The 67291-nt window shown below is 50.9% G+C and overlaps 2 protein-coding genes across 2 annotated transcripts in view; one reads left to right on the top strand and one right to left on the bottom strand.

The window, feature by feature from the left end:
• HEPACAM2 (HEPACAM family member 2) overlaps positions 1–22012 on the top strand; it is a 27827-nt gene extending 5815 nt beyond the window's left edge. The window contains exons 2-9 of the mRNA XM_027835910.1: positions 1161–1517; positions 2170–2454; positions 9502–9795; positions 16784–16903; positions 17036–17060; positions 17157–17194; positions 20082–20155; positions 20567–22012. Of these exons, the coding sequence (XP_027691711.1) occupies positions 1161–1517; positions 2170–2454; positions 9502–9795; positions 16784–16903; positions 17036–17060; positions 17157–17194; positions 20082–20155; positions 20567–20695 (1322 nt within the window). The 3' untranslated portion in view covers positions 20696–22012. The remainder of the gene's footprint in view (positions 1–1160; positions 1518–2169; positions 2455–9501; positions 9796–16783; positions 16904–17035; positions 17061–17156; positions 17195–20081; positions 20156–20566) is intronic.
• Positions 22013–34136: 12124 nt separating this feature from the next.
• On the bottom strand, positions 34137–62536 carry UBP1 (upstream binding protein 1). Its single transcript, XM_027835922.1, has 17 exons — positions 62491–62536; positions 61944–62019; positions 61637–61788; positions 56813–56889; positions 55085–55190; positions 54639–54745; positions 53587–53739; positions 52934–53044; positions 52525–52632; positions 47431–47534; positions 45501–45555; positions 45243–45336; positions 44105–44195; positions 43332–43444; positions 37808–37950; positions 37203–37254; positions 34137–36610 (listed from the first exon to the last, which is right to left on the bottom strand). Exons 1-17 carry the CDS (start codon positions 62534–62536, stop codon positions 36573–36575), a joined length of 1626 nt encoding a protein of 541 aa, XP_027691723.1. The 3' UTR covers positions 34137–36572.
• Between the last annotated feature and the right edge of the window lie 4755 nt (positions 62537–67291).

Genomic DNA, 67291 nt, shown 5'->3' with positions numbered 1-67291 from the left:
CCATGGATGGAGTGTTTGGGGAGGACCAGCCCCTCTGGTGTGAGGGCGGTTGAACCCTTCAGGACTGCTCTGTAGCTCCAAGAAGCTGGCCCACACCAGCCACCACACCATGTCTCTATGCATGGGAGTGAGGGTTCCAGCCCAGCTGCCTCCAGGGCTGGGGTTCTTTCCGCCCTCCCAAGCTGCTTCTCAGAGGCACTTTGTCCAGAAAGTAGAGCGGGTAAGGAGGAGGTAAGAGAAATGACAGAAAGCATTTAGGCAGGACCAGATGGTAACCCTCAGGGTCTCCCTATTGTCTTTAGGATAAAATGCAGTTTCCTCTGCCGTCCCCCAGACCCTTTGCCATCTGCTTCCTGCCAGGGTGTCTTGCGGGCAGGCTCTCAGTCAGTCTATGAGCATTTATTAAGTGCTTACTGTGTGCTATGCGCTGGAGACATCAAGAAAGGTGAATACGTCCCTGCTCTCAAGGGGAGGGAGGGCATCGCGCTGCTTACACATAAATGATGTCATTCTTAAAATGCGTATTTTTGCATCCTCCACTCTAACATTTGTTCCTTTTCCTTTGATGGGAAGTCCCCAGACTTCCAAGAGATTGGTGCCTGGCTTGGGGGAGGGGAGGAGCTTTCCTTGGGCACTGACTTAAGACCACTTCAAATGAAAATGCCGTTAAAGAAAAAAAAAAAGGAAATGGATGGAGTTGGGCCATGGTAGAAGAGCCAGGAGGGAGGGCTGATCCCAGAGTCCAGGAAAGGAGGAAGGCGTCAGAAGACAGCCTCAGAGCTGGGAAAAGGCCAGTCTAATGCGGGTAATGGTGACTGCTAAGAACCCCATTGATTTTACCCCATGAACAAGCAGATGGACCTTTTAGAGGCGGGCTCCAGGATTCTGCAGCCTGATGCAATGCCGTGATTCCCGGTCTGTTCGGTTCTAGTCAGTCCACCCACTGTAATCTGGCAGGTCTCACTAATGTTCCTGCATTTTTAGAAGGTTGGCGCTGGGCATTGCAATGAACCAGTCTTCCCAAGGGTCCCAGCCTGGAGTGGGGCCAAGGCCAGGAGTGCCTGGTTTAAAGAAGAACCAGGCATATCTGCCATGGCCCGCTGCCGTGGCTTAGACGCTGCTTCTGACAGTGGCCTCCTCTGTCTTTCTTTCCTTCCCAGGCACCTGTTCGGGGCTGACAGTGACCGTGCCCTCGGCCACAGTCCACGGCGTCCGGGGTCAAGCGCTCTACCTTCCAGTGACCTACAGCTTCCAGACCCCAGCCTCAGACGTCCAGATCATATGGCTGTTCCAGAGGCCTCAGACCACTCCCAAATACCTGCTAGGCTCAGTGAACAGGTCCGTAGTCCCCGATCTGGAGTACCGGCACAAGTTCGCCATGGTGCCACCCAACGCATCCCTGCGCATCCAGCCACTCCATTTCAGCGATGAGGGCACTTACATTGTCAAGGTCAATGTGAACATGCAAGGAAACGGGACTGTGTCTGCTCATCAGAAGATTCTCGTCACTGTGGATGGTGAGCACCTTCCCATGGGCAATGTGGCTTAGCTAGTCACGCTGACCCCTCCTCTGACACCTCAAATCCCAGACTAGTGACTCAGCTTGAGCACCTGGCCCGCCTGTGGCTCAAAAGCCATCCCCCTGGCCACTGAGCACGCAAGAGGCCTTCCCTCATCCAGGGCCCTCCCGCTTCCTGGTTCTTGAGGGGCAGGCAACATAAAGAAAAATAATAATAATAACAGCTAACATTTATAAAGCCCCTACTATGTGCCAGGCACTATGCTGAACACTTTACAATTACTATCTCATTTGATCCTGGTAGGTAGGTACTATCCTCATTTTACAGGTGAGGAAACTGAGGCAGGGATGGGAAGTGATTTGCACAGGGTCACGCTGCTAGCATGCATCTGAGGCCACATTTGGGCAGCTGTCAGAGGCTGGGATTGTGGGGGATTGGCCAGGGCGACTGAGCCAGTCAGAAATCCTGAGTGGACACCTGGTCTGGCCACAGCTGTCCAAAAGTCAATACCCCAAATGAAAGTGTCCAAGCAAAGGCGATCTCACCAGAGGAGCGCTGCAAACCCTCGCCTCTTAGGGACCTGTGGAGTGACGGGTTAGGAAGCAGTGACAGATTCAGGGAGAACTCACGCACTCTCGTGGCCTTGCAGATCCCGTGACAAAACCCATCGTGCACACTCACCCTTCCTCCGGGGCCGTGGAGAACGTGGGCAATTTGACGCTGACGTGCGCTGTGGCCGCGGGCACGCGAGTCACATACCAGTGGCTGAAAGACGAGAAGCCAGTGCAGGCCAGCACGACCCACAGCTTCTCTCTCGACCACGGCACCCTTCACATCGCCCCTGTGACAAAGGCCGACATTGGGGAATTCCGCTGCCTGGCAAGGAACTCCATTGGCGAGAGGCGAAGCGAGGCCCTGGCGCCTGTCATCTACTGTAAGTGTTCCGCTCCTCAGAAGGAGGGCGCACAAAGAAGGCCGGGCCTGGGCTTCCTTCGGGCCCCTGCCCGCCTATGGGCCCCTCTAGTTTCCTCTTCAGTAAAATGACTAAGTTGGAATGGTAGCCTCTGGGCTTCCTTCCACCTCTAGAATTAGGGTCCCAGGATTCTCTGAGCAGGGTGGTCCAGCTCCTGGCAGAATGGGCCTGGAAGGTCCTCCCTCCGCTCCATCCGTTGGCTTCCTGCTCAGCCATTCAGACTGCACACCAAGGCTCTCTCCTCCAGGAAGCCGGCCTCGATGCCTCAAGTTAGGAGCCCAGGTTAGGTGCCTTCGGACCTCCCTCCCCCACCCCCAGGACTCCCCCAGCGGGTTGGTCTGCATCTTCAGCTTCTCACAGCACTGTGCTCTGGACCCAGTGCAAGGAGAGGGTGTTCCCGGGACCAAGGTACCAAGTCAGGAACTGAGGAAGTGGGGATGGGATGCTCCGTTCAGGGAACGAGACAGACCCGTTTGGCTGGGAAAATGGGAATGGCAGAATGGGCCAGACCGCAGAGGTCTTTAGGGATCAAACAGAGGTTTTATATTTGACTCTGGAGGCCCCAGGGAGCCACAGCAGTTCATACTGAGTGAGAGAGGGACTCTGAATGGAGGATGGATGGAGTGGGGAAAGCCTGGAGGCAGGCAGACCCAACCCCCCAGCAGCTGTGGCAGTTGCCCATGTGTGAGGTGGTGAGGGCCTGCACTAGGGTGGGGGCAGGGTCAGAGGACAAAAGGGGCCTACAGCCAAGAGTAGTGTTAAGGGAATGGTGAGAGAGGGCAGTGTTGAGGCCCTGGCAACGTCCTGAGCCTTCCGTCTGGCCTGGCACCAGAGACCACCAAGTCTCTGTTTGCATGGATTCCACAGCAGGGGAGGTGCCATGAGCTCTTGGACGGGGGCGCAGAGGGAGCGGGATGCCCCTGGACTGGGATGCTCAGGATTGAGCAGAGGGGGCAGCAGAATCTCAGGGCCCAGGGCCTGCCCAGATGTCCAGAGGCCTGGTCTGGCTGCCTCAGCAGTGCCCTTCAGAATCAGCAGCTACACTGGGGCCTTCCCTCTTGGCCCCCCCCATGTCACCAGAGGTCAACCTTGGGCTCAGGCCAGCTGGGGGAAAGCTGGTCTGACTTCTAGATGGACCTCCTTGTCATGAAACTAATAATTGATGGTAACGGCGGTGAGGGTGATGAAGGTGATGACAATGATAATGGTGGTGGTGATGATGGGAGTGCAAGAATTCCTATCCTCACCGTGCTCCCTGGAAGGCTGAGCCTGTTTCATACACAGAGAAGTCAAGGTGCAGAGAAAGGAAGTAGGTCAGCCAGGAAGCTGGTCAGGGTCTCGGGTGGGATTCACACCCCCTAAATGGTCAGTGGTCCATACGCCTTCATCATCCTCATGGATGTTCCCTAGGAAGCAGCCCCGAGCCCCCTGGAGGGATACCTGGCTGGGGTGGTGCAGCCAGGAGGGCATGGGCCTCCCTGGGACTGGCTCTCTAGGGTGGCCAGGGAGCTGACTCTCCTATTGGCTGTGCTTCCTCAGGCCTTCTCCTGTACCTTGCATCCATCTTCTGAGAGAACACTGGGATTCCCAGCAAGGTTGCTAGGCTGGCCCAGGAGGACCTGGGTAGCTCACTGGGCAGCGCTGGTGTGAGACCAGCACTGGGGAAGGATCCCCCGATTGGGGGCTGACCGCCCTCAGCCCCAGGCCTCCCCCAGCTCCCTCCGTGAGGTCCGAAAGCTAAAGCGTGTCTCCATCTGTGCTGACTGTCGTTGTCATTATTAGGCCTGTTAGCGTCTTCACTGTGGTTCCATGTGCCCTCCCTCTGCTCCCAGAGGTGGTTCCTTAGAATTGTAAAAGTGCCCAACAGGGAAAGGCCAGCCCCTCTGGGGACCGTGGGCCTGCTGGGAAGGGCTCACACTGGAACCAGTCCTTTGTCCAGGGAGAAGTGCTTGCTTCCTCAAGGACTGCCCGCTGATGAATCACCTGTTCCCATTAACCACCAGTGACTGTGTGGGCACGGCCACCACCACCCTGCTGGGAGCATATGGCAGGCGTGGGGCGTCTTAATCACCCTGCACTAGGGAGTGGCATCTGCACTATGGAGGCCCTGCAGCCTGCGGGCAGGGATCCTGGGAGGCCCCAACCCATGTCCGGGACAGGGGCTGGCATTTAGCCAGGGCCCCTGGCTGTCACTGCCTCCCACAGATGGAAACCCGAGGCCTCCAGGAAGGGGGATATGGGGATCAACACAGAGTGGGGGTGGAGGGGAACTGGGATTCCCAAAGATCCCATTCCAGGCGGGCACAGCCGGGAAGGATCAGAAGGCCCTCAGGATGAGCCATGCAAATGGCCCCTTTGACAGAAGCGTTCCAAGCTTTTCTGGAAGGTGGAGGTCATGGAGCAAGCATCTATTTGACCCAAGCTCCATTGGTGGAAATCAGCTGCCCTAGCTCCGAGCCTGAGAGCTGGGAGTCCGTCTGCCCCTTGGACAGCAAATGCTTGCCAAACCACCGCATGGGGAGATGTGGCAAACACGGGCACCCCCAGGGCACAGGAGACGGAGTCTCTAGAAATCCTCTGACAGAAGATTTGGGGTTGGGCAACTGTGGGCACAGTGCCTCATCAAGCAGTAAGAAGGCATGGAGGGAAGCAAATTCAAGGCAGCTGGGCAGGAGACTCTCTGAGGCCCAGGGCTTGTTGACTTGAGAGGAAGAAGAAAGGATCTGTCTTTTTTTTTTATCCCCAGGACAAATGCTGCGACTCTGACATCACAGGGTCAGACATGCTTCCAGGAGCAGAAGGATTAATGCAGAAGATGATGAATATGGGAAAATCCCCTGACCAAATGGACTAGGGAAGCTCTGTCCGGGTGGGGGGGTGGCAACATGATGCTGTGGATAGTGGGGGTCAGAGGAAGATGGACACCAATGCAGGGGAAGAGAAACCTCTGGCTTTTACCATATAAATATATAAATGTTTAATTTTTATTAGTAGTGCTATTAATATTTAAATCTATTACTCCAAGGCACTGCACTGACTCACCTGGACAGGTTTCCTCCTGAGGGTCAGAGCTAAGAGGGCTCATTTTTTTCTTTGACTCTCTGCCCTGATCCTGGAATGTTATTCCAGGAAAGTCTCCAAAACAAAGCTTAGGTCAAGCTAATATCTAGGGCCTCCCAAATGTGGGAAGCAGGGTCCCCTGTTCCTGCCTGGGCACTTGATATGAGTAGTGGTATGCAATGGCCTCCGTTTCACCCTGAAGAAAGTGCATGGGATGCTAGGCACTCAGCCAATGCTCACAAACAAATATGGAAGCATAAAGTACTCAAACAGTCCATCACCTTCCCCCCCAAAAGGTATATGTCCTTGAGCTGCTGAATAAGGCCTCCCCTTCAAACCAGATTGCCAGTGTCCCAGCAGTACATGGTTCATTTGCCACAGAGCTCTTCTCTGGTGACACATCTCTCCTTCCTAACAAGCACACTGTTGAGGAATCTTGGTCCTCCCAAAGGCCAGGGCCCAAATGCTTGGACTCAAAAATTTTTTTTTAATTTTCACTGACCTCTTTGGTTTTTATATCACTTCATTTCCCTTCCTCCACCCCAAGAGCCATTCTTTCCAACAAATGATAAAAGAGGACAAAATGTCAGTTGTGCAGAGCTAGCCAACCCGTCGGTCAAACTCAGGAACTCCTGAACTTGGTGGTCACCCATGAAGCAGCTCTCAGAACTGGTGCTTCCTTGGTGACCTCCCTTCTCGGGCCAGAAGGTGAGATCCCAAAAGAACCCTGCCTGGAAAATTAAAGATCCTCAATGTCCCCTTCTCTACGCAGGAAGTGGGATTCAGGAAGTATTCTTAAGTATCCCCCCACCACCTCCACCGAGGCACACAAGCACACACTGTCATGTGCTTCTGCTGAAGGTTGGCAGAGACAGGGACAGAAAGTTGCTCTCTCCACCCACCTCCCACCCCAGAACAGCTCTGCTGTCGCACTCGGTTCTGGAAGTCCAATGGGGGAAAGCGAGAGAGAAGCACAATCTTTTCACTCTTACAGACCACAGGGAGGGAGTCAGTCCTTGGAAGCCAGAGGAGTCCTTCCCCACATCCCCTCATGAGGTGGCAAAGCCCACGCCAGCCTTCCTGGGAGGTGCCCTCCCACACCCTGCTCTCGCATCAAGGGGAATAGAGAACTCACCATATTGACTGAGGCCTCCCCAATCTCTCTTAATATCACATCGACAGCAAATGACTCAGAGCATTAAGCAAGACTCCTGACCAGATGGGCCCGCTTTCCCACCTTTATCATTCCTCAGAGAATCCTCTAATCCAGCATCAAGGGCCCCTCCGGGAAGAGTCAGGAGGAAACTGGATGGCTCCTCTCATCGCTCTCATCCAGGAGGACATGGGGGTCCCACTCAGACCCACATAAACAAGCTCCTCCCACAAACCAACTCCCAAGCTGCCAGCAAATGTGCAATATTTCCTGGAAAAAAACCCAACAGAGACACCCTTGTTCAATGTAACTTTGGTCATGGTTCTCAGATGGGGGGCAGAAGGTGCTCACTAAAGGCATGAAGGGGGTCCAGCACCGAGTCTTGGTGGAAAATGCTATAGTAATGAGCCATTAAAGGAGACTGCGAAGAAGCAGCCAAGCAGGGAGGGGGGAAGGAGAGAGGAGAGACAGAGGAACAAGAGGGAGGGAGGGAGAGGGAGAGAGACAGAGACAGAGACAGAGAGAGAGAGAGAGAGAGAGAGAAGGGAGGAGGCATCATGGAAGGACAGTGTCCATGAGCAGAAGGTGATGAACACCATCACACGCCGATGAGTCCTCTCTCTTCTCTCTCCTCCCTCTGTCTCTCACTGTGACAGTGTGTGTCTGTGTGTGTGTGTGTCTCTCTCTCTCTCTTCTCCTCTCCTCTTCTCTCTCTCTTTTCTCCTCTCCTCTTCTCTCCTCTTCTCTCTCTCTCTCCCTCCCTCTCTCTCTCTCTCTTCTTCTCTCCTCTTCTTCTCTCCTCTTCTCTCTCTTCTCTCTCTCTCTTTCTCTCTCTCTTCTCCTCTCTCTCTCTTCTCCTCTCCTCTCCTCTCCTCTTCTCTCTCTCTCTCTTCTCCTCTCCTCTCCTCTTCTCTCTCTCTCTGTCTCTCTCCCTCCCTCTCTCTCTTTCTTCTCTCTCTCTCTGTCTCTCTCTCTTTCTCTCTCTCTCTGTCTCTCTCTGTCTCTCTCTCTCTCCCTCCCTCTCTCTCTTCTCCTCTCTTTTCTCTCTCTCTTTTCTCTCTCTCTCTCCCTCCCCTCTCTCTCTCTGTCTCTTCTCCCTCTCTCCCTCTCTCTTTCTCTCTCTCTCTGTCTCTCTCTCTGTCTCTCTCTCTGTCTCTCTCTCTCTCTCTCTCTCTCTCTCTCTCTCTCTTCCTCTCCTCTCCTCTTCTGTCTCTCTGTCTCTCTGTCACTCTCTCTCTCCTCCTGAAATCCCAGCTCCAAGCATCACTGTCTCAGTGGACACTCTGGAGACATTCTAGGGATGGACAAGAGGTGAGGCCTCCTCCTCATCTTCCTCTCCTTCTTGGGGTGAGCAGCTTAGCTCTGTTTGCCTTTGCCAGTCCTGAGCCTTTTGACTCTGTCGGCCCACAGGCAGGTAGCGCAGCCCCTCGGGAGGGCTGAAGGCATTGGCTAACACTGGGATCTGGGAAGATCTCATTTCTCTGCATGTGGCAGTATAGATGCTGACAAGGGCCTGGCCTTGATCTTGGAAAGGGAGCTTGGTTTTGTTCTCTGAACACATTCAGGAGATAAGAGGTCAGACAGTGGTGGGTCCAAGGAGGGCGACAGCCTCCCTCTGCTCTGCTCCCTCTCTCCTAGGCCACCAGCAACTTTCAGCCAATAGTGACAATGGGTCAATCTGAGGGATGGGGGCAGGGGCGCTGCCTGGGACACGTTCAGGGGGGGCCTGAGCATTTCTGTCACCTTCACCGTCCTTTATCCAGCAACCTTCCCTTTCTTCTTGTAATTCCCTCTAGTGGCTCTAATTCCCACACCCCGGACGGCTTCTCCACCCACCAAAGTCTCCCATCCCACAACCCTGAGTCAGGGGTTATGACCCCAAGAGAACCTGCCTGTGGTCTGCAATTAAGACAGTGTAAAGGAGAGACCCTTGCTAGGTCTACAGCACGGATTTGGTATAAAGGTCCTGTGAGATGTGCCTTCCTGTGATTCTTTTACAAACCGCCCTGGTACAGGGAGGATGGGCAGCCAGTATGCCCAGAGCCAGAGCATGTCAGAGGGGTCACCCAGCCTGGCTCCTCACTTTACCAGTGAGGAAACTGAAGTATAGGAGGAGAGGGGACTTTCCCAAAGTCATACAGCTAAGTAGTAGCAGTGACCAGGACCTCGGTGTCCTACAGGCTCACCTTAGGGAGCATGGGGGCCTCGGATGCTTACTAGCTGTGTGACCTTGGATAAGTCCTTAACCTGTTTGCCTCAGTTTCTACAACTGTAAAATGGAGACAGTACTAGCACCCCCCCCACCCCCCGGAGTTTTCAGGAGGATCTAATGAGATAAAATCTGAAAAATGCCTAGCATAGTGCCTGGTCCATAGTAGGTGCTCCACCGACTCCAGCTCTTAGCAGCTTTCTTCACAAAGGCGCTAATAATGACCAATCACGGGCACATTTGTTCCAAGATGAGCTTCTTTCTGGGCACATAGCTCGGCAAGGATGGTTCTCCCCGTCCCCCAGCTGCAATTCTGGGTGCCAGCTCTGAGGGGGCACTGGCACGACAGCCTGAATTTCAAGCCTGTCTGACCTGTTTCTTCAGCTCCATGAGCGGAGGCTGAGCTCACAGGACCCACACTGGCTGTTCTAGGGGACGGGCGTGAAGGGGAACTACTGGCCGACGTGGTCTGGTGGGCGCCTCAGCCCCTGTCCTACCGCCTCCCTCCCCCAAACGCTGCTGCCCAGCAGCCCCCAGTCTCAACGAGCTGACACTCCTCCTCTCCTCTGTTCTCCCTCTAATGCAGATGGACCTTACGGACTCACAGTCAATTCTGACCGAGGCCTGAGAGTGGGAGAGGTGTTCACTGTTGACCTTGGGGAGGCCGTACGGTTTGACTGCTCTGCAGACTCCAACCCCCCCAACATTTACTTGTGGATTCAGCGGGACGACAATTCCACCCAGGTGATCGAGCACGGGCCGCATCTGGAGGTTGCTTCGGAGCACTTGGGCCGCAGCACCGATTACACGTGCTGTGCCTATAACAACGTGACAGGGCGACGAGGAGAGGCACGCTTCACGGTGATCATCACGTCTCTAGGTAAGGGCCCTTGGCCCAGGGAAGGTGCAGACGTGTCTGGACGGGGGGGGGGGGAGTCGCATGCGTGGGCGCCACTCTGACCTCACGCTCTCCATCCCGAGGGTTGTAGGAAGTGCAGGAGCAGGGATCTGAACCCCGATCTTCTTGCTTCTGATACACCACATGCGTGGAAGCTCACATCCTTTCTCTTGGCTCCGGACAGCTTGCTCTCGCAGCCCATTTCCAGCGTTCTTATCATATGTCTGTGCTAGAAAGTGATGGTCCAGGCTTGAAGCCAGGGAGACCCGAGCTCAGATCCCAGCGTAGGTATCTGATACCGAATAGCAGTGGAAGCCCAGGCAAGTTACTGAGCACTGGACAACCTCCCCCGACTTGCATATTCACTCAGATGGGCTGCAGTCGGCCTGAGGGCGGCAGTTCCCACACGGGGCGCTCCTCATAATCATGTGCAGGTGGGTTCCCAGGAGTGCTGTGGAGGAGCGACATTGACGCAATTGCTTCTCTTTGGATCGGCCATTCAGCAAGTCTCTCTGCTTGTGCTATCTTCCCATTCACATCTCTCCATCTCCCCAGGAATAGCAGGAGAAAACCAAAGGCTTGGCTGAAATCTAGGGCTGCTGTAGGTCTATCACGCCTTGCCCTGCAGACTGGCTTGGTAACCTATTGCTGAACATCTCTTCCTCATGTCAAGAAAGGCAACCCGAGAGATTCAGGCATTTCCTTGATCCCTCAGGCAGGTGACCCTTTCCATAAAAGGAGACGAGGCCAGGGTGGCCTGACCATCCCTTCAGAAGCACATTCTCAGGGTTTGCTGATGATTGGAGCTAACTTCGTGGACTGTGGTTGGAAGATTATACTCTTTTCTTTAAGAGACATTTTCCCTTATCAAGTTCTAGTTGCCTCTTCAACCTTCCATGAATTTCCAAATGGTCTTTCTGCATCTCGGAGGTAAGAGGGGAGCTCAGAGGCCAACTGGTCCACCCTGCGCCTGAGCCATCATATATCCTCAAAGTGGTGCTTGGAGACCTCCAGGAAGGGTGGCATCCCCTACCTCCAGGGATAGCCACCCCTCCCCCTTCAGAGCACATTACTTAGCAGGAAGTTCATCTTGATATCAAACCCAAACCTGCCTCTCCACGATCTCCCCCATTGCTCGTGGACCAAACAGACCATTTCAGTATTGGAGAGCTTGTAACTGTTAGGAAGGGCAGCTAGGGGATGCCATGGTGCACAGAGCACTGGGCCTGGAATAAAGAAGACTCATCTTCCTGAGTTTAACTCTGGCCTCAGACACTTCCTAGCTGTGTGACCCTGGGCAAGTCACTTCACCCTGTTCACCTCAGTTTCCTCACCTGACAGATGAGCAAGGAAAAGGAAATGGCAAACCTCTCTATTATCTTTGCCAAGAAAACCCTAGATAGGGTCACAAAGAGTGGGACGTGACTGGTTGTTTTTTTTTTTTTTTTTTTAACTATTGGGAGATGTTTTCCTTCTGCCATACCTAAATTTGTATCTTTAAAGCTTCTCCCCATTGCTCCTGGTTCTGTTCTTTGGGGCCAAACAGGACAGGTTTAATCAGCTCTCTAGGTAACAGCTTTGCACAGTAATCATGGGATCCCTAAGGCTTCTCTTCTCCAGGACCAGCCCTCAGGGTTCTGAGGGCTTTTCACCTCTCTTGCTGCTCTCCTTCCAGATTCTCCAGCTTATCAAAGAAATCCTTCCTAAAACGGACAGGACACTCCATCCAGAGAGAGAGAGGGGCTGCAGGGTGGGAGCAAGGCGGGAGGGAAGGGGAGGGGTTTCTAATGTGTGAAGAAATCCAGGGCTGGAGAGAATTCCGAGCATTGCAGAGGGGCCAGGAGGACAGTCAGGAATGCAGCCTAAAGAGGAAGAGGGAGTATTGTGCTGTCACTTTCTGCCTCTCCCAAAATGGGTCCTGCAGCCTCTACTCTGTAAGTTTCAGTGGCCCAGGTAGGAAGAGGTTTAGCATTAGGACAGAAAGATACCACAAGGACCCTCCAAAGTCTGAGGTTCTCTTTGTGCTTCCCAACTGTTTCCATACCTTGTTTTCTGTGTTTAATGAATTTAGGGGATTTTTCATCAATAGTAGTAAAATAACCCAAATGTAAATTCTAGCCTGGTTTTATTTTCTTTGAATGAAAAATGACCAGAATCTACAGGTTGAGCCTTGTTTCCCTTGCCTGCTGCCTTCCATTAATGTTTAGCCAAAGTATTTTCCTGATGCTACAGGCTCCTAATATTTGATTAAGGTCCGATTACCAGGGACCCCAGATGACTACAGCCTTCACGTCAGACAGTTGCCTTTTTGAGAAATCCAACAAACCTGTTTGACTTGTGCCTAGATCAGCCATCTGTGATGATGGTAAACAAGGACAGCAGGTGGGTGTGAGGGGAGGGACCGGGAGCAGAGGCTCTGAGGCTCCTGGAGCCAGAACAGACCATCAGCAGGGCCCTTCCTGGAAAAGCGCTGCATTATTCAAGAGCCAGTTGTGGAGGCAGGGAAGGGAATGAGCATTTACAGAGCACCTACTATGTGCCAAGCACCAGACAGAGCACTTTACAAATGTTATTTGATTCTTATGGCAATCCTGGGAGGTAGATGCTGTTGTTTCCACTTTACAGATGAGGGAACTGAGGCAGATAGAGGTGAAGGGACTTGCCTGGGGTCACCCAGCTTCTCAGTGTCTGAGGACAGGTTTGCCAGGTCTTCTCAACTCCTGGGCCGGCACTTTGTGCATTGTGGAACCCCCTAGCTGCCTCTCATTAATGAATTAATTTAGGTTATTCTAACCTAAGCATCCTGCTTAGAGAGAGAGGACAGAGAAAGATGCATTGCATAGATAGACAGTGCCAACCCAGGGCTCTGAAAATTGCCATCCATATGCCCAGGCAGTAAACAAAACTCGACTGATCGATGAGATTCTAGGCCTCAGGGCCAAGTTCAGTGACCCGAGTAAGAAGGATGCACACGCCCTTGGAGAATAAGGGTCCTGAAGCTACTCCTCCTGTCCAGTTGGTGACCTCGAGAGAGACTTCCAGTAACCAAAGTAACCAGAGACACTTCTCCCTTCTGATCGTCACCCTAGTCACGCCCCAGTGATTTTGGAGAGGAATCTTGCACTGGAATTGATAGGGAGAGAGAGAGACTCCTCTTTCAGGTGAGTCCAGAGGCTTCGATGAGGGTCACTGTGAATTGCTGCCTTAGTATTTCTGAGCATCTCCAAAGGGCAGGTATGCCTTAGGATGGCCTTCCCCATGGGCTCCTTTCATGGGATGCTACGTGTACCATGGGATGTCCACGGGCCTGTGACCTCCTCAGCAAGGGCCACCCCCCGTGCACCACTCCTCCTCTTCCTTCTGTGTGCAGGAGGCCTCCCTTAAGACTGCTGGGGTCTCACTGAAAGAGGCTGCCCCTCCCTGCTCTGGGCAAGCTGCCCAGAGTTGTTCTAGCCTCTTTCCCATCGGAATTTCCCACCACTCAAATTCCTCAGAGGTCTTGGTATTCCGCGTTCTGCAGCCACCCAGCCCCATGAAGGGTTTGTTCGTGTGAAGGAGCTGAGAGCGCTTCCCAAGCACCCACTCTGGATGGTGCCCTTGACTATCCACTTGTAGGCCTAGCTTTCTGCCCCCACGGTATCTGTCCCCAACCCATGGACCACTGCGGCGACATCATGCGCTGGCGGCAAACAGCCGTTTGCAGTCGGGACAACAAGTGTTCTTCATCCATTTGGTTTGTCCCACATGGATGATCGGGGTGTTGGCCTCACTCAGAAAGCTCCTCTATGTCCCTGTGCTCGGGCCGTGAGCAGCCGGGAGCGTCCAGACGACCTGGCTCATGCCCCCCTCCCCCCCAGGGAAGCCCTCCTCTATTTGGACTCTTCTGTAGGCAGCCTCCGCCATGATGGGATCAAACTCTTTTGTTGAGCGGAAGACTCCAAGTTTGATTTCCCTGCTGAAGATGACTGAAGAGTTGTCTGCACTGCTACACAGCATCTTGTATGACTTTAATGTGTTGAGTCATTTCCATTAATTTACGAATTGTTCTGCCTTGTTATGCCCCTTTCTGGTGGAAGCTTTTGAAATATTCATCTGTTCCTGCTTTGGATTCGTCTGCCATTCTCAAATCTCCACCAAGTGATTTGAGTACTTCTGAATCTGTGCTGACCCTGGATGGGGGTCTCCTCCCTTTTCAGAGGGTCTTCTCCAACCAGGTTGTTTGAGAAAAGCTGCTGTGTGTCATCCTCTGGTCCTCATTGCGTGGTCAGCTGTGTCCTGCAGCCTTGGGCACTGCTGCCTTCTGCTGGAGTTCACACAGACTGGGCTGGGGGTACTAAATGCTTGTTGACTGACTGTCTGACCGACAAGAGGGTGAAGCAGCTCCCCGTGACCTGGGAACACCAGCCGCACCATACGGCTGCGTTGCCCGGGCTCTTCCTGTCTGTGTTTGCATAGGCGGTTTAATTTTGTCTGTTTAACTAAGGTCAGGCACAGAGGGTTTGCACTGGGGACTTTGGGAAATGGCCCAGTCACTGATGAGTGAGGAGGACAGCCCCCTGGGGAGCTGGTAAATAGACCACCAGGCCTGGGCACTCAGGGGTGACGATAACCCCAAGAGCAACACGGCCCGGCCCACGACACGAGGCTGGGAAAGGAGCAGACGCTCAGCGAGCAGGCAAGAGAAGCCAAAGAAGGGAGCCCAGAGCGCAACATGCGCCCCCAGGACAGGCCTTCCTCAATGGACAGAAGACTCCTGTCCAGCACAGGCCCGTCCACCTTCCAGCAGATCTGCGCAGGCTTCTGCCAACGAGGCTGCTCTGGACAGCTGGGGCTGTCCCCGGAGGCTTTGGCAGCAAGAGGACGGAGTCCACTCAAAGTCTCTGCTCTGACCTGGGTGCCTCGGACCCTGGGGCCACAGAGGACCTGGGGAGAGCTGGGTGACCTTGGACAACTCCCAGGCCCTCTGAGCCTCAACTTCCTCCTCTGTAAAACGAGCTGATTAGATTTGACAACCTCTGAGGTCCCTTCCAGTCAGGGTCTGTGGAGAGAAGAAGAGAGAGAGAGGGAGAGAGAAAGGGAGAGGGAGAGAGAAATGGAGAGAGAGAGAGACAGAGACAGAGAGAGAGGAAAGAGAGAGAGGGTGGAGGTGGGGGGGGAGAGAGACACAGAGAGAGAGAGAAAGAGACAGAGAGAAACAGAGAGAGGGAGACAGAGACAGAGAGAGAGGAGAGAGAGAGGAGAGGGAGAGAGTGCACTTGGTCCTTGCCCTGGTGAGAGGGCTGCCCCTCCACCACTGCAAAGGGCTCCTTTCAACCCCAGCAAATATAGGCCAGTGACATGTATAGAATCTCCAAAGGAAAATCTCTGCAAATCCTCCGGGGGCTTAGCTGTGAGGCTGTGGAGGGTTCTAGGTGAGGAGGTCAGCTGATCCTCACAACAACCCTGAGAGATTTTACAAATGAGGCAGACAGGGGAGTGACTTGCCCAAGGTCACACAGCTAGTAAGTCTCTGAGGCCAGATCTGAACTCCAGTCTCCCTAACTCCAGGCCTGGTGCTCCATCCACTGGGCCACCTGGAGAAGGCAACATTATTTTGAAGGTATTGAGAAATCCATTCTCAATTTATCTAAAAGAGGGAAGGATACCAAAAGTTTGAAAGCAATCTCAGACCTTATTGTTACCAAAAATCAGGCCCTGCCTCCCTAACCACAGACCTACCGTCCCCTCCTCTATAAAATTTCTGTGAGGGTCATCAGCGCCCATCCTGAGGGCAGCCCTGACACCTGCGTAGCTTAAAGGAGGTGGGAGAAGGAGGCAGGCAGGCTTTTGTCAGTGTGATTCTATGGCAGTGATACAAGGGGGTGGAACGTGTGGAGGAGAAAGAGCTCGCCGTTTGGTGACTTTCAGAAAGTGTTTGACTCAGTGGAGGAAATGCTGCCCTGAAGATTCCTTGCCCACACAGTTTCCCCTGTGCGTATGTCAGAAATTACACAGAGGGCCCTGAAGGAGCACAGACGGGGTCCAGCTTGCCGGCCCTCTGTGGGATCCCCAGGGGTGTTGGCCGCTGACACAGAGAACGTCCCTGAGGAATCCACAGGGAAGAGGGAGTCCCGAGAGGTCCGGGATCCTTCACCTGGGCTCCATGGAGACAATTCAGGAGGTCTGTGAACCTGGATGGGAAAACAATTGCATCCTTATTTTCATTAACCTCTAGCTGCAATTTAGTGCTCCACTCAGTTACTTAAAAATATGACTCTGAGAAGGGGTCCACAGGCTATACCAGACTGACTGCTGAAGGTCTCTAGGACACAAAAAAAGGGTGGAGCACTCTGCTACAGATGGCCAGGGCCTCTAGATGCTTCAGTTTGCTGATTACATTTTTTTTAAAGGCAATTGGGGTCAAGTGACTTGCCCAGGGTCACACAGCTAGTACGTGTCAAGTATTTGGTCTAAGGACGGATTTGAACTCAGGTCTCACTGACTTCAGGGCATGTGCTCGATCCACTGTGCCACCTAGCTGCCCCTTGCTGGTTGCATTTTCCTGGTTGTATTAAGTCCTGCAACATTGCAGAGGCTCCAAAGGAGTTGTCCCCATCATTCAAAGGAGGTTGGCCTAACCACGCACTTGAGAAAAACCAAGCGGATGAAGACGGCCCATTGTCGCTCCAATGAGAGCTAGAGGAGACGGCATAGCTCAAGTCTGTGTGTATTTATCTCTCGGACAGGCACTGCCGGCCAAGAAATTGGCCCAGACCTGAAAAGCAGGTAAGTGGGGCCAAAGCACCTTGAAACGTGGGCCCGCAGTTTAGCACCAACGTTCTCTTGGCGGTGTGTTGGGTAGAGCGCATCCCCTTCCTCCATCCCAAGTCCTCCTCAGCGAGAACGCCTCGTCACACCTCGGCGTTGTTGCACCGGGGCAGGGCTTGGTGGCAGAAGCGCTCAGGGTCCCTGGGTGTCCATTCTTCCCCAGGACTAGAGAAGGTCACCAGCAAAGGGAAGTCGTCCCTGGCCATCATCACAGGCATCTCTGTGTTCCTGATCGTGGCCATGAGTGGCCTCTTCTTGTGGAGCAAGTGCCGACCTCACAAAAGTAGGTGCGAGTTTGTTTTGAAGAATTTCCTGGCTTCATCCTCGCAGCAAATGTGACTCATTATGCGCTCTCTCTCTCTCTCTCTCTCTCTCTCTCTCTCTCTCTCTCTCTCTCTCCCTCTCCCGGCTGCAGCCATCTGCCAGAAGCACACACGCAGGTAAGGACTCTGTCACGGCTGCCTTGGTCCCGAAGCAGGCGTCGAGGGTATTTCCCATTACACGAAATCACGCACGTGTCTGTTTCTTTTCTTTAGGCCAGAATCCGAATACGGGAAAGCACAAACGTTTTCAGGTGACGAGCTGCATGAGCCGCTCCAGATGGTTGGGGTTGCTCCAGGTCCCAGGGGCAGCCTCCCTTGTGCCCCAGCAAATGTCCCGGCTTCAGACGAGAGGGCGAAGGGGGCTGCTGGCAGCTCCCTTCTCTTGTCAGCCATCGAGAAGGCTCCACCATTCCCTGGCACTGTCTCTGTAGGTGACTGGGGGCCTCGGGAAGGGACGGAGGCTCCCTGAGTCTGCTAGAAGGGTCAAGCTGAAGGCTGTTGGCCATCTCTACTTGGAACGAGGAGCCCTTTGTGGAGGTTACAGAGGAGGAGCAGAGGGAGGTGGGAGGTCTCGGGCCGTGCAGCTTGGGACCTAGGTGCCCCCCCCACAACACACACACACACACACACACACACACACACACACACACATCTCTGAGGGGGATTCCCAGCTCTGAGGGCTTTTTGTATCTGAGTCCCACCTATGTGCAGGCCAGAGGACATTCACGAAGGGACAGCATCAGATCTCCTAAGATTTCTCGTCCAGCGGCACAGTAGTGATGTGGGGGCATTTTCAGATTCAGTTCAATCCAATTAGACCGATATTTATTAAGTGCCTACTGTGTACAAGGCATACAGAGGCAAAAATTAAGTAGCCCCTCCCTTCAGGAAGCTCACAGCCTACTGGGGTGAGTCAGCCTGCATGTATAGAGAGGATCCAGGAGGAGAGCCCTGGGCCCCTCTCTCCTGCTGCCTCCATCTGCATCGTCTGTCCCAGAGGCTCTGCTGGGGTGCTCTCCCTACCTCCAAGTCCTTATCCCTCTTTTCTCCAGGGGATCAGTCCCTGCTTGGGTCCTCCCTCCCCTCAACCTCTGCCTTCATACAAATAGAGCCTCATCAAGGGTTGACATCAGTGGGAACATGGCTCTGTAGTTCATCAGTGTCCCAAGACTTGTCTCCTCTCCACCCCAGGCACCCACAGGGATGGTCAGACCTTCAGTGCCACTCTCATGGCCATGGTCATGCCTGCAAAGGGCTTTGAACCTCCCGTCTCCTTTCCCTCTGCCTCAAGGCTTCTCACCTTAATCCTGGTGCTCTGCTCCAGCCCACCCCACCCCCCAGACAGGACCCTTGTCTTGCCAAACACCAAGCCCGAGTTCTTCCCACCGTCTTCTTCCTTCATCCCTAGGCTCCCAGATCACTACAAATGCGTCTTGCTTCATCTCGTGGGCAAACAACCCTTCCTCTTCCGCCCGGCCAAGGACTCACTGCTGCTGTGGCCTTGGCTCATCCTGCCCTTCCCTCCCTAATCCCCCACGTGGCCCTTCCTCTTCCTTTCAGGAGGTTCCTTCACCTCCCCTCACCTGCCCAGGCCTCGGCCTGCCTGACGTAACCCCTGACACCCTCATGAGCTCTTGTCCTTGCTGCCTCGATCTCTCACTGCCTCCCAAAGGCCCTGGCCTCCTCTTTGGCCTCCACCTCTGGACTCTGTTAAATGTAGAATCCCATGGCCTGCATTCCATTTGTGGCGTCTGACCCACTTCTGACCCCCACTCTGTCCTGGTTCTCCTCTTACTTGTCTGACCATGCTTTTTGGTCTCTATCACAGAGTCATACTCATCTCCCCAGCGATCTGCCCTGGGAGACTCTTAGTGACCTCATCAGCTATCACCGCTACATAAACAAGTCCCAAGTAATGTGAATATCCAGCCCTTACCTCGCTCCAGCTCCATGAACACCTGCCTTCTGGATAATTCCTAAGAATCTCATTTGCATCTCAGGCCTGCTGCCCTTTCTCCACAGTTCCAACTCATTCTTTCAGATCCTTTCCCCACTCTTCCCTCCATCCACGGCCAAACTCATCCACTGCAACGTGACCACCATCTCCTCTCCCCTGGACACACGGCCTCCTGACTGGCCTCCCTGCCTCCAGCCTCCCCTCTCTTCTTAGTTCTGGCTATTGCACCCCTGCCCAAAAAGCTTCAGTGGCTCCCGTACCCTTTAGGATAAAACACAAACGCCTTCGTCTGCTTTTTGAAGTTCTCCACTCCCTACCTCCAAGCTATTTTTCCAGATTTTCCCATGATTTTCTTTCAGTCGCTCGAGATCCCAGCCAAAATGTCCTGTTCCCTGAACTCCCACTTCCATGCCTTTGCACACGCAGTGCACCAGCTGTGGAATGCGTGCCCTCCTCACCTCTGCCTCGTGGAGTCCTTATTTTCTGTCAAAGCCGTAGATGCCACTGGCTGCTTAAAGTCTTTTCAGCCTCCGTGAGGCTGCCATCACCCATCCACGGGCCCCAATTTGCCCTTTCAGTCTTATTCCTCATCACTCTTCTCTCCATGTGACTTGCTTGCCCTCACCTACCGGGTGCCATCTCCCACCGCCGCGTCTTTGCACTGGCATCCACCACCCCTTGAATGCTCATGCTCCTCCCTCACCCTCTTGCGCCGCTGATACCTCCCCAACCCCCTTTGCCTTGCATTCATGTGTATTCCCTGATGCATAGGCAGCATCCCAGTAAGGGAGATAAGAGCGCCCATTTCTGCAGCCTATCCTCACCATGAGCCTCCTGGGTCGTTATTAGCTCCATTTTGTAGATAAAAAGATTACCAGTGGTCACACAGTTGGTCAGTGTCAGGGGTAGGATTTGAACCCAGGTCCTGATTCTAAGGCCAGTATTGACCACTGCTCCACTTGCCTGCTATCAAAAGGCAGGGACTGCACCAGGTACACAGGAGGCCTTTAATAATTGATTGAATCCCTGATCTTCCATAGTGAGTGCTCTCATCCTCACCCTTCCCCCTAATCATTTCCCTCTGTCCATAGTGTTTCCCCATAGAATAGAAGCTCCTTAAGGGCAGGGGCACTTAATCAGTGCTTGATGGATTGTCTTGGAAACTCTGACCTCTCTTTCAGGCCACGAAGATGCCCTGACTGACTTTGGGATCTATGAATTTGTTGCCTTTCCGGAGCCTTCCACCGCTCCCAGGGTGAGTGAGTGTGGGCGTGGCATGGCGGGGCGGGGGAAGGGGGGAGAGAGGTCAGACCTCCTTTACTCCTCCCTGACAATGAGTAGAGACTTGGAACTGGGCTCAAGCACAGGAGTCTGACACTTCTGAGGACATCCTGGAGACAGAGCCTCCAGCTGGTGGCAGGGCTCCCCGAGTCTGGGGCAGGCCAGGTCTGACCTCCCCAGACCCCAGAAGGCTCCCAGGTGCCACAGCCACCAGCACAGGAGCCAGCCCAGCCCAGCCCAGCACGAGGCCCCGAGCAGCGTCTGGCACGATTAGACTTTTGGCCTGGTCACGGCCTGCTGGGCTCCGCCTGCATGATGACGCCTGTGCCTGGCCCATCGTGATCGATTACTAAATTCAGGAATGCTCTATTGATCTATCTTCTAGACACCCAGCAGGCCCATTTGTGGCTCTGAGTGGGGCCCCAGGCAGGAGGTCTACGGCACAATATATGAAGTTATCCAGCACGTCCCTGGGCGGCAGCAGCAAGGCCATTCGGAGAAACTGGGAACCTAGGAGCCACGGTCAGGTCAAAAAAAGCGGCCACAGCCCACAGCCATCGCCTGCCCCAGAAACCCATTTCTAGTCAGGGGCATGTCCTAGCCGTGGCATTAGGTGGAGACCCAGGGAGAACAGCTGTGGTGCATTCAGGGCCTCAATTCTGGAGGCCATATACCCCACCCCAGACTTCAACACCCTGTCTCCATCCTCCTGAACAGACCAGACTCATCCCTCCCCCCAGACGGTCGTCTGTGTTGGGTGGAGACACAGCCACCACGCCTGACACTCTCCTAGCTTTGATGTTCAGTTGTGCCGAGTAATCCACGCCTGAAAATGCCAGGGGAGTGGGCTGCAGTTTTAGCATGGTGGGTGGGGACCCATCGCTGTAGGTGGGAAGGAGAAACTCCTTCATTGTCCCAAGGTCACAGATACCGTCCTGTATAAAAGCTTTAACCTGAGCCCATTCTAGGGGGGGGATTCTGAGGTAGATGGACGATACCACCTGGACCAGTTCCTGGACCCCGACCCCTAACCCAAGGCGGACGACAGCCTGCTCCTTCCGTGTCTAACGTCAAGGCTGCCTCATTCCCCAAAGTCCATCTCACCTACTCTTCTCTCTTCTTTTCTTTCTCTTCCCACCCCCAAGAAGCTGTTCCTGTTGCCTGAGAGAATACTGGAGTGACAACTCTGTGCCACTCCACTCATTACTTCGGGTGATTCACATGGAGAACCAGGGAAACATAGCCAGCAATTGTTAAGTCTTGTGCAAAAAACCAAGACTGACGTCTCAGGGCACAGCTGATGTTTTCATCACCCTGGCCAATTAAAAGTCATGGTTTCCAAAGAGAAAGTCAAGAAGGTTTCTAATACTGCGATTTGCATTTGTGACCCTCAATTTAAAACTTAGAAATGATAGCTCTGGCCAGGAATAGGAAATGCCTAAAAAGGGCTGGTATAAATAGATTTACCTAGAGTCTTGCACATCTGATCTGGCTTCAGGGCTTTGCAATGAAGACTGAAGGAATTATGCTTGTCCGCACACACACACCAAAGGAAACCTGTTTCTCCTTGCTTCCTTTGAATTCCTTCATGGGAGCCTGAAGCCTTTCCCTCTGGGCACAAGGAAATTCTGTTTACCTTTTCTGTTGTGTTGTTTTAAATGTTTGATTTGTCTTGATTGACACCACACCAATTGTGTCTTTATTGGGAATACCGTAAGAAGGAGGCAACCGAAGGGGAAACATCCCCAGAGAAGAGATCAAGACAGATTTAAAAGTGATTTTCTTTTTTTTTTGTCAAAAGCTCTGTCTCTGGCTGGGGGCTTGGAGCTAAGAAAAGAAAAAGAAAAAAGAAAATGATCTATCTTTGATACCTCTTCCCAGAGTGGAGAAAGAAAATTTTTTACTGGGAAATCCCTCTGGAAAATTAATCAGGAGAAGGGTAAGGGGGCAAATAGGAGTTCCTGGACAGCTGTGATCACCACATCATCTCTTTTATACTGCTTCCTACTCATGAGAAGAAATCTAGGAATCTGAGGAGAGCTTTGTTAAGGAAGATTAATGAAGGGAGAAGCAAAATAACATTTTCATGGCAGTAGACTGCAGACCACACAGGCAGAAAGAGGAAATAGATGAGGAGAGAAAACATCACAAATGCAGTGTGGAGTGATTGTGGTGACAAGATGCATCTATTACCCAGGCCTAGTGTCAGAGATCGACCGTCTCCTTTTGTAGATGAGGAAGCAGAAGCCGTAGCAGGCATAGCCAGGATTTGAAGCAAGGCGCTTTCATTCTCAGGACTTATGAGTGTGCAGAGCTTCTCTCTGCCAAAAGCACGATGGCCAGAACATCCATGATTTACCCTATTGGAAAGGTCACCCTTTCAGAAGACAGACGATAGATAGGCCGATGGACCAGGTACCGAGCATTTCCTATATGCCAAGCGCTCAGGATGCACATACAAGCGAGACGGTTTCTGTCCTGTAGGCCAGTGGTGACAAACTCCAAGCCAAATAATTCTATAGGCCACTATAGAACTGACTTAGAAAACCACCAATTAACATGATCTCTGTTGAATTGTATTTTTCTTTATTCTGTTAGACATTTTCCCTCGACATTTTAATCTGGAGTTTGAGGGGCCTGTGAGCTATGGGTTTGACATGAGCTGACATCTCTGCACGGGAGAAGCCGCATGACGGAAGCCAGGAAGGGGAAGGAGGGTGTGAGACCGTGCACACAGCCCCTCGGTTTGGACCCGGTGGCTGGGAAGCAGAGGATGTAAAGAAACCTCGGCTATCACGTTCCCAGGGTGGAGTCCGAGTTTCTTGCATGGAAGAGATGGGGATGCAGGCTGGAGTGGAAGCTGAGGAAAAAAACAGGGGGTTGTCTCTGCCAAGGCGCTGGAATGGAAAAGATGGGACCCTTGGCAAGAAGTGACCAGTCCATCTTAGAATTAATGGTGGAGAAAAGGAAAGCTGGGCACAGTGGGACATAACCCTGGCTATTGGGAGAGATGTGTTCAAAGTTGACTCTTCTAGATAGAAAGGAAATATAGGGTGCCAAGGCTTAAGATTTCACAAGAGAAGTGGTCATATATGGGATAGACAGCTTTCAAGAATACATTCTTTTGGGGCAGCTGGGTGGTGCAGTAGATAGAGCACCGTCCCTGAAGTCAAGAAGACCTGAGTTCAAATCCAGCCTCAGACCAAACACTTGACACTTACTAGCTGGGTGACCTTGGGCAAGTCACTTAACCCCAACTGCTTTTAAAAAACAAACAAACAAGACTACATTTTTTTTTTTTTTGGCTAGGCAATAGGGTTAAGTGAGTTGCCCAGGGTCACACAGCTAGTAAGTGTCAAGTGCTTGAGGCCAGATTTGAACTCAGGTCCTCCTGACTCCAGGGCCGGTGCTCTATCCACTGTGCCACCTAGCTGCCCCAAGAATCCCTTCTAAAGATACACAGACATAATTCTAATGAGGAAGAAAAGAGTCACTCTCAAAAGAGATTGATGTGGCTGCACAGAGAGCTCACCAAACGACTTAGAGAAGGTGGAAGGGAGGTCAGGTCACTGAGGATGAATGCCCAAGGGCCATGGACAAACTCACTGACGCATGCTGAGATGACCAGGGCGGCTTTCTGACTCATGGGGGATGCTCAGCTGGAAGCTCAGGGGATGGAGAGAAGGCGGAATAACACAGCACTCTGCTCCTGCTTCCTCTTCTAAGGAGGTGACCATGATTCTAAGGGTAGACCAGCAATGGCCCACATGGCCCTGAGAGCAGAGATCAATGTGGAAAAAGTGGCCGTATTCAGCTGAACTACCTCATCAGGTGCTCCACACACTGGCAGAGAGATGCTGTCCCATAACAATCTGTGATGGATGTGACTGCAGGGCCAAGTAAACAGGAACCTTTAACAACTGTGGAAAACTGGAGGGATCCCTCAGGAGCCAGCCCTGAGAGGAAGGCTCAAACCTTCTTTCCAGTTTCCGTAGTAGACTCACATGATCACAGGGAATTTGACTCCTGTCAAATTCTAGAATTAATTGTTAAAGGAATGGTTTGGAAACATTTAGAAAGCCAGTGATTGCTAAGAAGAAGTTATGCTGGACAGACCTCATTTCTCATCTTTTTTTTTTTTTTTTGCTTTTTGGTGAGGCAGTCAGGGTTAAGTGACTTGCCCAGGTTCACACAGCTAGTAAGTGTCAAGTGTCTGCAGCCAGATTTGAACTCAGGTCCTCCTGATTCCAAGGCCAGAGCTCTAACTACTGTGCCACCTAGCTGCCCCATTTCTTCTTTTGACATATTACCAAGACTTGAAGATCATGGAAATGCTGTGTAACACCTGTCTCACAAAGCCCAACAGAGGCTAGAGTTACTGGTACAGTAGCTTTAAGAACCAGATGGAATGTTGAGGGTTTAGCAATTAGAGCTTAGTAGTTTTTGAGAAAACTGGGGAGAAAGAGTTAGGGAGATGTTTTCAATAAAGTAATCCACCAAGAAAGCTAGACCTTGTCCTCAAAGAGCTTACAATCTAACGGGGGAAGACAATGCATAAAAAGAAAAATGAAAAGGGAGAGGGGGAGGAGGTACCTGGTGTGGGGCGTGAAAGAGAAATCCAAAGGAGGCAGTGGGAAATGAAGAGAGGGCTGGCCTGGGCCCCCTCCATAAACGGACATTTGGGAGTTCATGGCTCCGCTCTCCAGATCAGAGGGGCAGAAGGTAGTGATGAGGTGAAGGGACCAAAGATAAGGGGATCTTGCAGGATGATGAGATTTCCCAATGAAGGAGAAGTCCGAAAGTGTGTAGAGTGTTGGTTGTGGTCCTTTGTGCTTGAAGAAGACCAAAATGACATCACTAAATCGGGGTCAGGGTCCAGTGTGCCCGACTGTGGCTGATCAGTCCAATAGGAGCTCAGAAGGCTCTACCACAGGTCGGGCACAAATGGTCCACGTGAACATTTGGAATGGAGATGGCTCTAAATGGGCTTTTCTCACATTTGTTTTGAGCTATTGCAATTCTGCCTCGCTCACAGAGCACAGCACCTTCTCTGATGAGGACACGCCATGCCGAGAGGTCCTGTGTCAGTGTCTCCCAATCGATTCCAAAGTTCTTCAGAAAGACCTTGAGAGTGTCCTTGTATTGCGTCTTCTGACCCCCATGTGAACACTTGCCTTCTGTGAGCTCTCCATAAAATAGTCTTTTAGGCAAGGGTACATTTTACATTCAAACAATGTGGCCCGCCCATCACAGTGGGGCTCTCTGCAGTAGAGTTTGAATGCCTGGAAGTTTAGCTCCAGAAAGGGCCTCAGAGTCTGGCACCTTCTCCTGCCAGGTGATCTTCAGAGCCTTCCTAAGACAATTCAGATGGAAGCGATGCCGTTTCCTGGCATGGCGCTGCTAGACTGCCCAGGGTTTCACAGGCATTCAACAAGGAGGTCAGCACATGGCTCTGTAGACCTCCGGTTGAGTAGGCATCTTGTTACCACTTCTCTCTCACACTTTCCTTTGGAGCCTCCCAAACACTGAGCCAGCTCTGGCAATGCGTGGGTCAATTTCATTATCAGTGTGGACATCCCTGAAAAACATATTGCCAAGGTAAGGGGACTTATCTACAACATTTAAAACATCTCCATTTGTTATAGAGTGTAGCCAGGTAGGAAATGAGGAGGTGAGGGGTTAGATGGTTTAAGAGATGTCAAGAAGACAGAGAGAAAAAGGATGAGGAGATCAGATGTGACTCCAGTCCCAGTACTCAGTTCGTTACAGTGAGGACTCTGGCTATGATCCTTCCAACAACCAGAAATCTTGTAGATAACTATTTGTGTCCATTATTATTGGCAGTTTTGTTGATAAATTGCATAGCTGGTAACCTTAATATTGATTTAATCCTAGGCAATCAGTAGTTTGGAGAATTATAAAGATATGAAACAGGTTTTAATAGGGTTGGGGCTCTGAGCTTAATTGATTAATCAATGAGGGAGATGCTGCAATTTAGCAATTAATGAGGAAATATCCAATCATACCTCTGTATGAGTTTCTATGAACTCGGGATGTTGAGAATGAATATGGTAATAAGTCGAATCAAAAGCAAATTCAGTTGGGAGGACCCACAAAAACTTGATAGAGGTACGTGAGTAGATGTCACCAAGGGATCATCTCTCACCCTGTTCTTGTGGACACAGAGAGACATGAGGTACTCCAGGTAAGGAGCCTCCTCTCCCCCAAATCTAATCTCATCGCGTTTGTCCCTGCAGCATCTCCCACCTCCTTCCTCTTCTCTCGGCTCCCCTAAACTGTGACAAGCTCTAATCCTCGCTCACCTGGATGACGGCTGTAGCTTGCTAGCTTGTCTTCCTGCCTCCAGCCTTCCTCCTCTCTACTCTATCCTCTGTACAGCAGCCAAACTGATATTGCTAAAGCAGATGTCTGACCCTATCATTCCCTTCCGTGGCTCCCTGCTGAACCGAGGATCCAATACCCTTTCCAACCTTATTTTACAGGACTCCCTTCATAAACTGGTCTGCTCAAAGTCTGAGCCCTAAGAATCACCACAAATGCGTTGCTATCTGCCTGGAAGGAAGTTTCTCCTGGGATTTCCCAGTGATTTGTGTGGACCTTGCATAAAGAAGCCCTTAACCTGGAGGTGAAGCAGGAACTGCTGTAAGCCTCAGGTGGGGTGACACAAAGCTACAAGCACACCATGAGAGTTTTTGTATGCTTCATTTAAAATTTTGTTTCCAAGTAGCAAAAATCTATTTTTATCTCCATACCCTTCCCCCAAATAAGAAAAGTCAAGAATATGATTTCCACATTGACCATGTGTCTCACTGTTTGCCGTTCTCTCATAAATAAGGCCAGCTGACTGAGCTGACTGAGCAGGAGTTAACTGAGGCAGGATCTGACTCAGCGGGGGACCAGACCTGGACAAGACCCTGTGTCCTGCCCTTGGTGTGACCATGGGCTTTGTGGCAGCCACTCAAAGTGGCCAGGGATCCCCGTGGGCAAAGGGGCCCATGTTCCCTCAGGAGTGATATGCCTCACTATATCGTCTCCTCAGTAATTATCTCTTTGTAAAAAAGGGGATGGATAATGACTGCCAATACATGAACATACCAGAATGGGGGCTCCAGCCAACTGTATCAGGACACCCCTAGAACCAGGGGAAATGCAGCCATCTCCCAGGGAGGCACCCAACCTGGTGGTGGAAGTGGGAGTTGGGAAAAGGACCCCAGAGGCCAGAAGGCAACATCCACAAAGGGGAAGGGGCTGCACGAGCAGACAAAGCCACCCAGGGGTAGCTGGAAATCAAAGCTAGCTTCTCCTACTTTCTAGCTGAGGGAACACCTCACCTCCTTTGTGATGCAGCCAGCAGGATCCCAGGGAGGGCTTATCGTTGCTTTTACCAATGGGGCTTTTATCCTTCAGTGGGGTGTCCCGGGTGTTGGTGTTGCTTTCAAGTCCTTTCTCTGGGATATACTGGATATACAGCTTCAATGTACATTTCTCTATTAGTGGCTTTGAGCCTCTTTTTCCATATGGCTATTGATAGCTTAGATTTCTTCCTTTAAACACTTTCTGCCCATGTCCTCTGACCACTTATCCCCTGGTCTTGGGGTGTAGGGTGGGTTCAAGGAAGATGAACACTTCTGGTGTGAGGGCTGCTGAGCTCTTTTCAGGGTTGCTTTCCACGTTTGGTGTTCATCTGATCCACCCAACTCTCATCTGTGGCTCCAAGAAGCTGGAGTATTAGAGGTGGCCACACCCCAGTAAACTCCTTCGGCAGACGGGCTGAACCACGTTGAGGGTAACCGAGTGGTCTCAGACCCTTTCGTGAGTTGGGGGGTGTCTACACCAAGCACGTGAAGACTTCTCCTGGCAGACTGGGCGGATGAGAATGGTTGGTTCCATCGGCCATGAAGGCGTCTGAAGCAGGAGCTGTGGGGCGCTTAGAGCTTGGTCAGACAAGAAGATGCCAAGGTCATCCACTGCATCCCGGGCCATCCCCAGTCATCTTGGCTCCATCCTGCCATGGGATCTGATGATTCCGGAGGATCTGATGATTCTGGAGGAAAAAGTGAGTCCGACGACTTTGGGCAACTCTGCCTCACTTAAATCCAGTTTACACATGAATCACAAGACGTCACCCATACCATTTCAGCATATGTACCTATCTCAGAGTCCTGTGGTGACAGACGAGTGATGAAGCAGCAGATGCGGACACAGTGGGAGCTGTAGTCACAACCCTGCACACAGGTGGCCCAGGCCCAGGGTCATCTCCTCATTGGAAGCAGCAGTGGGATTCTGCAGCCCCCGGGTGTCTGAGCAGCCTTTTAAGGACCACACTGTTCACCTCCTGGTGTGAGGAAGGGGCTAGAAAAGGTAACCTAAAAATTGTCTGCTTACTTAACCCTGGCCTGTTTACCATGGCAGGCGGGGATCGCACCCTGTGGTTGAAACAAAAAAAAAATGTAGGAAAACTTCCACAAAGATGATTCCACTTACCATCGGTGCACAGAATGTGGGCACACTTACAGACAACACAAAACCGATAGGCCTGGGAGATAAACAGCTCTTGTTGTGAGAGAACTCGGCATCCCTGAGTGAAACAAGGCCGGCCAATAAGGCCAGCTCACTGAAGTTGGGGATGGATCCACGCCTTTCTGGAGTGGCCACAGTGAAGGGGAGCGCAGGGAAGCTGGTGTAGGTTTTGCAATCGAAACTAATCTAGTCAACAAGCTCGTATGCCTACCAAGAGGAGTGAATGACAGGCTCATGACAACGTGATTGCCACTTGCAGGAAAACGTCATGCCACCATCATCAGTGTCTATGCTCCTACCATGACGAACCCTGATGAGGTCAAAGAAAAATTTTATGAAGACCTGGAGACCCTTATCATCCATGCACCAAAAGAGATGAAGCTTACAATTCTGGGTGACTTTAACGATAGAGTAGGCTCAGACCACCAGACATGGCATGGAGTCCCAGGGAGGAATGGAGTTGGAAACAGCAACAGCAATGGTCACTTACTACTGAAGACTTATGTGTCTCATGACCTTCTCATCACCAACACTGTCTTCTGTTCACCTAAATGCAATAAAACTTTGTGTATGCACTCTGGAAGCAAACATTGGCATTTAATAGACTATGTGATTGTAATGAGAAGAGACAGACGGGATGCAAGAGTGACAGAAGCAACATGTGGTGTAAAGTGCTGGACTGATCATAGACTTATCCTCTCCCGAGCTAAATATTCACATTCAACAAAAGCGGTGGCCCCAAGGCAGGATGACTACCAGAATAATTAATGTCAACAGATTAGAGTGCTTCTCTGAGCAGAAACAGTTGGCTGCTAGCTTGGAGGGAAGGTTGAGCCAACACACAGTTGGCAACAATGGAGCGGAAAGGGGGTGGGCAGCTTTCAGAGATTTGGTGTACAGCACCATATTGGCTCATCTGGGTCAGAACACCCACAAACATCGAGACCCGTATTACGAAGATGATGGGAAAAATCAGAAGCTGCTAAATGTAAAACGAGAACTCCTCAAGGTTTACCAGCAGGATAGTTCATCCATCTCTAAGAATTCACCATTTAATTCCATCAAAAGTAAAGTACAAGTGAAGCTTAGAGAGATGCAGGATTCTTGGTTCAGTAAGAAGGCAGTTGAAATTCAGTTTTACACTGATAGTAGCAATGCAAAGTGCTTTTATGATGCCTTAAAGGCTACTCATGGGCCAAAGACATATGGTGCATCTCAGCTACTCAGCGCTGATGGAGCCACATTGATCAGTGATAAGGACCAGATCCTAGAGAGATGGACTGAACACTTCCATGGTGTTCTCAACAGACCATCATCAATCAGCGCCGAGGCCATTGACCAGTTACCTCAGGTTGAAGTCGGTCCCTCCCTAGCTGAAGTTCCAACTGAAGAAAAGGTTTTGAATTACATTAGGCTCCTCTTGTGGAGAAAAGCTCCTGGTGCTGATTCTATTCCAGCTGAGATCTACAAGGCAGGGGTCCCCTGCTCATACGAAAGCTGATGGACACTTTTCAAGTTATATGGCAAGAGGAGTTTATCCCACAGGAGTTCAAGGATGCCTCCGTTGTCCATCTCTTTAAAGATAAAGGGAAATAGATTGTCCTGTGACCATCACGGGGGGGATCTCTCTCTTAGTCATTGCTGGCAAGATTCTTGCTAGAGTCCTCCTCAGTAGGCTGATCCTTCTCCTGCAAAATGGTCATCTACCTAAGAGTCAGTGTGGCTTCAGAAAGGGCCAAGGAACAGTTGATATGGTGTTTGCTGCCCGATAACTCCAGGAGAAATGCCAAGAGCAGAACAGAGGCCTGTAATCAACACATGTAGATCTGACCGAGGCCTTTGAGGGCTTATGGAAAATTATATCAAAATTTGGTGGCCTGGAGAAGTTTAAAAGCATTATATGTCAATTTCGTGATGGCATTCTTGCCCAAGTTCTAGGTAAGGAACGATATTCTCACACTTTCCCAGTCACCAGTGGAGTGAAAAAAGGCTGTGTGCTTGCTCCCATGCTTTTTAGCATGATGTTTTCAGCCATGTTGTCAGATGCCTTCAATGAGGATGAACACAGTATCAAGGTCAGCTGCCTCACTGATGGTAAGTTCTTCAACTTGAAAAGGCTACAAGCCAAGACTAAAGTGAAGGGAGTGTTGGTGCATGATTTTCTGTTTGCAGATGGTTGTGCACTTAATGCAACCTCTGAAGCTGAGATGCAACAAAGTATAGATCGATTCTCTGCTGCTTGCACTAATTTTGGCCTAATATTTAACACCAAGAAAACACAGGTGTTCCATCAGCCAGCACCACACCATCTATACATAACCATCAGTCACAGCAAATGGAGAAATATTGAATGCTGTGGGTAAGTTCACTTACCTTGGCAGTATATTTTCTAGGAACGAACACTTTGATAATGAGATTGACCCATGCATTGCCAGAGCCAGCTCAGTGTTTGGGAGGCTCCAAAGGAAAGTGTAGGAGAGAAGAGGTATTAGACTGACTACCAGACTGAAGGTCTACAGAGCCATTGTGCTGACCTCCCCGTTGTATGCCTGTGAACCCTAGGCAGTCTAGCAGGGCCATGCCAGGAAACGGCATCGCTTCCGTCTGAATTGTTTTAGGAAGGCTCTGAAGATCACCTGGCAGGAGAAGGTGCCAGACTCTAAGGTCCTTTCTGGAGCTAAACCACCAGGCATTCAAACTCTACTGCAGAGAGCAACACTCCAATGGGCTGGCCATGTTCAAATGCCAAATGTATGCTTTCCAAAAGGACTTATTTTACGGACAACTCACCCAAGCCAGGTGCTCATACACAGGTCAGAAACAATACAAAGACACTCTCAAAGTTTCTCTTAAGGACTCTGGAATTCATCGTGTGACATGGGAGACGCCGGCACGAGACCGCCGAGCATGGCATGCCCTCATCAGAGAAGGCAAGGTACTTTGTGAACAAAACAGAATTGTAGTTCAAAACAAAGGTGAGACGTGCGACTTAAGAGACTCTACTAGTACCTGACCTGTGGTAGAGCCTTCCAAGTTTGTACTGGTCTGATCAGCCACAGTTGGACTCTAACATGGCGATATCACTTTGGTCCTCTTCGAAGATGAAGGACACCAAACCCACCTGTGCCGGCCGTGCCGTGCACTCTCCTCCTATAAGGAGCAGGCTGCCAAGGTCATACTTACCAGTCTTCGGTGCCCACCCGGATAAACACAGAGACGAGCCGATCAGGAGGTGCAAACACTCGAGCTTTATTCAGAGGCCATCACAGCAAGGCCAAGCAGGAAGGCCAGAGCAAGAGAGCAGGAGCAAAAGAGAGCGAGCTCCGATCCCTACCGTTCCTTAAGTACCTCCTTAGCCCCTCCTCCTCAGCCCGCCTACTAGATTGTAGGATCAGATAGCGGAAGGGGATGTCTGGGTTTAGCGCACCAAGGGAGAGGAAGTGACGCAGGAGGCTAGGACCGGATACCGGAAGGAGGCGTCTGGGGTCAGTGCTACACAAAGGGAAAGTACGTGACCCAGGAAGTCAGGTTTGGACACAGGAAGGAGGCATCTGGGGTTAGCGTTGTACCTAGGGAGGGGGCTAGACAAAGGGAGCTCATTCTCTGCCGTCCCACTCCCACGTGGCACAGCCCCCTGCCTCAGGAGCACGTGCTCTGGCTACTTCCTTGTATCCTGTTCCTTCCCTAGCCTATCACAGCTCCACATAGCACAGCCCACTGCCTCAGGAGCGTGAGCTCCGGTTATTTCTCCGTATCCAGCTCCCATCCCAGTTCACCAAAACTCCGCCTAGCACAGCCCCTGCCTCGGGAGCGTGAGCTCCAGTTACTTCCTAATATCTTGTTCCTACCCCATCTTGCCACAACCTCCACTTGGCAGTAGCCAACATCAGACAATCCCTCACACCCACCCACCCCCTGGTCTTGTCCAATGAATCTGAATCACTTAGACTTTGAATATGATGCCTTGGTCAGAGACTTGCTGCAAACACTCTGTTCTCCATTTGCCCATTTTTCTTATTTTAAGTTAGATGTGTGTGCAAAAACCAATTTTATGGAATCAAAACCATGCATTTTATCTCATGACCCTGTCACCTAGCCAATCCTCGGCCCCCACCCACAGACCTCCCAAGTTTTCTTCGTCTTTCCACTGTTTGATGATGTGACCTCTTACGTTTCAGTGACATAGCCATCCGAAGGTTCTCTTCATCACGCGATGTGAAGCCCTGGTCTAAAGCTAATTTCTACTGTATCGGCGTCCAGTTCTCCAGTTTTGTCACATGTGAAAGGATGAGTCCTTCCAGTACTAGGGATCTTTCGGGCTCAGACGCTTTGTGTGTCCTATAGCTGAACTGCTCCGCTCATCAACCTCTCTCTCAGCACCAAATTGACTTAATCATGACTAATTTGTACTAGCTTGACTTCCGGTACCAAAAGACCAGTTCGGTGGTAGAGTAGATACACATTCAACATGGAGTAAGACTTACATTCAAATACCGCCTCAAGCACATTAGCAGCTGTGTGACCCCGGGCAGATCACTTATCCTCCATGTGCCTCCGTTTTCAACTGGAAAATGGGGATAATAGCACCTCCCTTCAGGGTTGTTGTGAGACTCAAATAAGGTCATTTATAATGCCCTTAGCATGGTATCTAGAACACCGCAAATGCTATGTAAATGTGAGCTATTATGAACTTTTTTCAGCCCTCTCAAGTTTTGCTCCCTTGTTCCTCCATGTGAATTTCCTTTTTTTCTTGATAAAATATTCATTTAGTAGTTTGACCTGCCTAACACAAAACAATCGATTTAGTAGTTCTGTCATATAGACTTGGTCGACCCTGTTTATCTGGTATGTACATAGTTATTTCGGTCGCTTCTCTCAAGAGTAGGACCTGTCTTTGGACTTCATTTTCCTGCGTCCTCAGCACTTCGCCCAGTGCCTGGCCCATTCCCCCAAAATTAACCAAAGCCCTCTCCTCCTACGCCTCCCACGGGCACCCCTTTTCCTCCCCCCACCACTCTCTCTTCATGCTGGGCTCAGATAAAAGTTGGACCTGCTCCTTGCCAAGCACGGTTAACTCCTCAGAACGCACCCGTGGGTCCTTCCCTCCTCTTCTCCACCAACTTGCCTCCACTTAGATGTTTCCTTGCCTCCTGTGAACATGCCCATCACCCTGCTTTTTGAAAACAAGCCCAAATAGTACCTGCTGACCAGGTGTGGTGTGAGTCTTTCTCACCTCTTGTCACAAGCTCCTCCTGAACGGCTGCAGAGAAGGCTGGGCTGAACTAATTTTTACAATGTGCACAAATGACCAGCTCCGGGGTACACTCAAGAAAATAAACTGACTAGAAATAAACCGGAGGCAAGATTTTCTTGTCGACGCATGGAGCACACAATAAAAACCAGTTCAGAAGATGCAGAGTGGGACCATTTTTTCAAGTTTATTTAAAAAGCATAGAAACCCTGACAAATGCACTCATGCTATAAGGCAAGAGAGACCATCTATCCCCGTCCAGGGGACAGGCTGCAGTGCCACCAATCCCCTCAGGGCAGCCTCCACTGCATGGCAACAAGACCACTCGGCCCCTGGGCCCGATGGCTTTGCCACGGTCCCGTCAGAGACACGGAGGCCGGGGGCTTCTTGCTGATCTCTCTGGGAGACGTTTGTCTCTGAGCGAAGCTTATATGAGCACACGTACACACTCACACACACAACAAGATCTTGTTATTTAAATGTTGACACAGGGACAGACACTTCCTTTGCAAAAAGACACTGCGTGCTTTGTCTTGCTACGACAGTAAGAAGGGAGGCCCGCTGCCTCTGGCGCTTCTGAGCAGCCACTGACCATGTGAGGCAGAAAGTGAGCAGAGCCAAATGTCCTAGTGAACAGCAATGCCCTGGACTCGTGGGCCTAAAAACACAGACACGACTCTGTGCAGGGAAAAGAAGTGGGGAGGGACTTCCCTGGCGGGGTCTAAGCGAGGGCGGGAACGCTGCCTTCATGGTCCGTGTGGCCAGGCAGGAAAATACTAAGGGTTTTCCCGAGCACCTCTGACCCAAGGACCTGACGGGGCAGCCGCAAGCCTCTGCTAAGGAGTCTTACGTGGCTTCGGCTCCCGTATCCTGTGGTCAAGCAGGGACGATAGAGAAGGAAGGGCAAAAGTAGCCAGAGAAGTTCTCTCTGAGGTCTAGTTAAGCACACAGAGGGGCACCATTAATATAGCAGGAAAGGAAACACATTTGCAAAATGTTCGGAAAACATTTATCATAGTTAAACTAAAATGTGTACATCCCACTCTCAAAACAGCAAGTTGCTGGTGTGATAATTTAATTCCTGGTGCCTGGGGGTAAACTGAGCCATTTCACTCTGTGATATCTGAGGTGAGATAGATTCAAGTGGGTAATTTCCCCACTTCTCAAACTATCCTATCAATTTTGAAACCATGCAAAGCGTCTGTGTCCGTGTTGTTCCCTGCGCGCTGAGGCCCAAATGGTGAGCCCCGCGGCATGCCAATAGGCGGAACAAACCCACAGACACAGAACTGGACCTGCAGGCTTCCCCTCCCCCCACCTTACTACCAGGGAATGAAATATTTGGTCATGAAAAGGCCCAAGGGCATCGCAACAAGTCTCAAAGGGGAAAAATGAAATCTGCCTTGGGTGGGGATCACCTCTCCTTCGTGTCTGCATGGAAGCAGTACAGATTTTTAAAACCAGGACCCCGTCCCAGTGGAGAAAGAAGACAACAGACCTAGCCTTCTCCACCAGAAACCCAGGAATACACACATGGGTACAAACATGCATACATGCATGCACCAAGTTTAAAACTATAATGGGACAAAAGCCAACACGTGTATTTTCAGCATGTAATACTACACTAGGCAAAGGAGCTCAAGAATGATCCCAGATTTCACTTTTGTGAATAGTTTGGCCCAAAAGATACAATGAAAATGGCAAAGGGGAGAATATCCAAAAACGGCTTCTGTAATTGATGGGGAAGCCCTGGGGCACATGGCGAAGGCCCACACCTCGTCCTGACACCCTCAGAGACAGGGCCAGACCCTGCCTGTGGCCTTCCTAGCCCCTCGACACTGACCGCCAAGCTCTTACCACTAGGAAGACATTCCTGCTTTCTGCTGAGTTACTTCTCTCTGGTGTCTAGGCCAAGAAGTCAACATTGTTTTGTTTTGTTTTTTAAAGAAGGGAGTAAAAAGACAAAGGAAAACAGGGGGAAAAAAAAGCTGACATGAGCAGAGCTTCCCCACAAAAAGGAAACGAGGGTGCTGGGGAGGGGAGCACCTCCACGGGTCCTGAAGTCGACAAGCTCCAATGACCATGCGGCACTGGGACCCATCTGGGCGTGCCACATCTCCACCCACGCCTCACACGCCCCACACACACTCAGACACAGAAGTGGGCCTGACCCACAAGCTGGTGGCGTTTCCAGCCTCACTTGTCCCCGCAGACTTCCAGGTATCTTGCTCCCCTGCCCCGGGCCTCCCCAAGTCACCGGAGGGTACAAGCAGGGACAAATAAACGGGCACAGGGCGGGATACATTCATTTCCAAACCGGACACAGTGTCACGGAGGGTGAGGTGGCTTCCAGGACCAGCCGAGGGGGAGTAGCCCCTCAGCGGTCCACGTCCACTCCACACCCTCCGGAGAAACTCATGGTAAGGGCAGTGACGAGAAGCTAGGGCACCTCTCAGGCAGCGCATCACAGAGATCACTTCACGTTTTCAATATGAAACATTTGTAAGCGGTGAAGTCCAATCCCAACAATCCCAACGCCCCTCAGGAGGGTGAAGTGAGGCTTCAATCCGTCCTGAGGCAAGGCCAGCACGTTCCTGGTTTACTTCAGAATGATATGGATGCCTTCACCGTTTTCCGCTAGGGGACAGAAAAGACAAGTTAGACCAGATGGCAGCCCGCGGCCAGAGTGCGACCAGGGGGCTCTGCTCAACATGTGAGGGGAAGGCTTGCCAAGCCCCTGTCTGGCCCCCTTCCTCTTCCAGTCCTGCAGCCTCTCCCACTCCCCACCAGATCCAGGACAGAAAAGGCCCTGACAGGCTTCTGTGGAAAAGCCTCGGCTGTGACTGTGGGGTGGTGGGAGGAGAAGTCCCGAGACATCTGGCAGCGTCACCAGGAACGTCGGGGCAGGGGGCAGAGCTGTACAAGGTCCCAATGGGATGAGTCAGCTTTACCTCTCCACATCAGGGCTGGGTAAGAAGGCCCCACAAGATCTCTGGCCCCCTCTCCTCGAGAATTAGATCAAGTGCCGCCCATCAAACATGCTGAAAACCCTCGGTCAGCAGCACCTGGCGTTCACAGGCCTGGACCCCAAAGGCCCAGGAAGGAGCCACTAAGGCTTCCCTCTGGGGGAGCATCAGGAAAACACAGAGTGCCGACCCCACCCACAGATGAATGAGCCCCAACACCCAGACTGCTGCGCCTCACGCACTCTCCCAAGCACACAAAATACCTTTTACAGTGGCGAACAAGAAACAACTCTCATCTTGAAAGTTCTGAACCACCTAGAAAGACGAAGCAAAGGTAAGGCAGCACAATGAGTCCTAATCTCCCTCCCCTGACCAACAAGAAAGAACGCGGTCAGTCCTGGGGACGAGAGAGGCCGCTTTTCATCATCTAGGCTGTCCCTATGAAGGATGACAGCCGGGGCCGGGCCTCTGCCCTTGAGACCCTCCAGTCAAGGAAAGGGGAACACTTGGACGAACGACTGTCCAGGGATCCCTCCGACCCTAATCCCCGTCCCCACGCCGAGAGCATGGAAGGAACGGCCTGAGATGGAAGTACGTGGACCCAGCCACTGGGTGGTTCGGGTCTCTGAGGTCTCGGATGTCCAAATGCTTTCTCGTCCTGCCCGCTCCAACACAGAGCTGCTGGTCCTAGCTCTACGTCACAGAGGAAGTTGGACATGGTATACAGTTCAGACTAGCGGGGTGATGACAAGTCCCCCCTGAGCAAACAGGCTCTGAAAAAAAGGGTGAGCCACACCGCTTCTGCAGCCAATGGGTGGCCACTAACACCGCCAGGCCAGGCCAGGCCAGGCCAGGCCAGCTCCCTTACCTGGTCACTAAGGAGAACGTGAATCCCGGTGGGACCCTGTCTGTAAACCTGGTTAATCTGGTGCAAGGGAACATTGAACGCCGAAGCCAATTTCCGAGTGACTTCTGAGGCTGCCATCTCTTCCAGGTAGATTGCGTGATAAACTGAAAGAATGAGTAACACCAAGAAGTGGTCGCTGGGAGAACTAGAAGACCATCAGGGCTGTGAGCAGCAGCAGGTGGGCCTGTGGGGACGGGGGGCCTCAGACAGACTGCGCCCCTCCCTCAGGGCTGCTGGGCTTCCTTCCCCTGCTTCAGTCCCTTCTGACACAAGGGCTCCTTGTCCAGGGCCCTTCTGGGGGCCGTGCCTTGGGGATTCTTCACACAGAACAAGATGTGGAGAGGGAGTCTGAGCGCTGACTCTTACTGCCCCTCAGTTTCCTCATCTATAAAATAGGATGACTGCAAGTCGGAATTCAAAGGGCCCAGGTGAAGACAGGTTGTGACTGGGGAATGGCCAAGAGGCCTGTGTTCAAACACAGGTAATGCAGCTGTATGGCCAGCCCAAGAGAGGAGGAAGGTAAAAAGGACCCCCAGACATGGCCTGCCAATGACAGGAGGCCAGCTTCTCAGTCAGTCATGGAGTCAGTTACACAAAGGCATAGGCTAAGTGCAGGAGGAGCGAGTCAACTGAAGTGTCCTGTGCCCCACGGAAGCTGAGCTGCACCTCGAAGGAAGAGGCTGACTCCGACAGGTGCAAGGAAAAGGGAAAAATGAACCCTAAGCAGTACAAAGTCACCAGCTTGGGGTGGGGCTGCTGGCTGGGCCAGAGTCGAGGGGGTGCCTGGGAATAATCTGGAAGGCTACCAGACTGTGGAGGGCTTTAAAGGCCAACGAACACGGTTTATCTTTTTATCACAAAGGGAGTGGGGAGCAAGCACTTCAGAACGTCAGCATGGTAGCTCATGGGCCAGGAGAAAGGGGAGCAGAGTCTGAGCAGGCAGAGACTCCTGTGCGCAGGAAGAGCACTGAGGGCCTCAGAAGGAGAAGAATAATGCGCCAAGAGCCTAGGCTGCAGAGGCAAGAGAACCTGGGTTCAAATCCCACCTCAAATACTTAACAGCTGCCTACCCTGAGCAAGCTGCTGAAGCTCCCTTGGCCTCAATTTCCTCATCTGTAAAACGATGCTGATAGCACCAACCTCACAGGGTTGTCGTGAGGATCAAGTGACTCAGAATGAGGGTTACCACAGTGCCCGGCACACAGTAGGTTCTGACTCCCAGCCTGCCCCAATCAAAGGTTCCGGAAAATTTGTTCCCTAAGGGAGTAGCCAGAGGCCTCCTCTCCCTCCTCTTCCTCCTCCCCATCCACACCATGGCCTGCTCTCTGCTCCCTCCCTCCAGCGCATCCATCTCTTTTCTCACTCTCTTCTAAAGCCTCCCACCTCAAACTGCTCTCTCCAAAGTTACCAGCGATTTTTTAACGGCCACATCTGATGGCCTTGCCGCAATTCTCAGCCTCCTTGACCTCTCTGCAGCCTTGGACACTCAACCACTCTCTCCTCCGAGATCCTCTCTGGACAGAAGCTTTCGTGATCCAGCCCCCAAAGCCATCACGGCAGGGAGAAATCACAGCCAACAAGGAACCTGTGACCACCAGCAAGAAGCACTGACAACTACCTCCAGCTTCCCCCTCAGATCCACCTTCCAGGGAAACAACCCTGTGAAGAAGGGGCCGGCCTGCCCACCAATTGCCATGCCTAGGACAGAGAAGCTGGGCTTACTGAAGCAGCCAGGCCTGCTGCTGAGGGAAAAATGGAAGGCAGCCCATGCCAGGCAAGGCAAACCACTCCCGCCAGCTGGGCCACCACTGCCTCTCCTCAGACCCCAAGCCCGACAGCCTTGACAAGAGCCAGGCTTCTAGCCTGGTCCCGCTCTTGCAGAGGCCGCGGCCCCAGCTGCTGCGTCCTCTGAACGGACGTGACTAACGCAGGATTTATATGGACATATATATTCACGTGACTATATATCAGACACATTTTTGGTAGATTTTGTTCTCCTTGTCTACTTGATGAAAGGGAGATAATTTGAAACTCAAACAAAACTGAATTTTAAGAGAATTGACAGTCCTTGGCACTGTCAAATGGCTTGAGACCAGGAAAAAAATCTGATCTGGTCAGTGAGAACGATACCAAAGAGGCAGCTACATGCTCTTCCTCCCCTGCAGCCTGGCCACCCCCATCCCAGCCCCCTGCAGCCTGGCAGCCTCCCCATCAGAGACAGAGCAGGTCCTGCCTCACTCTCCTATTCGGATCCCCCAGCACTAAGTGCACGGCTTTGTACACAGTAAGCACTCAATAAAGACTTCCTTTTGTCCTGGATTTCCTCCTATCTGACCATCCCTCTGCCAGTCTTCAGCTAGTTCAGGCACGCTCCTCCAAGCATCCGCCAAGGCTCTGCCCTTCTCTTTCTCACTACATAGCTCATCCACTCCCAAGAGTTAAACGACTACCTCTATGAAGACAACTCTCAGACCTGTGCCTCAGCTCTCATCCTGCATCCCTGACTGGCTGCCCAAAGGATCGACACCTCAGCGTGTCTGAAATAGAACTCAATGATCTTTCCCCCTAACCATCCTCTCTCGGTGACCTCTACCAGCATCACCAAGTCGTCCCTCACACTCTCACCGTACAAATCCAACAGCGTCAGATCATGGTATTTCTACCTTCACAACAGCTCTCAAATCACCCGATACTCTACGTATCAAGCGCACATTTGGATTCAAGCGCTCCTGACTTTTTACCCGGAGTGATAGAATATTCTTTTAATTCAGGGGTCTTCCTGACTTCAGGCCCGGGCCTCAATCCTACGCATTTTATTCTACGCAGTTAAAAGCCCTATTCTGAAAAGGGATCCAAAGGTTCACCAGGTTGCCAACAGGGCAACGGGGATATAAAGGTTAGGAATCTCTGTTCTGATGGGTCTCTCCCTACTCCATCTGATCTTTTGTTCAGCTGCCAAGATGATTTCCCTAAACTCTAAAGTGTCTCCAAGAGCTCCCTATTACCACTCTTCAATTCTTTGTACATTTTACTCCCCCTCAACACACCCTACAACTCAATGCCACTGACCTTGAATGATTTGTCATTTCACCCCCAAATCTCAGGCTTTCTTCAAGATTTCAGCCACATCTCACTTCTGCCAGGGGCCTTTTCAACACCGCCCCAACTCCTTTCGCTAGTGCCTTTAGCTTTTAAGTTCCTTTCCATTTACACTACATATATCCTGCATGTTGCATACTGACGCACTGCCCCCCTCCAGGACAGGGGATGTTTTTGTCTTTTTTTCTTTCTCTAGGACTTGGCAATGTTTGGCACATAGTAAACACTTAATATGCTTGTATGACTTGACCCACATCACAGAAATGAAAAATAAACTCGGGCTTTCCTGACATCAGGGTTGGGTCTATCTGCTATGTCACAATGTCCTTCCCATTTCCCTCCCTATCTCTAGATAAAAATAGGAAAGAAGGTTGGATTAAGACAGCCGCAATCCTTTGACTACTTGTCAAATAGTTTCTGGTACTCCAGATTTCTATATATATCTTGGATACTAAATCCTTCTCAGTGCTATTTTCCCCTCAGTCACTTACTTTCCTCCTTATCCTAAATGAACTATCTGCTCAAAACCTTTTCAATTTCAAGGAAATCAAAAGAATCTGTTTTGCTCATTTGTAAAAGCCACAAATCCCTTCCTTGGCAAACCCTCCTCCTGGCAAGAGACCAGTGGAGAGCTGACCATTCAATGTTTACAATTCAGACTTCAATTCCACTTTGAATGGACTGTGGTGGATGGCAGAAGGCTGACTCGGGGCTGCACTCATGTCCTCAGCAGAGCTTATCCAATCCAGAGTTCTTTCCTAAGGGATTTGAAGTTCCCCTATCAAGACCATTGCATTCACGTGCTCTTCTATTTTTTAACCAATACCAAATGGCTGAGATGGCTGCTCTTTAAAATGCAATTTAAGGTTTAGAAGTGCTAATCGCTCTTCTATCTTGCATTTTTAAAAAAATAAATTCTCATGGTAGATTTTTAGTTCCTCCAAATTTCTTGTTCCTATTTTATCTCTTTAGCTCTGCAAAGTATCTGTTTTTGTAGAGAGACTCGGATGGCATTAAGCCTTTAGCAGCACGGTCACTTTCACCTACTTTGGCACAGCTTTGCTACGATAGCTACTAAAATACTTTGTAACTGAGGGTTATCTAAGTATTGAGAGTGCTCTGGTACGTTAACACCTAAATATCCTGTGCATTTTGTAGTTATTCGGAAGAATTCCTTTTATATTACTGCCTTTTCAGATTTTGCTGCTACAATACAGAAATGGTAGTGTTTTGTATAGGTTTGTGTTTGCAGCTGTAGCCTGCAATGTTACAGCTCTTGTTATTCATCTGTGGACTTCCTAAGTAAATGTAAGGTCATCAACGCAAAAGGATACTTTCTCTTTGCCTGTCATTACGCCTGTCTTTGTCGTGTTCTACTGCTATTGCTAACATTTCTAGAACTAGAGCGAATTATACAAGCTATAAAGTTGCTAAGGCCTGTTGATTTCACCTCTGCTACATCTCTAGTTGGTTTCACCTCTGCAGCATCATCTTTTCATCCAGTTCGCCCCCTCCTCTCCTCTGACCTTGCCCCTACTCTGGTGCAGACCTTCATCACTTCATGTCTGGACTGCTGCCATAACTTGCTGGGGCATCTGCCTGCCTCCAGTCCCTCTCCACTCCAGTTCATCCTCCATTCAGACACAATTACATTTAAAATTTCTGAACCAATGTTCTTTCATGATATTGCTCTCTTTTTCTGCTTTATCCTTTTCTGGTTTAGGCATCAGGACTATATTTGGTTGATAAGAGAAGTCTGACAGGGTGCTTTCTTCATTTTTTGACATAATTTTGTTCCTGAAAAATCTGACAGTATTCCCCTACAGATCCACTGGGACAGATTTGGGGTTTTCTGGCTAATTCTTTAATATCTGCTTCTACTTTGCTCTCTGAGATTGGATTATGTATCACTTAACATCTCTACGTGGTGTCCTTTTAAAAACGGGCTTTTTGTAATTTAAGGTAGCCCTTTATTTCTTTTCTGTATTCAGTTTTGTTAGGAGAGTAGATTCTGTAAATTCTCTTTATTTCTCTGGTTGCGTTGTGATTCGCTTTGTTCATTTTTTAGTTTCTTGATTTGGTTTTCTGCTCTCTAACAAATATGCCCTCAAGGAGCTTCCATTTGAAGAGAAACAGATCAAAATGGTAATTCCATTTAGAGGGAGAGAAGGCGGGCCCACTGCTCCCCAGGCACTCTGAGCTTGCTCATGGTATTCTAAGCCCCATCTCCTCATACCCCACTACTGGATGCCTAGAAAGATGTCCAGCTGCCAGCATCAGCACCTCAGCAGCAGCTTGGACACAGCTGCGGCCAAGCTCTTTTCAGCTTCCTAGGCCCTGACACAGTTGCCTCCTAAGCCCCAAGCGCTCCAGAATGCATGCATACCATATACAGCACCATTGCTGTGATCTCCATGGCCTGCACCAGGTTGCATTTCCAGCTGTGCGCTCCTGGGCTGCTCCTGGCAGACGTAGATGGTGAGACGAGGTCTAATTGTCCTGCAGGTACAACATACCATAGGTGAAGCTAGCTCACAGCATGAGAAAGTTACAGCTGTCTCCTTACAGTAACATTTCCTTTCATAAGGATTACTTAGAAAACATGAATGTAATCACAAACAAGTGAATACCATTTGTATAACATTTTGAAGTTTGGAAAGTATGTGAATTTTATCTCATTTGGACAACCTCATGAGGTAAATTCTAGTATTATCCCCATTTAAAGATGAAAATGAGTCTCAGGTAGAGTGTGACAATCTATAACCTAAGGTCTTTTGGATTCAGTCCACCACTCTCTCTAGGGCCCCCCGTAGAGCCTCCTTGCTGATGGTCTCAGGTCCCTAAATCTGATGATCTGGATTCTAAACTTCAAATTTTGAGAAGATGCTACAGGCATCCAGAAGGCCCAAGGTTAATCTACTACTGATCATGGAACCCCAAGTCCTGTCCCTTCCCCCCAATTGTAGGGTGTCAGCAGCCAAGAAGAGAAGTTCTGTTTCTTAGCCACAATGACTAGGACTGCCCACCCCCCCAGAGGGCAACCAGCACACCAACTCCTGCCCAAGTCAGCAGGTGTGCCCCAATCTGACTCCCAAAGGAGAGATTCTCTCTTGGAAGAAAGGCACGTTCAAGCTGCCTTTAACACCCTGTCATCTTTACCTTGACTTCAGTGCATTGTACAGGCGAATGCCGTCAGCTGGGCCACAGATCTGTACGAGGTCCTCTCTTGTCAACTTCAATAAATCGGCACCTGAAAGAGAGAGTGTGAGAGGACTGCCCCTGAAAGCTACAAGCAGTGGAGGCCATTTTTCTGATTCTTACTGACTGCTGGTGGTGCCACCTAGAGCTCCCATGGGAATGCCCTTCCTACCACCCCACTTTCCTGTCCCCCAGGACACTGGAAACTCAGAGAAGGGCTACAAACAGAGGCAGATGATGGCTTCCTTTGACCTCTGTCCATATTCTTCAACAACCATGATTCACAGCTCTGAGCTCCTTTTCTTACAAATTCTACCTCTGTTCCTTTGGGATTTCCAAGTTTACCAAACTAATGACTCAGGGAGCTCACTGAAGCTTGGATTCCAGCAAGACTGTCCCTTGGTCAATCTTCCATCAGAGAAATGAGGAAGAAAGCTGCCCTTCCATCTCCAAAGGTTGGCCCCCTGATCAGAAGCGCAGGCCTGCCCAGAAATCCACTGAATGCTTTCTGGTCCTAGGCCTCCTATGCCCCACTATGACTTCGGACAGCTGTCCAAAGTCAGCTAGCTGACAAAGTCAGGTGGGTTCGCTTTGTGTGACTACCCCACACTGGCAGCAGGTGGGTGTGGCTACAAACTCACAGAATGAAGCCCCTGCCCCTTCTCCATACTCATCTCAGAAATATGGACGTCACCTAGAAACCCTCCCATGTTGAATGGCAAAGAATATACCCACACAGGCTCAAAAGCTGCCCTTCTTCCCACTGAGGATTATGGACATCCTAGTTTCTCAAGTTCTTTCTTATATACAAGCTTTCTTTGGCTCTGACACAACACAGAGGCAAATCACCTGCATTCAAATTAGCACTGCAAAAGGGACTTTAGTTTGTAAAAGGCATAGGAGAAACCCCCCCTAATCATGCTGCCATCTGCAAACCCTCTCATGAAAGGCACAGATTATTGAGGCCTCACGCAGTTCTGCATCCCACACCAGGACCCTGTGTCTGTGGGTATAAGCACAGCGCCTGGCCAAAGCAGGAGCCTGCTGACTGGCTTGAGACCCCCAACTTCGATCTCGTCTGTGACAGAGGGGAACGTACCTGAGAAATTGGCGAAGAGCCTTGCGTAGGTGGCGAACCTGTGTCTGAGCAGCCATTGCTGAGCCTCCTGGATGGTGGCTGACGGGTGAAGTTGCTAGGGGAGGGGGAGAGCAGTATGTAGAGCCCACAGTTACCTGCCCTCTGTATCCCAGCCCGCCTCCACCTGCTGGGCACTAACACCCACAGAAGGCTGGCAGAGGCTGGCTCTGCCTTCCCAACAAAGCACGGCCGACACGTGTGACAAAGAGAGATACTCACTTCACCAGAGCCTTGGGAAATTCCTTCTCCTTGATGGTTTGGAGAGGACGCATCGCTGGGAAGAAGGAAGGAAAGGGAGAAGGGGGCTAAGCAAGATGACCAAATCACGAGGGGACCCTAGGACATGGGGAAGATGAAAAAAAGCAGCCCAGTCTCTGAGCCAGGGCCCTGCTCCTGATGAACTATGCAACACTCCCATAAACCGAGTGGGATGAATGGGACAATCCTGCTGAGGCCCTGTCTTATGTCTGAGGCTTCTACCCGGAGTCCTCTACCTCACATGGCCCTAGGTGTGGCGCTGGGAAGAACCTCTGAGACCAAGGGCTCCACTGTCAAAGGAAACACTGTGAAAGAAGCCCAAAGAACAGAGACAAAATGGTAACTAGTTTACTTTTTTTTTAAAAAACACGTTGCCATTATAGAAATTGAGGTCAGAGATTCAGGGAAAGGAAAAGGGCATTAAATCTAACCAACAAAATCTTGACCCTAAAAAAGTTGGAACTCATCGCACTAGACAAAAAGGTTCTGCAGCCCGTTATCTATGGTGCGTGAGCAAGTGACTGTCCCCGGAGCAGCAAACACGGAGCAACTACAAGCTCCGCCCACGGCAGCAGGGCGCGACACCAGCCCAGCAAGTCAACCTCGCTCCCAGGATTAAGGAGGGGACAGTCCCCCCACTTCACATCATCGGGAGGTCAGTGTTCCCTTGTGAGCACTACGGGAGGGGTTGCAAGTGCAGGCCTCACAAATCGGGGATGCTACACCTGGACAAGAACACTCTGGGAGATACAAGAGGCATCTTCAAGTATGACAAGGGCTCCTCAGATCTGTCCAGTCGGCCAATGCCCAACGAGCCAAGTGGGCTCAATATCAGTTGCTAAGTAGGGGATGGGCTGCCCTGGGAGGTGGAGCATTGCCCCTCTTCGGTGGTCTTCCAGCAAAGGTCTTCATGACCATGTGTTAGGAATGTGGGGGGAAGTGCTTTCAAGTACTCACCCCCTTACAGATATACCCTGACCCAGCAGAAAGGGACAGAAGGACTAGCCCAGCAAAGCTGCCAGAAAACATATTCGAGTCCAGCCCTGCACGCATCTCTTCCCTCTAAACATTTCCACATGCTCAGAAGAGGCCACAAACCCACCGGCACAGCACAGCCCTTCCCAGCTTCCCACAGGAGGCTGCACTGAATGCTGGGTTTTCACCGGCAAGCTAGACGAAGACATGGACACACAGAGAGCAGGAGGAGAGTTCCCTGCAGGACATATTGGCCAGGAGTCGTAAACGAAGAGAAATCCAAATCTTACTGCTAGACTAATTTTTTCATCTCTCCATGTGTCAGGAGGTTGTGGCCTAGATCCACCCCAAAGCTAAGTGGCTGTCCAGTGGCTTTTTACTGGTGAGCCAGCCCGATTCTGTCAGGATCAGGGACTTGGGGGTAGCCTGGTTCATTCCAGCTTTCATCATCTACAAACAACCTGCAAAGCAGGAACTGTGGGTCTGAGCCACATGAATTTGCTTCCTCGGGAGCCAGTCTTCTAGAAGGCCTCACTCGTTCGCGTGGTGCTGACCAAGCTCTGAGTTAAGAGGGTGGCCGTGCACCTGGCTCAAAGTCGACCCCAAATCACAGGGGGTGAAAGGATGAAAGGGGAAGAGTGGGATGGAGAGAGAAGGGAAACACAGAGACAGACAGACGGGGAGAGAGACCCAACCTTTGCCCACCCCCACAGCACATCACTATGGCTGCCTTGGCTAGACCAGATGAGAAGTCGCTTTGTCTCTGACCTTGGGAACAGCTCCTGAGGGGAGGTTCGCAATTCCCCAAGGATGACAGTCTTCCTCCGTCAACGTTTGGAAAAGCAAACTGCGATCTCCCCCTTTCCCCCCAAGGCTGTTTTCAATAGAGCACTGTCTCCAGTGGCCTGGCACATACCTCTCAGGGATGCTGTAGGTGCTCGGCTGAGCAGAGGTGAAGGTGGGAGTGGGCGCAGGGCTCTCACTGCCGTAGGCTGCAGTGGTGGCCGGCCATGGGGAGCACTGCGGAGGAAGAAAAGCCATGCACATCAATCACTAAGGTGCTTGTGAAAGAGAAGCAAGTCATTGCTGAAGCTTTTGGTCCTTCACTGACAAATAGATTCTTGACTGGAATCCAACCAAGGGAAACTGGGTTTCTGAATGTCACCCAGCTGACCTAGGTTCTTTTCCTAGCTCGGGTAGGAGGAGCAAGGATGGCCACGCCAATGAAAAGTCATTAGAGTCTAAAAGGTTAACTGCTATAGCCATCACTTCTGTCTCAATCTCCGCTTCCTCAAGAAACCTGGACAGAAGGCATTGGGACAATGGCTGTAAGGCTGAATTCCTGGAGATTCAGCCCCCTCCACCATGGGCGGGGTGGGGCAGGGCTGGGCTGGGCTGCTCTGTCCACCCTAGGTTCCCATTTCCCATACTCCTTTATGATATGCCATAAGCCAGGCATAAGGAGCCCAAGGGAAAAAGGGAGGGGTCCCCACCTGCTCCCAAGGGAATCAATGGCTGACATCATGGGCCAGAGGAGGGAGAATTTTCGAGTATATCTGACAATTCTTGATTCTGGCCAAGTTCCAACAGAGGAGCGTAGGAGATCATGGACACGGTCAGTGGGCTGCGTGCCCATTGAGCGCAGCAGTGAACCAACACAGACCAGACCAACCACTGAGCAGGTGGGATCAGTGCACCAAAGAGAGGCTTCTTACTCTTTTAAAAGAACAAAGACACAGAAAATGACCTCAAGTGGAAGCCCGAGAACGGAAGGCCCCCTGAACAGCAGGGGGTTCCGTGGGCTCCTCATGCTGTCCCAGGCAAGGGATAGAAAAAACACCTCCCGTTTGTACTGAAACGAAGCACCAGACTGTCGTGACCCATCTACACTCCTCTATAAGGACAGGAAAATCCAGGAAGTGCAATCGTCTCACGAATCAGGCAGGACTTCACAAAGCAAGGGGATGGAGATCAGGCCTTCGACGCAGGCATCTCCCCAGGCCGTGGCATCTGGCTCAACAACCCTGCTCAGGGACTTCTACATGCCTGTCCACAGCCCAAACTGGGGAACATTCCCTAGGCACACTCGGGACACTGAAACAGAGACTAGAAAAGAGACGGAAGTCGAAACGTGAGCACCCCAAATCCTCTGTCCTGTGCCAGGGAGGGGCCTTTGCAAGTCAGCTCTCCCCTAGGTACAGAAGAATCCTTGCTGATTATTAAGCATGTGCCCCTTCACAGCCTCTCTCTGGCTACTGGAAAAAAAATCAAAAGCCTTCTTTTGGAAAAGAATAATTGGCTCTGATCCAGGCTGACAACATAAATCCCCAAGAGGCTTGAAGACCCCAGCCCACAGCCTCAATTGCAGGTGGTCAGTAAGAGACTGCAATGAGCAGTGGGTCTGGGTCCTATTGGGAGCTCAAGTCTGACACAGTGATAACCTAACCAATAGTTACTCTTCAACAAAATTAACACCATCATAGAGTTAACAAGAATTATCCTTAGCACTTACCCCAGAATTGAGACTCTCAACTCTGCAACTGGGTAATTAGTGACCCCTGGAGAAATAAAAGAGACTCCAAGAAGACTTCCATTCTGGGGCACTAGCACTCGAATCTTTAAATGTTTGGGAGGCCAGATTCACGACTGATGCTTGTTTGGTTTTCAACAGAGCTCCCAGTAGCCTTGGGAACTAGGCAAAGAGGCCCACCAAAAAGAAGGTGCCAACTAAAAGATATTCCTGGAAAAACTATGCTAGATACCACACACACACACACACGCACACACGCACACACACACACACACACACACACACACGAATGTAAAGAACTCTCTCTCACATAAGGTCATTGCTGATAAATACAATCTAGGAACAATTCAGTTCAACAGAATCTATGCAGGGCATCAGGCCAGGCAAAAGGGAGAAGGGGCCAATGTCTGCCTTCACATCACAGCACTTGCCCACAGGAGCATCTCAAAAGCCTGGGGTCTCCCGAATAAGACCAACCCTTTGTTTTCTCTTCAGTAGGATCCCAGGCTGGGGGTCTATAACAACTGCAGGCAGATTAAAAGAGCACACAGCGTAGACTGCTCAGGCTTGCTGACTGGGTTTAAGGACACACAGTCTAGACTTCCATCCCTCAGGGAATAATCAATGGAGGGATCTGTGAAAGGAAGCTAACAAGTGTTCATACGCTGGCTCTTAGCTTTAAAGCGGGTGTTCTGTGGGGCAGCTAGATGGCGCAGTGGATAGAGTACCAGCCCCAAAGTCAGGACCGCCTGAGTCCAAATCTGGCCTCAGACCAAACACTTAACACTTACTAGCTGTGTGACCCTGGGCAAGTCATTTAACCCCAACTGCCTTAAAAAAAAAAAAAAAAAAGAGTTTAAAGTGGGTGTTCTAGCCCAAATGTCTCTTTTTACCAGCAAAAAAAACTGAGGCCAAAGGTGGAGAGGTAGTCACAGAGGCAGGAGAGGAGATTTGGGATCAGAAGCCAGGCCTTTCCCTGAACCAAAGTGCTCTATGGGCTGCAGAGACAGGCAGTTATCAAGGGCACCTTCTTGAAGTGTGGGTCCCAGAGATGGTTGGGAGCTTTCCTGGGGCTCCACGATATTGCTCTGCCCATTTCAGGCCCATTCCCCCACTTCACAAAACCTCTCAAGGCTTTATCACCCACTCCCAACTTCTTTTCATTAGTCTAATCATTCCTAGATTAGGAATTACAGGGGATAAAGTGTCTTCTTTTGCCGAGGCTGAAAGACAAAATTAACGCTACCATGGTCTTGAAATTTCTTTCAGATGGAGAAACAGAGAGTGCACGTGTGTGTCAAGGTTCACAATGGCCAACAAGGCTCCGACATCATCTTCTATAGCCAGGAGCAGCAGCTCAGCTCTCTAATCCACGAAGAGTAACTTTACCATCCCAAAGGTGATTAGGGCTGTCTTCAGGTTACAACCCTTTATTTTATCTTTCTAATGACCAAGATCTGTTCCCTGAGATACCTAAACTGGTAGAAGATGGTAGCAACAAGAGCACTGTCCAGCATCACCAAATATACTGACCAAAGGGGTCAAAGGCAAAACCAGGCAATAACACCAGGAGGAATAAAGAGAGTAATGAGTTTGGGTGAACGTGAGGTTGTTTTGAGGGACAGAGCTCTTGGTTTAAAAAAAAAAGCCACATATTGAGGCACGGGATTAAAAACATGTCTGTTATACCAACCAAGCGCAAGGTGCCCGCCTGGTGACCACATAACCAAACCTCTCTGAGGCTGAGAGTGGCCAACAACAGCCACCACTGGTGGCGCTGTGCTGCCTGTCTAGACTAGGGTCTGCAGAGCCGTGTATATGGCAGGCAAGGGAACACTCTTGGAAGTCCTGACTGCATCCCTAGCAAGAACTCTCTCATTTTGAAAAGGAAAAACCTGCCATGGCCTCGGGGTACCAGTATGTATTACATTCTCAAGCCCCTGTCCAGGCCTGTGCTCTCTTTCCATGGAGCAAGGTGGAAAAATAAGGGCCTCTGGGTGAGGTTCCACATCTAGGAGACATTCTGTTCCCCTGGGAGACACCAGCCTTCCCTCCTAACCTAGGGACATGTCACACTTTTTAGGGCTGGCAGGTGCCTTGGGCAACGGCCAAGCTTTATTTTCACACAAAGCAGCTCTATGCCAGGAGGCTAGAGCCCAATAAATTCCCAGAAATCTCCAGGGCCAGAAGCCTCTTGAATGTCATCAAGTACTCTTTTTCCCATGATCAGATGAACCAAAAAACCCTTACAGAACATGAAAAATACACATTTCTCTCTCTCTCTCTCTCTCACACACACACACACACACACACACATATGCACGCACGCACATTCATGATGCAACAGATTTATATGGGCTCTGTAACCAATAACAAAACTCTACTCCCTACCAAGTTCTAGGTCCTTTTAATTTTCACTAAGGTCTCTGGTGCTGATGAGTAGAGACAGAGACCTGGGTTTCCTTTGCTTCTCTGCGGCAAAGCTCTCAAGCTCTTTGCTGCAGTCTACTCTCCCCCTCCCCCATCCTGCTAAGAGAAGAGGGTGTCAGAGGAGTCTTATGAACCCAGTGCCCAAAGGCCCACCCCTTACATTGGTCAGATCAATCTGCTTCGGACACATGCCACACAGGGAAGCAAGAGAAAGCCTGTCTCTTAGTGCGTCTCTTCCTCCTGACCTTCCAAAGTTCAGCCAAGCTCTGAGGTTTACTGCCAGGTTGGCCAAAGGGTGGTGATTGGGTTTTTTGGCCTCATAACTCATGAAGACTGTTTACCAAGCTGGAGCAGGGTGGTGTGTTGCACTGGTGGAGGGAGCAGCCCCACCAAAGAAATCATAGAAGGCTTGACAAGTTACATGTAACTACTTGTTCCAGAAAAATGGGGTAGGATGTCTGAAGCACTTCTCGAAAAGCATCTAGAATCCAGGAGTGAAGCTCGGATCGAGGACACGTGGCTCACTGCAGGAGCCTGGGAAGCCTAAGCTCTGAGGGGCCCAGAGCAGCAGAGCTGGCTCACGGCTCTGGCTCCACTGAGCCCGGCACACGACATGCCCAGGTGGAGAGAAGGCAAAAACAGAGGCGTTTTACATTCGCCGCCAGCACGCCTTTAAACATGGATGCGATACAGCCACTACCAGAAATACACAGGGAGAACAACAGACCTTTTTCAACGGCAGGCAGAAAGGAAAGCCGTGGTCAGCACAGACATTAGGGGAATCATGGGGCTCGTTTCTGAACGGGGAAGATGGTGAGTGGGGTGTGGCTGGGGCTCCCCCTCCCGCACTCCCCCATTAGGGACACACTCTGACGCTGTTGGCTCAGGCTTCAAGTGTTAGATTTAGGAAGCTTTCCCCGGAGGCACAGGCACGAAGCAGATTCGGTTCAGCCAAGGCCGGCCGCTAGAATTTGGGCCACGGAAGCCAGTCCTAGATCTAACACTGCCCAGGGCACCCTGCACAAGGAGAAGTAAGCCGAAATCCCTTACACTGCCTCGCTTTGCCAGAGAATCGCCGCAGTCTGCGGGCAAAGTCCGCTTGCTGGACCTTTTCTGCTCATGTTCAATTGCAGCTTCCATTATAGGCTCAAGCCTCATCTGGACAAACACCAAAGAGGGGGGTCAATTGCTTTTCATTAGACAATGAGGAAAGATCTACTCCCCTATTGCATGCCTATTCAGGGCAAACACGGCTCCAGGACTCGCTTGCTGGCACTCGAGGGTCTCAATGCGTCTGGGGGGAGGGGACCTGGCTGATGCGGGTGGTCCAGGGGGCCCCCCCCCCAGGGCTGGCTCCTTCCCCCTGCACTGCCCAGGTCCCTCCCACGCCGCTTAGCCCGCACGCCTGGTGCTGGACAGCTAGCCTGCTTTTCCTCTGAAAGGAGCTACGCCACATTACCTCGCTGAGGATGGTAGTGTCATACGAAGGCTGGTACTTTTCTTTTTCGTGGGGAGTCCTCTTCTCCATCTTTTCTCGGTCCGTTTTCTGTTTTCTGTCTGCTCCTTTAGGCTAAAAGAAAAAAAAACCATTGACTCAACAGTAGACGAAAAACGGCAGCCTCTGTCAATGCCAGGGTCCAAATGCCCTTCCCAGGCTCCCGTGAGGGGTGCGTGTCTGTGCGCGCACGCGCGCGGGGGCGTATGTGTGTGTGTGTGCGCGAACGCGCGTGCGCGGGTGTGTGTGTGTGTATGTGTGAGTGCACGCGCGAGGGTGGGGGGGTGTGTGTGCGCTCCAGTGCGCGTGCGCGGGCTGTGTGTGCGCGAGCACACGGGGGGTGTGTGTGTGCGTGTGCGTGTGTGCACGCGCGCGCGCTCCTGAGATTGCGGGTGTTTGTGTGCGTGTATGTGTGTTTGTGTGTGTGTGTGTCTGTGCATGCGCACGCGCGCGCGTGCGCACCCTGCCCACCCTGCGCAACCTGCCCACCCCCACCCCCAGGCCTCATCTCGAGACTGCGTCTCTCCCAGCACAGAACAGGACCTGCTCGATGGGAATCACAGCCAGTCCAGGAGAAGACAAGGGCCTCACGCCAAAGCCCGGTCTCTGTGTCTTACCTTAAAAACTTTGATTTGGCAGCTGGCTGAGTGCAGGTGATCAGTGTAGTCACCATTTTCATTCTGTTTAAAAGTGTCAACTTGGACTCTGAAAGCAACCCCCTTCTCGCCACCGTGCTTACGCGGGGTGAACTCCGTGCTGATGCAGTGGACCTGTAAACCACAGCAAGCCCCCCGAGTCAGCCGCTCTGTGGCTCTGGGCCTCCCTCCCCTCTGCCCACTCTACCCAGCCAAACCCCATAACCCTCCCCATCAACCCTCCAGGTCTCTTGCAGATCACTCTAGGTGTGACATGGTGCCTTCCTGACAACCTCCGGGAAGGCTACCAGCCCCACCACCACTGAATGGACCACAACCAAACTCTACTCTAGCCTGTGAGTGAATCCACAATCCAGACCCTGCCCTGTCCAACATCCTCCCTGACCCTCCCGGCTCGTGCCGCACTGGCTGGACCTCTGTCCCCATCACCCGCTTCATTCCTGCCTAAGTTGCTTTCAACTGCTAGCAACCCTTGGGGGCTGATGTACTTCCCGGCCCCCAGGGCTCTCCCAAGCTCTCCCCTCCTCCATCAGGCCCAGGGTTACACTCACCCTCCAGGCTCTGCCTGCCCTCACACACTCCTGGTTCTCTGGCAGCAGGACCCAAAGCATGCCGAGGTCTTGGGGATCTACCACACTTTCCACTGAGCCCCAATACTGACTTCTAAGGCTCCAGCTGACCTCCTGTACTCTTCTACTGGTGGGTAATAAACCCAGGAAGGCGCCTTTCTTACCACTGAAAATTCTAGAAATGGCAACCTTTGTCCTAGCCTATAACAAAAACTCAAACTAACCAGAAACTTTGATTTGTATCACCTAATAGGAAAAGTTAACAAGATTTTTAAATGAACAGCCTTGGAAAAACAAAAGAAGTCAATGATGTTACCAGCCAACTGAACCAAATTTATGTATATGAGGGGGAAAAAAAAAACCTTAGTCTAAGGAAATTCAATTACATACCACAAACATATCATGACATTTCAAATGACTAAATCAATATGCAAAAATCCAAACCTGAATAAATACAGATGTGCGTTTTGCAGGGTCCCAAAGAAACTCAACTGCATTTAACTGGCCTGGGTTTGTCCTTATGTCAATGACTCCAACAGACAGTGGAATATCTGTGTATTTTTTTAAGAAAGAAACTTACATGAAATTACTATCTTGAATTTAAAAACAAGAACTCACATGACATATTTCTGGTTTTTTAAATTTAAATGTACTGTTTTCTCATAAGCTCTAGACCCCAGAGCCTCATGGCCAACCTCTTCTCTGTCCCATCCAAAGATCTAAACATCAGAGTGAGTTTTTTCTTTGTTATTACTTATCAACACGGAGATGTTGCCAGGGACAAAACCAATGGCAGGCTTGAGGCCAAGCCTACCAGATTATTAGGGGGTGAATTTCTTTGAACTAGCTTCTCCAATCAGTGGGACCTGGGGTGGGGGTGTCACACGCACCGAGATCAAGTAGCCTGTCCCCAGGGCGATTCCACTTCCAGCCTTCCAGCTGCTGGTGCTCCGTATACTGGAGGCGTCTGTCATGGAACACAACTCTGATGATGCTCTACAGAGACAAGGCAAGAAACACTTCCGTTCAACAGCCAGGCTGGGAGGAAGGAATGGCCTAAGAGAGCCTCCTTCCCAGAAGCACTCTGACTTTTTTCTAATTTACTATTAACAAACGCCTAAAATCGAAAAACAGAAACCAAGAAACATGGCTCCCCCAAGGGAATAGAACCTTTCTGGGAATGCAAGAGCCTTGCGTTAGCTATCATGGTTAACAGTCACACCTGCTATGCACCAGGCACCGTGCTCAGGGCAGTATGCAATGACATTTCCAAGAGTCTAGGAATCCCCTCCTAGACTCTTTTTTTAGGCAGTTGGGGTTAAGTGACTTGCCCAGGGTCACACAGCTAGTAAGTGTCCTCCTAGCTGCCCCCCGCCACTCTGACTTAAGAGGATGGGCACGTAAGCACTACTGATGACCCCAGTACTTAAAATCATTCCCTTATATTTCTACCAAAAGTACTTAACGATCAATCTACAAGAATAATTTCCTATCAAGCACAGCCCCAGCAGCAAGGCCGCACTGTAGCCAGGGGTGGCTGAAGGGCAAGAGACAGGACCCTCTCTTTTTTGATCACGAGGCCTTATTCCTGGGCCGAGGCATCATTCAGCTAAACATCCTGATTTAGCAGAAATCCGCATCAGTAAATGGGGCTCTTTTCAGGCCCACACAGAAGAAAGTGACTGCATCACACAATCTATGATCCCAGAGTAAGGCTAAAAAGGCCCTTAGAGGCCATGGAGTCCAAATGACCCACTTCACAGATGAGAAAACTTGGGCCCAGAGTAGAGGCAGAACTTTCCCTGAGGTGACCCTGGGAACAGAAGCAGATGCAGAGGACTTCCTTCTCCCTTACTTAAGTTGTGGCATGATAAAGCCATCCCAGGGTGATATGCATCTCCCTAAGCTCCCCAAAAGACAAGGCCCTGTTACCACACAGTCCTAAGAGTCACCCAAGGGCCTAGAAGAGAGCACTGAACATGTGTCTGAGCACTCAGCAGAGCGCTCCTAAGAGCACAAGATTCCAACCAGACTAGGCCCAACCCCCCGACTGCCCAAGGAAGGAAACCAACTGGGCCCAATCCAGTGCCAGCCACAACAGGGCCCCTGGGCCCTGGCCCTAGATGGCAGGTGTCTCCTGCTACAGCTTGGAGTCACTCTTGGCTCTCCACCCTACTCACTTGAGGGAGAAGGCTCCACAAATGCCCTGTACTAGATCTCTCAGAAAAAATGGCAGGGACCACTCCCTGAGACTGTTAAAATGGGGGGTAAGACCCGCTGACTCAAGACTAGATTAAATCATGGGGAAAATGCAACCAGTTTGGCTCTGAAGAGGACTAACACAGGCAAAGTATGGTTAAGCCAGCCAACTAGAGAATGAATGAATGAGTGAATGAACAAACAAACGAGTGAATGACCCAACGGATGAATGGTGTGTCCCGGCCGAGGGCATGCAGGTGGTCAGGCGAGCAGCCCAGACATGTGTGGAGGGCAGGTGCTGACCACAGCCATGAAGTACCGATATGCAAAGGTTTGAGGCTTTTCCTGAAAACCTCAGAACCAAGCTTCTACCGAGGGGTTGTTAACAGACAGTTAGGAAGCCCAAGGACGTCCCTCACCTTCACCAACTTTCCACTGATCTCAGGCACATCTCCCAATTTCCGGTTGTCCAGCATCCGGATTTCATAGGACTGACCTGTTTCAAAGAGATGTCAGAGTTTGGCGGTGTTACAAACTCCACATGGAAAAGCAAACATTTCCTGAACAACGGCTTCTCACAGCCCTCGGTCTTCATAAAGGGGCCACCTCTTCCCACATGGCCGTTCTGCACATTAGCCAATGCAAGTTTGTTTTTAGAATGCACCAGCCGCTCAATTAAGGAAGGAAAATTGGTCCTAAAGCCTAGGGAAAAGAAAAGGCCAAAGACAAAGTGTCCCCAGAAACCAGTGATGGTTCTGAAGCCCACCGGGCTGTCCCTGCCTTCAGAAAGCTGCTGCTGTAGCCCTCCTGCCCATGCCCTGCAGCAGCGGCCCCTCCCTATCACCACAGCATCCATCCCACCCCAAGGGGCCGAGCCCAGGGCCCCATTTCTTGCTGCCTTTGGAAGCACTGTCACGTCAGAGAGGCCTGGACAGCTCTACCCACAAAAAGGAGTAAGCCTGAGTTCAGCAAAGTATGGTCACATGTAAGAAAACCGTCGGTCAGATCACTAAGCACTTTCTCAGACAAAAACTGGCCAAGACGGCCGAGTCCCTCGTGCTGAGTGCCCTCCACCCCCAGGAATAGGAAAGTCCAAGGAGTCCGGCACAGTCAACGACCAACTTTATTGCCTTTGCTGCCCGATGACGCCCACGACGATCGGCCTCAACCTGCTGCACAATGAGCTTGAAAAATCTCTTCTTAATTTTTTCCAAAAGCCATATATTAATTCGTGTCTTTCTCCTGCTTTTTAAAATTCTGAGTAAAAGTTTTTTTTTGCATTTTCTAGAAATTAAAGGCAGGCTGGGCCGGGCTGGGCCTGCCCCAACAACTATGCTCAGACTGAAAAGCCCCCACAACTTCCAACTAACATTTCCCCAGAGCTACCCCCTACCCCACAGGCTTCTTGGGCCCTCTGTCTTAGTAGGATCCTGCTGCCCTCCCAAATGTGTTTCTCGTGGACCAGACTGAGCCTTCTGAATCTCAGTGCTGGACAGGACTTCAAAGGCCACCGTATTCCTCTTCCACAAGTGAGAGCCAACGAGATCCACCAGTCATCCCCTTCTGGGACAGTTCTGGTCAGAATGTTTTTCCTTGTCATGGGCTCTATACAAATAGCTTCTCCCTGCTGCTCTTGGGACCGAGTGGGACAAGCCTAGCAGCGCCTCATCTCCACCCTGGCTGCCCTCTTCAGGACACTCGTCAGCAGATCACGATCCTTCCAACACCAACCTCCCGCCACGTGTGAGCCGCCCAACTGTCACACCCAATCCTTGTTCTCAGCTGCCTGAAAGCACATCAGCGCTCTACCACGGCATCACATCGTCCCTCTCCAAATAAGACCGGTCCCCCAGAACAAAATAGCCCAGTCCTTTGTTTCCTGGCTATGGCCTCCACCAGAAGTGAATGCTTATGAAGTAACCCCAGATCTGGACTCAGATGGCAGCCCTTGCCCAGGGCAAGTATCCCACGGGATCAAGCTGTTCCTACCAAGTGGCAAAGGGCTGGAGAGCGGGCCTCTGCCCGACTCTACTACTAAACTAAGTCCCATGGAGCTGACCAGCACCTCACAAAGACCACCTGCATTAGGGGGCAGTAGACACAGAGTCTCTCTTTCCTAATATGCCAAGGGAAAGCACTTATCTTGACCATGACAACTTCATTTAAACCATAGGCTATTGAAAAATGCAAAATTTAACCTCCAAGGGGCCTAGAACAAGTCCACAAGCTTTGACAAAGCACCCAAGTGCCAGGCCCTGTGGTAAGCACTAGAAATAGTCTTGGGATGTGCTTCAGAAGCCAAGGCAGCCAGCGGGTGGTGAGAATCCTCCAAGGGAGAGGTTCAGTCACAGAAGGCAGCGCAAAGGACTGAGGGCAAGGGTGGTGCAGAGATGACCTGGGCACCAAGAGGGGCCAGGGTTATCAGCCAAAGTGCATGGAGATGGGAGGAACACAGGAAAGCGGTGAGGTTTGTTTGCTGCCAATATGTTACCTAGGAGCCCCATGGGAGGGCTGGGAAGGTCTGGGGGGATGCTGGAAAGCAGGGTTTGGACAATGACTGGCAGGGTGGGAGTCTGTTCAATCACTGACAAACGAGTCATCGTCATCATCTCTGGACGTTTCAGGTTCAGGATGGAGTGAAACAAGGGCATGAGGCCACCAGGCATGGAAGGAGGGCAGGGTCCTGGAGAAGGCCACAAGCAGAATGGAAACTTGGACCTACAGACACCTGGGGGTTCCCCCTGCCTCCCAGACACGCAGCAACTTTTCTCTTTTTTTGGGGGGGGGGGGAGATTGAGTAATATTCAAGAAAATAATCCATAAAAATGTGATTTGATGGACCAGCAAACTTGGAAACCAGGGCATGAAAATCCACGCGCCAGGAGCCCTGGCTTCCTGTAAAGGCCCCACTGGGCAAAGCTCAGCTCCCTGCCCTAGAAACTGAGGGGGAGTCGGCTGCATCCTGAGTCTATGTGAAGTTCACGGAAAGGCTGAATGCCTCAGTCTTCACCTCTCCCTCACTGCCCGCCCTGGCCCAGAGCGACCTCCAAGGACCAGCACTACTTTGCAGCCTAGAGCAAGAGCCTGGTGCACCCTCCGCATCACGTGTCCACCGGGGATGGTCCAAGCAGAGGGAACACGTCCTCTATGTGGATGATACAAGAAAAGAATTGAGAGGACAGACACCAGAAGTGAGGCAACCATTTTCATGGCGCACAAACCACCCCTGCATTTCGCCATTAGTGGACCCAACCAAGTAAGGATCTACAGCCTTTTCCACTCTCAAATCCAAGTTTTTTTCCAACATGGCCCCAAAGTTAGAGGCCAAAAGGTAATTCCTACATGTTAAAAGACAAGCTATATATCAGATTGCACACTGTCTTGGGGAGAGAAGGGGAGAAAAATTTAAAACTCAAAAGCTTATGGAAGTGATTGTTGATAATTCAAAATAAATTTTAAAAAAGGCTAAAATACAAGCTCCGGTCTTCGTTCTCACTCCCTGCTGCCCTGCTCTTCCTTCCGCCCATATGATCTCTCATGTGGACACCTGGAATAACCTCCTAAGAGTGCCCCCACACCCACCCATCACAATAGGGCTGCACCTCAACCTGCAAGGAGGAAATGCCCTGCACGTCTCATCTTCAGACCCATTCCTCTCCACCACACCCTCTACCTCCTGTCTGCAACCCCTCTGAGCTCCCCTCTTTCCCTGAAAGGCCCTCCCCTTCCCTTCTCTGATGACACTGGCTCACGTTCCAGGCCAAAGGAAGATCTGTGAGAACGGACTGCTTTACACGTCACTTCATCTCTCGGCATGGCTAGCCAATGACTGGACAGTGCCCAGGGGGTACCTAATGCAGGTTTCCAAAGTTCAATTAAGGATCAGGTTGACCCAGAGACGTCCTATGGCTCTGGTACAAATCTCCAACAGAAGCTTCTGGTCAGTCCGGGACGCTTCTGACTCAGAGCAAACCCTGCGGGAAGTCCTCTGACGTGGGCAAGGCAGAGGCAAAAGTAGGAGTCTTAAGAAGAAACCCAAATTCTACACGGTCAGCTGGATCAGGCCCCTCCCCTTGAGGCCTTCGGAGCAGGTTCTTCCCGCACCGGGCAGCTCGCCGCCCACGACAGTTCCCTTCTCCTCACGACTTCCGCTACTGTCAACCTCTCTGTGGTTTTCCTGTGGCTTCTCAGCGAATGAAGAGCTTCCAATCCCGCCCAATTCCCAGGAGCGCACACCTAGGCCTAGAGCGTGACCACTCACCAGGCCAAACAAGGCCAAGCGCACTGATGCTTTGTCTGCGAGCTCTCCCCAAGACAGAAGGCACCAAAGGACAGGAAAACGAGAATGCAAATGCAAACTACTAATGATCCTGCACCACGCCAGAGAAACGCTTCACCTCATGCCCCACAAACCAGCCCAGGTGACAAAAAGTTGGGACAAGTCAATGGTGGAGGGCGATGAGGAGACAGGCACGCTTGTGCATTGTTGGCGGAGTGGCAGATCAGTATGACCACTGTGGAAAGCAGTTTGCAATTATGCAAATAAACTAACACCTCCATACCTTCAGACCCAGAGAGTCTACCGTCTCACACAAACCCCAAGGAGGCCACTGAGAAGATGAAAGTCTTCAAAGTACTGGAAGCAACAGAGAAGCCCACTGATCAGGGTGTGACTCAACAAACCGCGGTGCACAAATGGGCTTTAATAAACAATCACTATGACGGAGACAGAGAAGCTTGGAGGAGCCCCCTGAACTGATGCAGAGGGAAGAAAACAACAGACACAGGAACCACACCAGTCAACGAGAACGACACCGAGAAAAGAACGCACAAAACGATAAAGAACAAGCCTGGCTCCAAAGACGACGTGATAAGGGGAGAGGGTCCACAAGGGCTGCACACCGCACGTGTCCTCAGTCTGCTAGGATGGACTCATCAGTCAACGGGGAAATCATGGCGATGTAAAACAAAACAAAACAAAACAGAACAAAACATCGACAAAAACTTTTTTAAAAAGGAAGAGAAGCTTTTCTCAAGGCCCGCTTAGGTTAATTTCTGAAGAACCAGCATTGGTACCAACAGAACCAAGCAAACAATCCTGTGAGAGAAAAAAGGTACTCTTCGCCTCACTGAGATGCTAGCTGAGCGCACGAACTTCCTCCTCCCCAAGGCACACTTGGCCCCACAGGCCCTGCTGCCCCACGCCACCTCCTCCCCACAGGCCTTGCCGCCCCACCCCTCACCTTGGTTCAGGTAAGTGAGGCTTTCATCGTGCAGCTTGACCGCAGGGGACGTTGCAGCACACAGGATATACTGAAAGGGCGGCTGTTTGGGGTCACCGTCCAATGGAAGGATAGCGTCTTCCTCCTTGAAAATGGGTAGGGCCAACACATCACTGAAAACAAAAAATTGTACTCATTAATGACATTAAGTTGGGTCAGAAATGACATGCGACAGCAGACTGAGTAGCAAAAGTGGTTATTACCAAGGGACCTTCCTCACAACCATCACAACTAGTGATCCGACCGACCTCAGAGATGAGGAAGGGACCTATGCAGGAGTCGCCAAGAAGCCCACTGGGGGCTGGGGGTGGGGGGTTCCTCAGCGCTGCTGACAGCACACAGGGCTTTCAGAAGACAGAGGCATCGGTTTTGTCAGAGAACAAGGGAAGGGTTGGACAGGCGCAAACAGAAGAGCGCCCCTTTCCTTCTGTTAGGTGACCAGCCTCTAAGGACTCGTGGCGGCGCTGAAATCTTACACACTGTGCACATCTGCCCAAGGTACCTGGACCACCGAGTAAAAGCTGGAGGAAGTCATAATGTCCAACCACTCACTTTAAAGAGAGAGGAAGGAAGCAAGGCTCAGCGTTATTTCCTGCCTCAGGGAACAATGGGGCAGCCAGGGGACACCACAATGCACAATGCAGGGAGTCAGGAAGATCTGAGTTCAAATCCAGCTTCAGACCCTGGACAAGTTGGTTAACTCGTGTTTACCTCAGTTCCTTCATCTGTAAAATGTGGATCTCAACAGCACCTACCTCCCGGGGCTAGCATGAGGATCAAATGAGATGTTAACAGTGAAGTGCTTAGCACAGTACTTGGCACGTAGGGAAAGCTATATAACGGTTGGTTTTGTTTAGGCATGTCCGACCCTTCATGGCCCCGTGTCCGTGGGGTTTTCTTGGCAAAGGTACTGGGGCGGTTTGCCATTTCCCTCTCCGTTGCAGTAAGGCAAAGAGCGTTAGGTGGCTTGTCCAGGGTCACACAGCTAATAAATTGGATTTGAACTCAAGTCTTCCTGACTTCAGGCCCGATGCTCTATCCACTGAACCATTTAGCTGCCCCTTATGTAAATGTTAGCTATTCTCGTGAATAAGTGGCCCTGAGAGGATTCAGACCCAGGTCCTTCAATTCCAAATCCAGGATTTTCCGCACTGCCCTGCTAAGAGTCATGACCCGCCTCCAGCCCCTTTCGTTGGACGTGCTCCTTCTGCTGGGCTTCCGAAGCCTCGCTCCTGACTGCCCTCTACTGCACCTTTGCCTGGAAGCTCACTCCGCCTCTGACCCACTCAAGCTGGAAGTTCCCCCCTTGCCCGCGCCTGCTGGATCTTCCCACAACCTCCACTTGAGGAAAAGAAGCCCTGGCCAACCATGTTTTCTTGTTGACTGCTGCTGAATGCCACCTGCCTTATGTGAAAAGTCACCAGCCTCCCTGTCTCTACCCCCTCCCCCCATGCAGGACCTTCCTGCTAAGTGTCCAAAATTCTTGGGTGGGTGTGGATTGTGGCTACCAGGCCCTTCAGGGCCATCTTCTGGAGGCTTCCAGTAATGTTCTGTTCCAGGGAGGTAACCAGCCAGATAGCCTTGCCCTGTGGAAATCTATGAATCAGAATGATAGTAAAAAGCATCTGACCTACACCAAATCAAGAACGCTTCTAGGAAGAAGTGGAGGATGAGTTCTGGAACCAGAACAAAAGCTGGTATAAAGGGACAAACTTCAACCCAAGTTATTCTTTTTAAATTTCTTCCTCTGGGCAATAGAGCATGAGGACTAATCAAAAGCACTATTAAATACAGAGGCACCTAATAAAAAGCATTTAACTACCAAAAAGAAAAGCAAACCAAACTGGAAAAACAGATAGTATAATCAGTTAACAGCAGACCTTAATGTATGCCTTTCAGACCCAGAAAAACCCAATCAAGAGACAAACAAGAAAGAAGTTAAGGACCTGAACAGAATTTTAAAAAATGACAGATGATAGATGTCTGGAGACTGCTGATTGAGAAAAGATAGCTGTATATGACACCTTTATAAAAACTAACCATAAAGACCTCACAAAAAAAAAAAAAGTAGAAAACCAGACCTACTGAGCACATCATTTACTGACTGTAATGTGATAAAAGCATTTTAAAGAAAGAATCCAAAAGAAATTAGAGACTAAATAACAATTCTTAAAAACTGGTAGGCCAAAAAATAAGTAAGTCACGTAAATAACTAAAAATGACAGCAATGAGACAATATACGCCAAACCTTATGAAATACACCTAAAGCACTTCGGAAGGGAAATTATACCTCTAACTACTTTTGACACAAGACATGAACAAAGTAATGAATTAACTTCACAACTTTAAAAAATTGAGCAAATAAAAAATCCCCAACTGAATAACAGAAATCCTGAAAATTAAAGAGATGAATAAAATTGAAAGCAAAAAGATCAAGAAAATCCTTAGAACCTATCTTGCTCAATCATATGCTAACAAAACTGAGAGCTTAAAGGAAATAATGAAAGTGGCAGTGAGGTGGCAGGAGGAAGTTAGGTGGTTCAATGTATAGAGCACTAGGCCTGGAGTCAGGAAGACTTGAATTCATACTCAGCCTCAGACACTTAACTAGCTATAGGACCCTATATCTGCCTACCTCAGTTTCCCCATTTGTGAAATGAGGAAAACAGTACTTACCTCTCGAGGTTGTTTTCAGGATCCAATGAGTAACATTTGTAAAGCACCTGGCACATAGTAGGCACTTAATAAATGTGTGTTCCCTTCCTTCTCATTCATTACCATCACTACTGGTTACATAAAGCTAGAAATGCTCTAGCAGCAAGAAGAGAAATTGAGGGAATAAACAACAGGCAAAGAGAAAACAATTCTCACTTCCTCTAAAAGATAAGATGAGGAGCTTATTGCTATTCAATCAGTTTTAGTCATGCCTGTCTCTGTGACCCAATTTGGGGTTTTCTTTGCGGAGATACTGGAGAGGTTTGCCTTTTCCTTCTCCAGCTTATGTTACAGGTGAAGAAACTGAGGCAAATAGGGGAAAGTTGAGTTGCCCAGGGTCACGCAGTACTAAGTGTCTGAGGTTGGATTTGAATTCAGGAAGATGAAAGCCTGGTGCTCTGTGCACTATGGTGCCCCCTAGCTGTCCTAAGTACATCCTAAGATGTACTTCCAGAACCCTAGAGAGTCAACTAAAAATCGCTACTTTAATTATAACATTGATTAACTCCAGCAAAGTTGAAAGATACGAAACAAGTCAGCATTCCTTCACATAATCAACAAAACCCAGTATGAAGAGCTAGAGAGAGAAATTCTCTTCAAAATCCCTCCAAAACTTAAGATGAAAAATGCTCTCCACCTCCAGAGAAAAGTACTGATGGAACCTAAACGCAGATTGAGCATATTTCTTAATCTTTATTATTCTTGATTTTTTTTTGGTCTGTGTTTTCTTCTGCAACATGGCTAATATGAAAATGTTTTACATGGCTGCATAGTCATAATATTCTATACCCAACTGTTTGGAATTTGGACCTCAAAATTTAAAAAAAAAAATGTAAAGAAAAAATTTGTTTATACGTAATTGAGAGAAAAAATTAAATGTTTGTTTAAAAAAAATCACTCAAAAGAGAGGAAATTACTTGCAACTATCTTTGAAGATTCTACGAAGGGACTATAAATTTAACCATAAAAAATACATACAGAAATAGACCTAAGTTAGAGACACAGTAAATGCTCTTGACTGTAACAGAGCAAGTCAACAGAGTACCCCCCAAAGTCTCAGTGTAATACTAAACCATCAGAGCTTTAACAGGTAAAAACCGCACTTTTTAGATATTTGCATAATAAAACAACAGTACAACCCAAAACAATCTCTATACCAATCAAACTCCCAAAAGAAACCAATCTAAACAAAATTCCTATGGAGGAATCAAGGTCAAAAATTCATGGCAAAAAGTAGGAAGCAAAGGATCTGTCAGAATCAGATCTCAAAATGTACCACAAAGCAGCAATCATTAAAATGATTTATTAGTGGCTTCAAGAGAAGCCTCGGTAGTGTCCTTTCTGGGGATGTTCACATAGAGGATGAGGCTGACCTGACCCGACCCGACCCGACCCGACCCGACCCATGCACTGCCAGAGCTAGCTCAGTGTCTGGGAGGCTCCAAAGGAAAGTGTGGGAGAGAAGAGGTATTGTATTAGATCGCCTCCCAAACTGGAGGTCTACAGAGCCGTGCGCTGACCTCCCCCTCGTATGCCTGTGAAACCCCGGGCAGTCTAGCAGCGCCACGCCAGGAAACGGCATCGCTTCCATCTGAATCGTCTTGGGAAGGCTCTGAAGATCACCTGGCAGGAGAAGGTGCCAGACTCTGAGGCCCTTTCTGGAGCTAAACCGCCAGGCATTCAAACTCTACTGCAGAGAGCCCCCGCCGTGACGGGCTGGCCACACTGTTCGAATGCAAAACGTACCCCTGCCTAAAAGACGATTTTATGGAGAGCTCCCGCAGAGCACTCGGAAGGGATGCGAGGACGCTCTCAAGGTCTCCCTTAAGGACTTTGGAATCGATCGTGTGACACGGGAGATGCTGGCACCCGACAGCTCGGCATGGCGTGCCACATCAGAGAAGGGGCTGCACTCTGTGAGCGCAGCAGAACGGAGGCAGCTAACTCGGAGAATCCACCCCCAAGGTTCACTCGGACCCTCCGACCCGACCCGACCCGTGGCAGAGCACTGCCAGCTCGAGCGGGTCCCACACACTAAAACCTGACTCTAGCACGGTGATGTCACCCTTACTGTGTGCCAGACACTCCCCTCCCCGCAGGGAGCTCACAACCTGCAGCAGGAGACAAGAAGCGAACACACAGTGCATACAAAACAACTGCTAAGCAAAGCCCCCGACTCCAAATAAAGAGGGGTCAGGGAAGGCTTCAGTGAGGAGGTCTGGGGGAAAGGCCCCCGGCAGGCAGCTCGCAGGGAGGGAGGGGCGCTGCAGGCGAGGAGACAGCCCGAGAAGATGCCTGCAGCCAAGATGGCAGGGCACTGCAGAGAAGGGGAGGGGGCGGGGAGGGAGGGTTTTGTGTCTGATCGCCGACGGACTGGCTGGGGAGAGGGGGGGCGGCTCCTCGCCCGCCCAGCAGCTACTGCCGCAGTCCGGGCTGACGAGATGACAGACTGCAGCAGAGGGGGGAGGGGCGGCGAGCCTGTCTGCAGAGAGATGAGGTCGAACGGCTCGAATGTGGGGGGAGGGAGGGAGGGAGGGAGGGAGGAGAGCGGGGGACCCGGATGAAGGTGATGTATTCTGCTGCAGTGGGAGAGGGGAGGGGGAGCGTGTGGCGGCGGGAACGCGCTTTGCAGCATCTAAGATCTAAGATGTCTGCCAAGCTCAGGCTGCGGCCCCGCACATCGATCCGGCCATCGATCCGATCGCCCCACGGGGCCAGTGATGCGACCCCCCCCAGCAGGGGGGCCGGGGCCGGCTCCGGGCGCCAGCGCAGGGGCGGGGGCCCAGGCTGCGCCTCCGGCTCCGCAGTCCGCCGCCGCAGACCTCCGCAGGCGCCCCGCCCCCCACTCTGCGCCAGCGGGGGGAGGGGCGCGCGGACTGCGCGGCCGCGGCCCCCCCCCCC

The sequence above is a fragment of the Vombatus ursinus genome, unplaced genomic scaffold (assembly GCF_900497805.2).
Source record: "Vombatus ursinus unplaced genomic scaffold, bare-nosed wombat genome assembly UNPS02014817.1, whole genome shotgun sequence".
Taxonomy (NCBI): domain Eukaryota; kingdom Metazoa; phylum Chordata; class Mammalia; order Diprotodontia; family Vombatidae; genus Vombatus; species Vombatus ursinus.
The sequence above is the reverse complement of the archived record's forward strand: the minus strand, read 5'-3'. Positions and strand labels throughout refer to the sequence as shown.

Bases quoted from the DNA above. Each gene is read 5' to 3' on its own strand.
- UBP1 (XM_027835922.1), bottom strand. From the start codon at position 62,536: ATGCCTAAACAAAACCAACCGTTATATAGCTTTCCCTACGTGCCAA. The intron at 62,020-62,490 runs GTACTGTGCTAA...GTCTTCTGAAAG, and splicing joins TAGCTTTCCCTACGTGCCAA to CCCTGTGTGCTGTCAGCAGC. The intron at 37,951-43,331 runs GTATGCATGCAT...TCATTCTTTCAG, and splicing joins CAGCAATGGTGCTGTATATG to TTTATCACGCAATCTACCTG.